The sequence below is a fragment of the Protopterus annectens genome, chromosome 3.part0, assembly GCF_019279795.1.
Source record: "Protopterus annectens isolate FY-2018-M chromosome 3.part0, PAN1.0, whole genome shotgun sequence".
Taxonomy (NCBI): Eukaryota; Metazoa; Chordata; order Ceratodontiformes; family Protopteridae; genus Protopterus; species Protopterus annectens.
In genome coordinates this window covers 1,167,721,694-1,167,789,193 of record NC_056731.1, presented here as the reverse complement: position 1 = coordinate 1,167,789,193, position 67,500 = coordinate 1,167,721,694, and the positions used below count along the sequence as shown (strand labels likewise).

Sequence of the window (67,500 nt, the reverse complement as noted above, 5' to 3'; positions counted from 1 at the left end):
AGACACACCTTAGTCACAGGTTTGACCACTACACCATCCGTGGTACATTCCGCATGGATGGTAGCTAGGATATATAACTTCACTACAGGTATTCAACAGTACTGGCAACAAATGTGATGGTTGGTGTACATATGTGTACGGACCTCTCAACCACTCAGGGACTAATTTTAACAGTAACAGGGACAAGGCAAGGACAAATCAGGGACAATCACGGACACTTTTACAATATTAGTACTATTAACTTGAAACGCGTTGACAGATTCAGAGCATATGTATTAATACTTATTTTCTGAAGTAAAAGACATCTATTACTCTTAATTATTGTCATTATTCATTCAGTGTAATTCAACACCTTTCCTCCAAAGGTCACTGGTTTTAGGGGGGATTAAGAGGCTGGCCAGTTATTGTGCAAATGCTCCGACCATTGGTAGGGTTGCCACATTTTCATATGGCCAGGATGGGATATATTCGGGACACACCAGATTTTTCAGGCCAACACATACCCACGGTCAGTACAGGGTTTAAAACTTTACTTATTTTCCTAGATGAGAGCTTATTCTTGTAGCAGTTTAGTTGCTTATTCTGTTTCTTGTAAGATTTACATATTCTACATACAGAAATAACTGTTTTAGGCAACTGTTACATGAAATATGGTACATAATTATTTCCTGCAATCATAGGACATTTGTCATTGTATTATTTTTGGTCAGGACACACCTACCCAAACAGGGACTGTCTCTCACAAAGTGGGACAGGTGGTACCCTGCTTACGTCAGTGCCTTAATCACCGTATATCCAACTGCCACTATGCGAATGTGTAAAGTATATATTCTTGATAATTCATGTGGAGAGCTGTGCATCATGGTCAGGTGTTTAATCCAGGGTAGTAGGTTCTGCATGACCGGCTGGAGGCTGAGCAGTCTCGTGAACCACTACTGCACATACAGCTTGTGTCCAGATGTCTACAGGACTGGACATCGTGTCGTGATACCAAGTCTGATGCTTACACAGGATACTTATCCCATGAGGGATATCCAAAAATTGAACAAGACAATAACCTTCGATCTTTTTGGATTTATGAAAACGTGATAGGGTTTTACATGCAAGGGATACATAGTTTGCAATCCTGACACTGCCTAGGGTGAGACTGCCTACTAGATATGAGTAGTGGTCACTATGTGCAGATATGGCTGCGCCAAGCTAGCAGCCCGTGTATGGCTGGATTTGGTGGACGTTCAGGAATGGGGGGGTTGTGTGCTGTAGAGGGGATAATGGGTATTCAATTATGCATCCAGGTGTGCTGTAGTTGGATGGCTCAGTTCAGTCCAGACCATTATATATGTATGTGCCAGTGACGTTTCTATACGTGTATCGAACATTTTAACCCCACCTAAGTACCATGTTCAATCATAGCCTCACCTCAGGCTATGTGCCCACTGAATGGCGCACAGCGACAGTTATCCCACTCCACAAAGGGGGAGCCACCACAGACCCTGGAAACTACCGCCGCATTAGCCTAATGAGCCTGGTCTGATAGGCTATGGAGCGTATCATCATGGAACTTATAAACAATGACATTGGTAATCTCCAAACTCAGGACCCCACCCAGTTCGGGTTTGTAAAAGGCAGATCATGTCTCCTAAACCTGATAGACTTCTTTGAAGCAGTCACCAAAGCCGTAGATGAGGGTAAGGTGGTTCACACAGCCTATCTAGATCTCGCCAAGGCTTTTGACACCATCCCCCACTCTGGAATTATAGATAAACTCACTAAACTAGGTATAAATCCCTATGTCACAAGATGGGTTGCCAACTGGCTCACTGACAGAACCCACACTGTGAAAGTAGCAGACTCCAAATCCAGCTTCAAACCAGTGACAAGTGGAGTACCACAGGGTTCAGTCCTGGGTCCTCTCCTGTTTGGTATCTACTTCTCTGAAGTACAGGCCAACACAGAAGGTCTTTGGCTAATGAAGTTCGCAGATGACTGCAAACTAGGAGCCATAATCCAAAACTCCAAAAGATGAGGACATCCTACAAAAGGGCCTTGCTGAGACAGATGCCTGGTGTCAAAGCCATGGCCTCAAGCTCAATGCCAAAATGTGCATTGTCATTCCTTTTGGTAAAAACTCAGTACCCAGTCAGTAGTCTACTTAACACTGAAAGTGTGATAAGAGACCTTGGGACACAGGTGGACAGTAGTCTCTCCTTTGATAATCACATCACCACAGTAGTCAGGAAATCCTTCTATGTGGCACACCTCATCACAAAAGGTTTCTCATCCAGGAAAAAAGAGGTCATTGTTCCCCTTTACTCATCACTCATTAGACCCATTATAGAGTACAATGCCCCTTTTGGTATGTACCTCACAAGACATCTACAACAACTGGAAAGGCCACAGAAATACCTCACAAAGAGGATTACCAGCCTCAAAGGGATGCCCTATGCAGACCGTCTCAAAAAACTGCAGCTTTACTCCATTGCATATCGCCTACTCAGAGGCAATCTCTGCCTAACACACAAAGCTATGTCAAACCCAGAGATTTTAGACATGCTCCATTTAAAGAAATCCCAATCCCTATGAGTTACACGCTCTAGGGACCTAAACCTCATCACCACAATAAGCAGAACATGCTGAAGGGATAGATTCCTGTCCCAGAGACTTCGCATACTCTGGAACAAACTACCTATCAATATCAAACAAAGCTCTTCATTAGCACTCTTCAAGAAAAAGCTTGATGATTGGATGGGAGATAGGAAATTCACCCTGGGGATCACTTCTGTGGCTCTGCTCGACAGTGGCACAGGAAAATAATTTTCTTGGGTGGCGAAAGCCAGGGTACCTTTGGCTAGGCTTATATAGGCCCTAGGGCCAATAGCCTAGTACCTACCTATGAACCTATGAACCTATAATATTCATATGTTTGTGGGGTTGTGTTCTACAGTATGGCCTGTCAGGTTGTATTGCGGATGTGTTCTTTGTGTTTCTTTCTGATTCACCCACTGCTCCCTCATACACCTCCAGTTCACCTATTGTGCACCCAACACAGTCTCCCCTTTGTGAATTATTACATTACCCATCCTCCCCACACCCATATTCCACACACTCCATCCATCCCTTCTCTGGTTGATGGTCAAGGGAACACATTGTATACACTACATATCTCTAGTACCTGTATGGTTGTGAGGACTACCCTAGCATTTTTCACTTTCCACATGCTGTACATCACACACATAGGTACACGCAAATACTTATCTTTCATGACATGGTAGGTAGACCTAGGTAATACCCGTTCATCTTTGGCCCATCCTGACAAGGACGCCTTGGACCTCAAATGGGCAGATTTTGGGTGAATGCTCTGACCATTGGTAGGATTGTTACCTTTTCATATGGCCAGGATGGGATATATTCGGAACACACATCAGATTTTACAGGCCAACACATACCCACTGTCAGTACAACAGATAGTACTTTTGTTTTATGCCTAAATGCAAGCTTATTGTTGTAGCTGTTTAGCTACTTCTTCTGTTTTGTTTACTTGCTTATTCTATTTCTTGTAACATGTAGGTATGTTACATACGGAAATAACTACTGTATGTGACTATTACATAAGATGTGGGACATAATTATGTCCTATGATCGCAGGATATTTTGCATTTATAATGGTTTTGGTATGGACATAACTGCCCAGAGGGGGAATGTCCCTCACGTTGTGGGACAGGTGGTAACCCTGACCATTGGGCTAGACTTAGCTATTGACGGTGCACTAACACGATCGTTTCACTTCCACTTGGTATAACTATCAACACTACAATAGAATACGGGTACGGGGTTTTAAATGTCATTTGTTCAAGGATGGGGGCAATATTCAGCTACATACATTTGTGTTTTCTTCTTATTTTTGTGTTCGCAAAACTGTCTTGCATGCTTTGCATATGTTTCAGTATCCACGGACACTGACAGGTGTGATTACTATTGGAGGCAGGCTGTAATATTCAGCATTTTAGGTTGCACGTAAACAGCCGACATGTCCATGCCTCCGTGCGGCACTTCAACATGCCCCATGCACTCATGCACGTTTCCTATGCACGTGGATGTGATGGCAGCACACCTTCATTAATATGCATATGACACTACTGAGCCATCTCTACGCCGCACGGTCGGTGCAAGCCTAATGCCATACTTGCGCCGAGCTTCATGAATCCCAGGGAGTATTTCTTCAAAAAGTGTGTTGCTAGGGGGACAGCTGCTGCTCCCAGTTATTCCAACATCATAATGAATGAGTGGAAAACAATTACATATTCAGTTCAGAGCATAGTTATAATTTGTTGTCAGTATACTGACTTTTTGTTTGTTTTGTTTTTTTGTAGTTACAGTGTTGAAAAACTATGAAAATATTTGAGTTTTTAAGATTTACTGCAAAGTGGAATTTTGAGCAAATGTCATGATGCTTAAAGAGTTTAAGATAATATGCTTAAACAGTTTCTATCTACTCTGCACAGAAAAAAGCCTGTCTAACACCTATTTGCATTATGCTAACAACCGCTCAAGCTTTGTTAAAAGGAATGTTGTGAAACAGCAGTTAGAGTTTCTATACTGACCACCCTGGACAGACATTTTTTACAACATGAATTTGGAGTTATAGTGAAAATGTGGTGAAAAAAATGAGTGAAGAACTGATTTTGCACAGGAACACCAGGTTTACACCTATTTTAATTTCAGTAGTACAAACTCTGAGGTATAATTTTGAGAGGACTATGGATCCCAATAGAAAAATATGTTAGCAGGACTATTTCTTTTGCACAGTATTATATTTTTGATGTCCCTCTGCCATTATGAATGTTATTATTAGTAACCTGAGAATTCTAAAAGTTTGTCACCAAATTTTGCACCCAAAAAAGTAATAATTGTCAGAACATTTTAAAAATTTAAGATTTCCATCTCTTTTACTTTGCTTTCACAGAAACATTCAGCCAACTACACCTGTGGTTTCTGTAAATAATGTAGATATATTGAATGGGATATATTTGTCTATGCAGGGTTATGACAAATTAATTGCGCATAAAAGTAAATATACTTTTTCTTCCCCAATTGTTGTGGAGTTGTTTATTTATCAGCATGCCAGACTAGCAGTCTGTTTTATGTAAGAAATATAATTTGATATGTAAATGAAATAATTACTGAGCAAATTAATATTATTTTGAAGCGAAAGCATGAAAATTCATGGTTTATGCATTTTCTGAAAAGCTGATTAAAATATCTTATTCTGCTACTTTTGACATTATTTCTTTTAATGTTTATTAACTAGAGTAGAGCACAGATGCACATAGACCCTTTTCAGATCCAGCCCAGCAGAACTGTCTGGTTAAGTGACTTGATCAGAGTCACACAATAGGCAAATAGAGGCTGAGGGAATTGAACTCTGGCCGATGAGAGACAGCTCATTTTTAAAGACGAGGTAACTAGGAAACACTTTTAGAAATGAAAGATTCTGAGTAGCAGTAAAGACTAAATGTTACAGTGTTTCCTGGCATTAATTGCAGCATTTCTATTAAAAGTTTTCTCAAGTTAAAGTCTGATTAGATAAATTAAAGAGGTCTATATTATATGAACGAAAGTTTGTATAATCGAAAGCTCTAATGAGCGAAAATCCCGGAAATCGAAAATGATATTGTTGGGGGTTGTGTCCCCACACACCCCCCACTAAATATATATTCCAACTCCAAGATTGCACTACAGTAAGGAAAGGGCAAATACTTCAATTTTCACTGTACTGGGATCCCATAGCATGCATCTCAATTTCAGGGATTTTCGCTCATTAGAGCGATCAATTATATGAACTTTCGTTCATATAATATAGACCCAAGTAAAGCATACATATGTTAATGTTTCCTTAATTACTTCATTGTACTTCTGTATTGAAGGATTAATTAACTTGGTGGTGCTATTGATTTGCTGTATGTCATGTACTTTTACTTTTTTATACCTGTATGAATGTTCCATTATAAACGTGTTCTGATAAGGTTGTTAATTTGTCATGACAAAATCACAAAACCATATTAAAAGTTTTTAAGGCTGCAGTTCTGTCAATAGTTGGTTTGCTTCTGACATATTTCCACTTCCAGCTATTGTAGGGGATGGCTTCCAGACCATGCAGCATGCTCCATTTTGTTTCAGCCTTAATTTGATATTTGATATTTGCAAAGCTATTCTCCCCAAGGCAGTGTTACTATTGATGGATAACTGATTATGGACTTAGCATTTTTCTGTCCTGCTGGCTGGTTGGCTGTTAGTCATATAGTATTTTTATCATTTCTGAGTATTACAACAGCTGGAATGATGTGGCTACTTGAGATCAGTGTGAAAGGAGAGTTTGGCCATGTTTTGAGATTGTCGGACCACTGACTGTGTTGTATTTAGCATAGTGTGGTTCATGAGACTGGGGAAGGAGTGTTGCAGCACCCTGAGACTTGTTATTGCTGTACCATTAGGGTTGGTGTTCCGTAATGATATGGCCTACAGGAAAAGAGAATGCTAATGTATCCAGAACTTTTACATTGCTGCCATTTGTTGGACAATTTTTGCCAAGGACATTATGGACGAGATTGTAAGGCAAAATGTTATCATTAAACTACTATGTCGCTATGCTGTGTAGTGAATTCAAACTCTGTAATAAAGAGGAAGAGCAAAAGACTATCTAATAATTGATTCGCAGTTTTTAATACTGAAAACACTTTGTTTAATCTTTTTTAAACTGCAAGCTCTTCAGATGTAGCTGTATTAATTTCTAACTACCTTAATAATATTGATTTTATTTGTGTTTTTTTTCAGGTAACATTTGTGTATTGTTTTAACTGATGGGTGTGTATTATCTCTGGAAAATGCACTGCATGCATTACAGCTGTATATTGTACTTATATTTATCATTTTATATTTTTTAAGTGCTTAGCTAAAACTCATGAGCTTGAACTAGCAGTGACTTTTTCTTAGGGTAGAAATATACTCTACAAGATACTGGATGAGTCCAAGGAACTGCACCGGAAATTATTTGTTCCTGTAGCTTCTGCATGTCTACAATGGTGATATCTTTTTCACTGTCAAGTTTGAGATTATCAGAAGTCAGGATGTGGCCCATATATTTAAGATGATATACACAGATGTGATTTTTAGCATTGCTTAGCTTCAGACCTTTGTATTTTAACAGTTTAGCCAATCAAGAACCACAATCCTACTTGATGGAACCCCTAACAAATCCTCAATAATATTTACCATACTTGATAAACTTTATATAAATTCAGCAACTGTCCTTCAAAAAAGTTGAGGTGCACACAATACGTAAAATTGTTATCCTCAAAAATCTGAATTTGTCCAAAGGAGTATTACAAATACATTGCTTTAAGCTATTGTCTTCTGATTTTGATTGCCAAAAGCCTTGGTCTACAGCTAATATTTGTTAAACAGGTAAGTAGGCCAGTTCATGAACACTTTTCAGCTATGACATAAGGAAAATGCATTTTAATGTCTGATATCTCTGATATGTGTACTATAATTGGTTATGCTTGATCAGGACAAAAAATGCAAGTCTGGAGGTGAATAAATGGCTATATATCAGATGACAGAGTACAGTAAATCTAACAATGATATCTTAATTATACAGCGATAAAACAATTATACCATTATACCATTATACCTAAATGCCACAGAGATAAACTATAGTTATAAAATAACTATGTTGAAATTTGCAAACAAGTATAAAATCACTCATACTTGTCAGATAAAAAGATAGTACGAGTGGGAAAAGTTACAACTGTGGGTTACTATAATAGTCAAAAAGAGATGTTGTGGATCCATGTAAATCCTCATATCTTCTGCCTTTACCATAGTAATAATACTATGGACAAATTCTGCTGGTTCTCCTTGCTTGATAATAACATCTAAAGATTCAGTTCTCTTTAACTTCTGTACATTTTCTTGTCTCAAAAATAAAGGTGCTCTTCTCAGACCAAGTATCACAGCAACACCTTCAGACTAAATTTTAGTACAACTTTCTCCAAGAAGGTATCCTAAGCCAATTATTTCAGATTGCTTCCAATTCAAACTTCAATTAATCTCAGTGTAGCACTTTCTTTCATGCTATGAAACTGATTTTATGCCTTTCCTGACATGGTTTGAACTTCATGAGAGTAAGGATCTTTACTTTGACTGTATTTCATTGTTCATTAGAGAATAGGCAAACTGTACATCAGCACCCCGACTGAAGAATGAACATTCTCTGACAGGGTATTAATATACAAGTAATACCCACTAAAAATGAGTCCACCACTTCACAGCAGCATATCAAACTGCCATGGAGCTCACACAGAAAAAAAATAAAAGGCCGCCATTATTTTAGCTCGCTAAGCAGCGCTTTTCCTGTTTGCGAGTGTAAAATAATAAAGAAAAAAATGAAAATACTAAAATGTGTTTACATCTGTGTGTGAGTGTATATATGCATGAGAGTGAGAGATCGATTGAGCCATTATCTTACACTCGCTAAGCAGTGCTGCTGCTGTTTAGCGAATGTAAAATAAATGAAACCGAAAAAGTGTGTGTGTGTGTGTGTGTGTGTGTGTGTGTGTGTGTGTGTGTGTGTGTGTGTGCGTGTGTGTGTGTGCGTGTGTGTGTGTGCGTGTGTGTGTGTGTGTGTGTGTGTGTGTGTGTGTGTGTGTGTGTGTGTGTGTGTCTGTGTTTGTGTGTGTTTATATTTTGTCTGTGTGTGTGAGTGAATGAGTGCATGAAAGCAGAACAAACTGTGTGGGGAGGAGTGAAGAATGAGAGCAATCCCTGGTAGCAACAGCATCAGTTAAGGGGTTTGCATGCTTCTTGACCATTCCTCTCAACCTCTTGGCACAAGAAATGTGGAAAGAGGCACAAATAATGAGGGACAAATGACCAAAAATAAAGACAAATTTTAAAGATTGCGCTTATAAACTTAGAAAGTTGCTAGAACAGGATTTCCATTAGCATGTATTATCTAAAGGATATGAAGTCAGAAACTCAAACATCTGTCATTATTTAGTGACTTAAATCCACAGTGATTTGCCAGAAAGCTACACATTTTATTAGAATGGGACCAAACATACAAGTCAAAACTTTGAACATTCTGCAAAAATTATGACAGTTGAAAAGTATGCTATGTTGACTCTTAACTCAAACTATCTGGATAAACCTAAAATAAATGGGGACAAAGGCTCAAAATACAAACATATTCTGCTTTATTATTAGTATTTGTGTTAGCATACATTTTCTGAAACAGAGGTGTGTATGAGAGTCTGAGTGAGAGTGACATTAAAGACATTCGCATACCTCAGGACCTTTCAGCTGAAGAAATCTGGATAAAGCCTAAAACAAAGGTTCACAGGTTCATAGGTTCATAGGTGTGTACTAGGCTAATGGTCCTGGAGCCTTTACAACCCTAGCCCATAGAATTACCCTGGCATCCTGCCACCCAGCCTTAGTTCCTAGTGCCTCTGTCGAGTAGAGCCACTGGAGTGATCCCCGGGGGTGAATTTTCTATTTCCCATCCCCTCATCAAGATTTCTCTTGAAGAGGACCAGTGAGGTGCTCTGTTTGACATGTATGGTAAGTCTATTCCATACCATGGGCAATCTCGGGGTTATAAGCCTGTCTCTCCAGCTTGACTACTGTGTTGGTACTGTGTCGTTTTTGGAACATTTATAAAATATATTTTATCCATACAGCGGTGTCAAGCCAGTTTTTTCTGTTTCTTGTCTCTCCAGCTTATTCTGTTGATTGTGGTAAAGAGGTTGAGGTCTCTGGGATTGGGATTTCTTTAGATGTAGTATTTCTAACACAGCTGGGTCAGACATGGCTTTGTAAGTCAAGCAAAGATTGCCTCTAAGTAGGCGATATGAGATAGAGAATAGTTGGAGTTTTCTGAGTCTGTCCATATAGGACAAGTGTTTAAGACCTAGGATCCCCTTTGTGAGGTACTTTTGCGGCCTCTCCAGTTGTTGCAGGTGTCTAGTGAGGTACATGCCAAATGGGGCATTGTACTTGATGATTGGCCTAGTGAGGGAAGAGTAGAGGGAGACAATGACCTCTTTCTTCCTGGATGAAAAACCCTTAGTAGTGAGATGTGCCACATAGGAGGACATTCTGACCACACTGGCAATGTTGTGGTCAAAAGAGAGGTTGCTGTCAACCTGTGTTCCCAGATCTCTTATAATGCCTTCTATGTTCAGTGGACTTACCATCAATGTGGTAATTCATGGGAACTGGGTTTTTCCCAAAGGGGATGAAGACACATTTTTTGGCATTGAGCTTAAGGCCATGGTTCTGAAATCAGTTGTTGATCTCAATGAGGCCTTTCTGTAGGATGCCAACATCACTTGGGGAGTTAATAATAGCTCCCAACTTACAATCGTCTGTGAACCTTGTCAGCCAGAGTCCCTTCATGTTGGCTTGGACTTCAGAGAAGCAGATACCAAACAGGAGAGGACCCAGGACTGAACCCTGTGGGACTCCACTCGTGACTGGTCAACAGTCTGACTTGGAGTCAGCTACTTTCACACTGTCAGTTATATCTGAGCCAGTTTGCAACCCACCTAGTGATATAGGGGTTGATGCCAAGCTTAATGAGTTTTCTATGATTCCTGAGTGGGAAATGGTATCAAAGGCTTTGGGCAGATCAAGGTAGGCTGTATGAACCACCTTGCCAACATCCACAGCTCTGGTGACTGACTCAAGGAAGTCAACCAGGTTGAGCAGGCATGATCAACCCTTCACAAAACCAGACTGTGTGGGATCCAGAGTTTGAAGATTCCCTATATCCTTGTTTATTAGGTCCATGATGACGCGCTCCATAGCTTTGCATATCAGACTCATCAGGCTAATGGGGCAATAGTTCCCAGGGTCTTAAGTTGCTCCTCCTTTGTGGAGAGGGATGACTGTAGCAGTGCGCCATTCAGTAGAGACAAAGCCTGAGGTGAGATTGTGATTGAACAGGGCGCACAGGTGAGGTGCCAGTTCACTCTGTAGTTCATGTAGAACACAGCCAGGGATATTGTCAGGCCCCATAGAAGCTGTATTCTTGGCCTTGGACAGTGCTGTTTTGTACCTGTGCAGCAGTAATACTGGGTTCCTGGCAATCTACTGGCATTGTGATTGGTCCTTTGGTGGGGGAGAGAGGGGTAAAGTTGGCACTGAATCTGTCGGACAGTATATTAGCAATATCTGTTGGCTCGGTATAGGTGGTACCATTGTGCAGTAGCTTAGAGCAAATCTGGATATTGCCATGGAGATTCTTTACATAACTATAGAAGGCCTTGTGGTTGTCTTTGCTATCTGCTGCAATTCTGTTTTCATAGCTAGCTTTAGAGGATTTGATGAGGGATCTCAACTTTTTGTTGAGGCTGGTAAGGGAGGTTTTCCAGTCTTGGAACTTCACCTTATTCCTTATCAGTTTTCTCCTTCTGTTGTAGAGTTTGTTTACGGCAGGGGACCACCAGATTGGCTTCCTTTTCATACAGTGCATTGGTGTATGATTCAGTGGTCATGCAACTATTCTCCATTTGCATGGGTGCTGTGAAGTTAGCCACGTCTGTTTTTAAGAGCACAAAGTTAGCTTTGGAGAAGTTTTTCATGGTGGTTATTTTTGCGGGGTGGGTGGGAGGGGTGTGGATTTCCAAAGTGATTAGTTTGTGGTAGGATCTAACCAGGGAGGAGTTGACTAATGGTGTAAAGCAACTGTCACCCATATTAGTAATGACCAGGTCAAGGATGTTGCTACCTCTAGTGGGGGTAAGAACGAGCTGGTCCAGGGCATTAGAATTAATGAATTCCAGGAAATGTTGGGCAAGTGTATTGGTACATGAGTAGTTTTCCCAGTTAATGGAGGGGTAGTTGAATTTGCCCGGTATGACAGTGTTTGGTTGGACCCTAATATTCTCCAGGGTACTTAAGAATGTGGAGTGTGAGTCTTGGGATATGGTTGGGGACCTATAGTTGGCTATGACCTGAATCATTGTCTCACCCAATGTTAGTTGCAGCTGAAATATCTCTGATGCATTATGTTGGGCTACCAATCTGGAGGTGTGTGCATCCTTTATGAATATGAAAACACCACTGCCTTTGGAGCTTCAGTCCAAGTTATGGGGCCAAAAGGTGTGGAATGAGTTATAGCCTTGTAGTGCAGGGGTGCTTTCTGCTGCCTTGAACCAGATCTCTGTTACAGCACAAATGTCGATGTTCTCCATTTTAAGGAGTGCTTTGAGTGAGTGCATTCTGAGATTTAGACTTCTACATTGGAGCAGCATGACCCTCAGATTGCATTTGTTTGTAGCTGTTGCGGTGGTAATTTGGTCTTTGGAACACCGCCTAAAAAAGGCACTATAAGGATGGCAAGAGCCTTGGCCAGTATCTGGAAGCCCAGGGGTGACAGATGCAGGCCATCTCTGGCAAAGCATCAGGGTATGTCAGTCATATCATCCCAGGCATACAGATACTGGATCCCCTTACAATGACACCAGAAATGTGGCCACTTGTTGAAATCAATCATTTTCTGCTTGTACTGTGGTATCATTCTAGGTGATGTTAGGAGGCTGCTCAGAGCTAGGGTCTTACCTGCCTGGGCTACATAATCCAAGAGCTCCTCCATGTCTCTTTTCATGTAGTCCAGAGAGGTACATCTCAGGTCATTCACACCCACATGTACAATGATAGAGTCAAATTTGTACCTGTTGTTGAGGGACCTGAGTGTGTGTGTTATGTGGCTGATCCCTGCACCTGACAGGCAGATGACTGTTACTTTCTCCTTATTCAACCTAGTGAGTGGGACATCAATGTGCCTCACTATTGAGTCACCTATGACTAGTGTGTTAGGCATGCTGTTTTGCCTTAGCGGCTTTGGTTTAGTGGTACACTGTTTAGGAGAATTATGTGTCTCGTGATTAGTGATGTGTTTTGGTGGTCAAGTGCATTTCTGCCTTGGAGGTCTCTGCTGTTTGGGTAGATTTTTATTGAGAGCCTCCACAAAGGTGAGTGTGTGGTTTGTGTTTTTATGTGAAGGCAGTGCTGGTGTGTGTTCTGGAGGGCTATGTGTTCCATGTGGTGTGGTACTAGTGTTGACCTTCTCCTCTTGTCCAGCTATCCTGGTCTTAGCTGGAGAGTGCGTGGCTTCCAATTTGGATATATAAGTGGATCTCTCACAAGTCTGAGTGTTGGGAGGTAAGAGGAGAGGGTTGTCAGGTTAATAGGGAACTGACCTTTAGACACGCCTGGAGGGATAGGCATTAATAATAAATACTGCAGCTGTTTCCTTGTAGAACGTTTGTGTGCCACAATAATTGCTACAAGAAGTCTAGTAAAGTGCTAAACTAATAAGCTAGTAAAAGTGCAGAAGATATGAGAACTAGCAGATCAAAGGGTAAAATTGAAGAGCAGACTTTTTGGCATCCCTCAGAAGCTTACAAACAGTCTTGGATACAGCAAATCTGTATCTGGACTAGACTAGCTTCAGCAAAGGCAGGAAACAAGCGCAAACACGGGCTTTTAAACGAGAAAGTTTAAAGAGATGGAAACCTGCCCAAACAGCCAATAAACTACATTTTCCGGGCCCAAAACCACTCCTCTTGTGGTAGATAGGCTACCTAGTGCTTACCACTCCCACTGATAAGCTAAAAGGCTTCCCGCCAACACAGAAAGGCTTGGAGGTCTCAGAAGCTTATATACAGTCCTGGATACAGCAAATCTGTATCTGGACTAGACTAGTTACAGGAAAGACAGGAAACAAATGCAAATGCAGGCATTTAAACCAGAAAGTTGAAAGAGATGGAAAAAAACTGCCCAAACGGCCAATGAACTATAATTTCTGGGCCAGAAACCACTCCTCTTGTGGTAGATAGGCTACCTATTGCTTACCACTCCCACTGATAAGGAGGAACAAAGTCCAAAAATAGGAACAGATTTTAATTACTTCTCTTATAAAATTACAAACTTGCTTAAGTAAAGGATTTGTGTTAGTATGAATTTTTTGAAGAAAATAATAGTATGAAACTCAAATGTATACCATTATTTAGTAACTTCAAATTTCCAGTGACTGGCAAAAAAAAAACAAATGTTTTAGGAGTAAGGGACCAAAAAATAAAGGAAATGCCTGGATTTTTTAAGTGTCGTATTTTGGATGTAAAATGCTTCCTCCAACACCATTAACATACACTACAGCAAGTTTGAAATATTATGCAGAGGAATTTTATTTTACATCAAAAATATATATAACAAATAATATAATATTTAAAATAAGTAAGTGTGATGATGTAAGGGAGAAGTAGGGTAGTGGATGTGTAACATATATCAGCATAGCTAGTTGGAGTTTTGTAAAGAATTATATGTCATTTATATACACTCCTGGGATTCCACCTGTGTCCCTGCTGGACAGGGACATGAGGTGCTGACTTGTTGGAACATGAGGTCAATTCTTGGCTAGGCTTGTAAGGGCCTCAGGGCCAATAGCCTCGTAACTTCCTATGATCCTATTCATAAGCTTTACCAGCTAGAAATCTGTCTTTATTTTTTTACATTTCACATTCTTCAAGCAGCCCTTTTATTTCCAAATCTGTTAGTTCAGTTGCCCTGCATACATCTAATGCTTTTTGTTTTTAGTATTAAACCAGGCACATTCTGTAAGCTATCTCTGTCATGATCATTTAAAATGCCAGAGGCAATTCTGTCTGCTATCACTGAAACATGTATATAACCAAACTCAAAGTTTTTTTCTCTAGTCTTGTGCTAGGTTAACTAAAAATCAATATTTTATTGAACTCCCTGGTTTCTAATGAAAAACAAGTAGTATTTGATGTAAGTGAGATGTTTCTTTGGTTAACAATACACTTTTTAAATCACTTTGTATTACTGCTAGCTTGTCTTTTTCCCTCTCTTGGGCTAAAAAAAATTAAATACTTTTTATAGCTTCTTCACATGACATGTAGCAACATTGCATATTGAATTTTCTCCAGCTTAGCCTTAATTCTACTCTATGCAAGATGCCGTATAATCTTTTGAATCTACAATTTCCAGTTTTCAAGCAAGTCACCATGTAGTTATAAGGATATTTCCAGCGATTCATAAAGAACCCTGCCACTGGTAGCAAGAGCTGCACAAAAACATGTTTACATGATGCAGGAATTTGTGATTCAGAGACATGTTAGCCGCAATGAGGAAAGACCTCATTATCAGATGATTTGCGGGTTCCTATTAAATGATCAAAGATGCACTCTTTCGAATGCGTCTTGATTGAACTTGAAATCAGGAAAAGGCAAAATAGTGAAACGGCATATAAGCAATTTCTTTCCCTGGGAAAGAAATTGCTTGGCTGCTTCTGTTACTTTGTCGTTTTCGTGACAGTAGTGCGAACTCGGAGTTAGTATAGTTAAGTAGGGGGGGTGTGGGGGGGCAAAGACCCCCAATTTATGTAATGTTTTACATTTTTTGTTTTGTTTTGTGGAACAGCAATTTTTTTCCCTTGGAAAAAAAAATCACTGTTCTAAGCGTTCGAGTTTGTAAGCTTTCATTTACATGGATTCGATAAATCATTGTTCGCTTTTTTAAATGTTTGATGATTTAACATAGACCCATGATTCGCATGTCTCTGAATTACTTTTAGTTACCATGACTGCAAATTATGAAAATTAGTACTTTCCTGTGGTAGTTAACACTGACAGACCTTGTATTACATTGGCACAGGTACCCCCATTCACTGTCTCACACATGTACACACACACACACACACACACACACACACACACACACACACACACACACACACACACACACACACACACACACACACACACACACACACACACACGTACCACATACCACAAACCTCTTAGCTGTCTAGATTTGACAGAACATCTCCAATGGCTCTTATTGTTTTGTCTCTACACTCATCAATCACAAATCCTTACAATCAGTCAATAATGCCAGATATTAAAGTTTCATTCTTGTTAGTGTTTGTAAAGTGCATAGTGGCACTAGAGCTGTTGCTCTATTAACATTTTAGTGAGTTCCAACAATACTTTAAACATTCTCCCTGGTGTTGTCTAGTGCTCCTCCCAGCTCTGTACTAAAGCCTCACCTCACTGTCCCTTGTGACTAATGGACTATTGCAATCATTGAATCATGCTCAACATTAGAGTTTAATATGTATTATTATGTAAAAAACAACCCTACAACACTATCCAATCCTTTAGTATAGTGAGTTAAATTAGCCACTGTCTGTGGCAAGAGTACAAGGTTCAAAGTTTTTCTCCCTGTTTACTTTATTATTATTTTTATTTTATTTTATTTTTTGAAATACACATGTATTATTTGACTAACACTCCTGATGCTTAGTGGTGGTATACACTGCATGTCAGACATTACAGCCTCAGACCCACCTCCCCCTGCTTAGCTGTTGTGCTTAGCTAAGCACAAACCTGGACAATAGTGCTCCAATGTGCTTACAACAAGCATGACACACCCCCTTTTGATGACATTTACTTCTCATGCTTATACGACCATATTAGAGCACCTACACGGTTAGGTGCAGTCTGACACTTAGAAGAAATTTGTGATTCAGTAATATTCCCCTCATTTGCATACCCCACTGCCTTACTCCATAGTTACTGCACTCACACTGAGCCTTTCCCCTTAGCAACAACTGATCCCTGGTATTGTTTTCATTCTGCATGTCATTGCATATAATGACAAAATGCAGATTTCCCTGAAAATTGCTTTTTCACATTTTTTTTTTTTATTTTTAGCACAATCCCATTTGTGTGCTGCTCCCCTATGCTTAAACATCCAAGATTGGCCAAAAAAAAAAGTTTTATTTTATAAAAATTAAACTATTTTTCATGCCAATGGCTATATAGTTGGCCATTAGCATGTCTAATACATAGAATACATGCTTTATGTGAGGCTCTCATGCCTTCGTTTTCTTATTTGCAGAAATGTATTCAGCTAGTTACTTAATACATTTCTGCAGGTTACACTATTCCTTCACGAACACCTGCCTGCTTGCTGAATCGCTCATTCATCTCATTTGCATTGTTTTCACCGGCAAATGAGGTAATTAGCATAAGGCAGTGGTGTCTGTGCAGGAATAATGTAGGAGCACTCATGCATGTCCCGGAAGCCCTTTGCTGAATCGCTTGGCGGACATATTGCGTGCAGCAGCTCCTGCACTATTTCTGCACATTGTGCAGGGCTTCATGAATCCCAGGAATAGTAAATTAAGTTGATTAAATACAAAATCAGGGCTGAGTCACGTGTCAAATCGGTCCAGTCTCAATAAGGTTACCATAGAAACCATCTAAGCAGAGGCTGCAATAGTAGGCAACAATATAAAACACTGTGAAAGGAACTATTATATTGTATTAAAAGCCTCAATCGTAAGTTACTCATATATCAAATCTAACTGTTCTACTTTATAATAAAGAATGAAAATTAGAATTGGAACAATTAAATTATAAAAAATAAGGAAATAAAAATCTTGATCAATACTTTAAATATCAAACATTCCACAGAGAATCACAGAAAACGATGAAGTTTATATCACATGGGATTATGCATTACCAACAGTTCAAAACACAGATGCAAGAAAATCAGACATAGTAGCCCATGGAAAGAAGACAAGGGTAGCATTGATCACTGAAATTGCTACACCTAGTGACTACAGCGTCTTATATACAGAGAGACACAAATTCATAAAATACCAGGATTTTTGAGCAGAAATGAGAGCAATGTGAAAGAAGGATACCCAGATAGTTCCAATAGTAGTAGGAGCAACAGGTCTCATAAAAAAGAATAATACTAATACCTGCAGTGGTGGTGCTGCAGTAGTGTTGTCGCCTCACAGTAAGACACTGTCGGGTTCGATTCTCAGCTAGAGCGTCTTCTGCATGGAGACATGCGTGAATGGGCATACCTTCATTGAAGGTTGTGCGTCAGGGCTGGTATCTTGGCATGTAAAAATCAACTACCAATTATTAGCGGACCTTAGATCTGCTGTGGTGACCCCTAACCAGGAAAAGCCAAAAGACACAACTTAGATATGTTACTAATACATGTGACTCCATATGAATTGCAGGAGTCATTACTGGGCACATTGAGGATGCTGCAAAGAGCACTTTTTTTTTTTATTCCAAAAATCTTTATTAAATTTACACATATGACAAAGGCAATCTTACATTTATATAAATGAAAACATAGAAAATTATATCACTTTAGTTGCAAACCATTTACATCACAGACACCATTGAAACAACTGTAGTTGTAAACATTATACATCACTTATAAACCATCCAGACAGTCATTGTCAGTTAAGCATTATTTGGCTCATTCAAATCCTGCCTCTTAAACCTCGTTCCTGCTGTGCACTAAAACAATACTAATTTCATGAACTTTAATTATACTTTGACTTAGGAATGGGGTCCATTCCCATTATGGTATTAGTAACTTAAAAGACTTGCAGAAATTAAAAATAGTGAAGGGTACTAAGACAAGGATGAGGAAAATGCTTTGCTAGTCATAAGGCATATAGCTTTTTATGTATATTTAGGAAAATAAATGGTAGGTGATAGCTAGACATACACCATGAAAAGGGCAGGTATGCTGTCCACAAATATGAAGCTTCTGATGTGAGGTAGAAAGGGACTGCTCTTGGAGGGGGGAAGAGTCTAGATTTTGGTAGCTGGTGTATGTTTTTAAAAATTCTAGCTATGCCCATTCAGGTAAGATCTGGAATGAGGACAGCGACTGTGTAAGTCACCAGGAATAGCTGGCATTCATGAACACTTGTTTTCATTTCATGTGTTTTTAAAAATTATGGCTATGCCCATTCAGGTAAGATCTGGAATGAGGACAGCTAATGCGTAAGTAACTTGTTTTCATTCTTCACAATGAGGTGTGAGGAAGATATGGTAGCAGATTCAGAGGGACTAGAAGTTCATTGAAGAATGCTATGAAACCAGGAATAATTTACCCTTATAATAAGAAAAACTACTAATGTCATATTTGCCTGAATAACTTTTAAATTGAATATATCCATTATATGACAGTGAACTATAACAGCTCTTTCAATTAGTGTAATCAACCAGAAGCCATTTTCCCTTTTACCCCTTGAACATGCTTCCCTTTCTCTGTGCCCCAAAGCATACCCCTCTATGGCCTACAGTCAATATGACATATATATGGAGGACACTATTTAGTGTGTAGTACTGTTCCAAACATGTTTTATGAAGAGAATCATACTCATGACAATCTGCAACATTTTGGCAACTTGGGTAACTAAATGTATTGCATGTTAAGCATGATGCATACCCGCTACTCACTGATGGTTACTCTGATACATACATACATACATACATACAAATATTTCAAGCACTGGCATTAATGCCCTTCTAGCTTGCCAATATACCAAAACACGTGTTCCTATAATAAGTGTCCAGGCTGTTTTTAAAAATATCTAAACTAGTTCTTGCTTTAATGTAATTTAGTAGTCTGTTTCATGCATCAGCTACTCTGTCAGAGAACCAGTTAGTGCACTTCTCATTCCTATAGAATCTTCTACACAGGTTGTCTGATGACTCTCTAGCACTTTTTGATAACACCAAACATTGTTAGGGGTAGTTGTCTCTAAATGTCTTATACACCTGAATAAGATCTCCTCCTAAATATCTATAAGAGACACTGTACAAGTTCAGATAGTTTAATCTTTCATAATAACTTAAATTTTCACATCCATGGATGCCCTTGTTATACTTCTGCTGTACTCTTTCCAGTTTACTCATGCTTGATTTCTTATAGGGTTTCCATATTGTTATTCCATACCCAAGTTTGGGTCTAATATAACTAACAAACAATTACTTCATAATTTTAGATTTCCTAGACTTTATAAATATTTTTATACAAGCTATAGCGCTATAACTGTCATTAACCAATTGGTTGATATGATTAGAAAAACTCATAGCTGGATCTACCCATATACTCAGGTCCTTAAATGAGTCTACAGTTTCAATCACTGTGTGCTGTATTAAATATTCACCTTTCAGTTTATATCTCCTAAATCTCATCTCCTTAGTTTTTGATGTATTTTTCAGGATATTATTCTCCTGTACCCAAATGGTCAATTTAGTGAAGTTATTTTGCAGACATATCTTATCTGTAACACATGTAATCAGTTTACCCAATTTCAGGTCGTCTGCATATAGACTGTAGAATACCTCAGATGAAAAAGTTAGGTCAGAAATATACAATCTAAACAAGTAAGTGCCTAGGACAGAGCTGTGTGAGACACCCTGACTGTAACCAAGAATTTTACATGAATACCTAGTTGTTATAATTTATTGATCAGTGTTTTGTGTATGAACCTGTCAAATGCTGAAGTTAAATCAATATAAATTACATCAAAGTGCAATTTTTCATTCATAGCTGTTATTATATTGTTATAGAACATCATATTACAGCTGGTAATAGATCTAGTTTCAACATGTGCATGCTGATATATGGTTTCAAGTCCCAACCTATCCAGTTCTGACAATAACTTATCCAATATTACCTTCTGCATTATTTTTTCACAACATGAAAGTAGACTTAAGGGTCTATATGATTCTGGGTTTGTCCCACTCCCCTTTCCCTTAAAGACAGGTTTAATAAGCGCATGTGAGCAATCTTGAAGAATCTCCCCATATTTTTATGACCTAGTGAATACTAGATATAATTGTACCATAAATTCTTGCTGAAGTGTTCGCAGGTCATTGTTACTAATTTTGTCTTTTCCCTGTGCTTTGTTTGGATCCAGTTTGTGCAGTTCTTTTTCAATATAATCTAATTTCATTCCAGTATCTGAGGTTACCTGGATGCTACTAAAACAACTTATCACACCATTTGTGGAGCCAAACTGTTTTGCATGAGATTTTGTAAATATATCTATAATATGTTGTGCATGAGAATAAATTTTTGAATCTGCACACAGTTTATCAATGTATATGTCTTTACTCCTTCCACATCTTATGTATCTATAAAAAGGTTTCCTATTATGCTCAATATCTTTATATATCATTTTTTTCAAAATGTTCTTGATTTTGTCTCAAACAATGTTTAATCTGTTTGTCCAGCTTGTTTATTTCAGTTTTCAAAGTTGTAGTTCGACCTCTCTTCCATTTCTTATATTTTTTGTCTCTCACCTTAATCAGGTATCTTGGTCTTATGGAAATATATCCCCCTGATGTTATATGCCTAGATCCTGATGTTAAACATTTTTTTTTATTTTTTGCACTCAAACAATTTCTCTTTCAAATCTTTCCACATTCTATCTGCAGTTTTGCCACTGAATACCTCACTCCAGTTAGTTTTACATAGTGACTGTTTTGCTTTAATTTAATCTATAATTAACCTTCTGTGCACTGGTTTAGATTTCAGTTTAGCAGAATTACCTAGCAACAAATTAATCTTTATAACCCTATGATCACTGCACATCAATGGTGGTAAAATTTGACTTGAAGTAACAATAATTTATTTAGGAACACAAACAAAATGTCTAGTATGTTCCATCCCCTGGTAGTTTTTTTTTTACAATCTGAAGCAATTATTGTTCCTAAATATACGTTGTGAATAATTTCTTTACTAATGTTGTAGAATCAATATTTTTCCAGTCTGTTCTGGGTAAATTTAAGTCCACAGCTAATATTATTCTTCCCTCCAGTGTTTCATGCAAGAAATGTATGAATTCCTCTAGGTCATCTGCACTTGACTTTGGTGATCTATACACTATATATACACTACAATAATTGTTATATGTCCCAGGGTTGTCTTTATTGTCACAGTTTCACAGTCTATAGTATTGGTGTTATCACTGAACATGTAATAATCACAGGTCTCATAACTATCTTTAATCCATCTCATAACACCTCCACCTGATTTTTTGTTAGAATATCTGTTACAGTAAAAACACCATGTGCTCAGGTTCAGCTAGGTACAAAGCATGACAGTCTGTGGTTCTTGGATGAGATACACATTTTTTCATATATGCATCTGTGGGGGGTGGAGGATGCTATAGAAATCTGCAGAACAGGAGTGGAGTGTGTGTGTAATTGATGAGCAGCAAAAGGTCAGAGTATAGAGATATCAGAGATGATAAAAATGCAGTCATGGAATGCTGCACAAGACAAAATAGTCATGAACACATGCACGTGAACATGCGTGTGCACACACACACGTTTGCTTGTGTGTGTATGCATTTATCATTTATTCAGTTAAGAAACCAACTGCCGGATTCACGATGGCTTGCACGGAGTGTACAAGTAGAGTAAGACTCCATGCAGCCATCATGTCTGACGAGCGATCCAGGAACAGCTTGTAGGGGCATGTAAGAGAGCTCCTAAAACGTCTCCTACACGGACAGGGCTGGGATATGCAAATTACCACACTTGCAGCTGAAAGGCATGCAAACGAGGTAAACTTGCGATCCAGGAAGCACAAACCTGTCTGAGTAGGAGACATGTTAGCTGCAGAAATGTACTCAGTTGACAACTGAGTACCGTTCTGCAAATAGCACAATTGAGGCTTGTCAGCTCCAAATAAAGGTTGCATATGGATGAGGAAGCATGCCAATGGCCAAATATACAGCCATTGGAAATGTTCCCAGATGCAAAATTAAAATAAAAATACTTTTTTTTGGCGATTTTCGATGTTTAAGCTTAGCGCAGTGCCACGCAAATGGGGTGTGCTAAAAAAAATCATAAAATAAGAAAATAAAAGCCACAAACATGGAATCTATGAAAACTGTTAAATTACAATGTAAGAGAATAGCAGGCTGAAGACAACATGGCCACCGAGTAGGGGTTGCTAAGGGGAGAAGCCCAGTCTAAGACATGTAACCAAGCATTAGTAGGCAATTCTATGTAAATGACTGTTAGGATAGTGAATCGCACTTTTACATAGCAAATGAGCACAGTCAGTGGAGTGTAAAAGTAGGATATGGGGAGTAACAGAGTAGGAGATAGGTGACATCACAAGGGGGGTATGTATGAAAGTAGTGAAGCTCATAGGAGCAGAGTGGCATGTGTCAGCTGTCAGTTAGATATCATGGAAAGAGGTGTGTCAACAGGTAGGCCAGGGAAAGCCAAGAAATGGAAGGTGTATACTGTGGATAACACCAAAGTTTCTTGCTGAGTGGGTATGCATGCTTGTGCGTGCCTGTAAACCCGAGTAAGACAGAGTGCGCGCGTGAAAACGTGAGTACGCGCATTTAAGCCGGAGTAAGCATGTATAAGGCTGTTTAAAGACCTGTAAGCACGTTTGTGCTGGTGTGCACGCGTTTTAACCCGAATAAGCAAGTTTTAGTCCATGTAAGCATGTGTGCGCGCGTGTGAGCTGCTGTGAGTGTGTTTGTGCTTGTATCCGCGTCGCTCCCCCCTGAGGAAACAGAAAGGAAAAAGGAAGCACAACAGATAGTAGGAAGCTACCAGGGAATACTAGTAGAGCTAGCAGGTGAAAACAATCAGAATCAGGCAATTACACAGGCAGAACACTAGCCCAGCCCAGCACTTAAAACTCTGCAAACAGCAGTGCAGTTTGTTTCTCTCAAGAGACACTGCAACACTGGAATAAGCTACTAGAAGTGAAAACTGAAAAAGCTTCATTCAGACAAAAAATGCTAGGGGCTACCATTGCTGTTATAAGGTGACATATGCAACATGCTGAGGGTGGTGACAATGCAAATGCTGCCGGACAACCCACAGTGAGGAGACGGAGAAGAGTGTACAGGCCCAGGGTCACCTACCAGGGGTTACATGAGCTGGAGATAGTGGAGCTCTATAGAGTGGACAGAGACCTCCTGCAGCAAATTGTTGAGCTGTGCAGGCCACGCCTCACACACAGAACCAACAGAGGGGATCCTATCCCAGTGGAAACCAAGGTATGCGTTGGCCTAAGAATACTAGCAACAGGTACCTTCCAGAGACCAACTGGTGATATGATGGGGATATCACAGGCATCAGCATCCAAGGTACTGCACCAGTTCCTGGATGCCATGTCAGCACATGTCGGTGATCATGTATATTTCCCCAATTCCCGTGAGGTATTGGCCAGCAATATGCGTCTCTTCCAGCAAATAGCAAAATACCCTGAGGTAGTGGGTGCAATAGAGTGCATGCATATATGCATCAAAGCACCAGCCGGTGAGCAGGGTATGGCCTACATTAACTGCAAGGGCTTCCCCTCCATCAACTGCCAGGTCATGTGTGATGCCCAGGGCATAATAATGAATGTGTGTGCTGGCTGCCCTGGAAGATACCATGATTCCCATATCTGGCAAATGACACAGCTGTACCAGACATTTGCCAATGGGGTCATCCCACATGGTCACTTAGTGGGGGATGCTGGTTATGCACTGGAGCCGTGGCTGATAACACCCATCAGAAACGCACACACACCTGAACAGGAATGCCATAATGAGGCACATGCACAAACATGAAATGTAACTGAGCATGTGTTTGGGTTGCTCAAGTCACAGTTCCGGTGCCTGGACACATCTGGTGGAGCCTTGCAATACTCACCAACTACATGTACCCAAATTGTCATGGTATGTGCTATGCTACATAATATGATTCTGCATAAACAGCTGCAGCAGGACCAGCATAGGCCTGGGCCAAACAGCCCCCCACCATTGCTAAGGCCATCACAGGCAGAGCGTGACTCAGAGGAGGAACAACCTGAGCCTTCCCCAGTAGGCAGAAGGAGGCGTGCCCAGTATGCCTTGGCCTTGGCAAAGAGGCAATGCATAGCACATACACTGGCTCAGTAGCAACCCTGGAAATGATACCTCTCTCTGACTCCCACATATAGTGAAAGGGATGCCTAATTTGACACAACCTGCATCCAAACATGTGCAGGGAGTGCAGTATGTGCATCCGACATAGGCAGCCCTGCAGCACCACCTGAGGCATGATTGCCATGTGTTAAGCAATGTAAGGTAGTGCTAAACAGCATTTACCACCATGTAGTATATGCAAACTTGATGACCTTGAGTATCACCCTACCCTCACCAAACATGATGCCACAAGACGATCAATTACAACAATTGGCCTAAGTATTGATGTCAGTGAAAGGGGATCCAATGCCTGTCAGCCTGGGATGACATGCTCGACAAGACATGATGCTTCACTAGGGATGGCTTTCACCTGTCACCTGTGGCCTTTTGGATATTGCCAAAGGCTCTTGTCACCCCCATAGTGCCTTTTTTAAGTAAGGCTCAGAAGACAAACCCACCTCCATAGGTATCACAAGGGATAAAAAACTAGAAGTAATGCTACTCAATGCCAGAAGTCTAAACTGCAAGATGCATACACTCCAAACTCTCCTCAGCATGGAGAATGTTGATATCTGTGCAGTAACAGAAACCTGGTTCAAGGCTCCCAATTTCACCCAAGCACTAACAGGTTACACCTCATACCATGCTTTACAGCCGCAAAACATGGAACAAACTACAAAAGGAGGGTGAGTATCAATATTTGTTGAAGATACCCACATCCCTAGGTTGGTGGCAAAGCATGAAGCATCAGAGACTATCCATGTGCAACTAACAGTGGGTAAAACCACCTTCCAGTTCATTGCCTGCTACAGACCACCCTCCTAAACCCAGGAACCACACTTGGCTGACTGGAGAACACATGAAAATATGAAGGTCTCCCCAAACACCATTATATTGGGCAACTTCAACTACCCAAACATAGACTGGGAGCATTACCCTAGCTGCAACACTCTAGCCCAAAGGTTTCTAGAATTTATAAACTCAAATGCTATGGAACAATTTGCTACCACTCCCACAAGAGGGGAAAACATACTGGACCTGATCATCACCAATATGGGGACTCTATGCCCAAGACCAGAAGTGTATCCCTCACTGGTAAGATCCGACCATAGAGTAATCTCACTGGATATTCACATCCCGACCCCAGCCCATGGCCAGAAAACCACAGTGAAACATTTTCACTAAAGCAAATGGCACACTCCTCAAAACTGAGGTGGAATCCTTCACAGCCCCTGAGCCTGAGGAAAATACGGCCCAGACCTCAGAACCCTTTATAAACGCATTCTATGAACACCATCAGGAATGCATGGATCATGCAATCCCAAATAAAACCAAGATCCAATCCTCCAAAGGCAGGCATCCTGTCTGGTGGACCCCAGCCATAAAAAAACATACAATACAAGGAGGAAGCTTCTATATGATAGATCAAAATCCCAAAAAAGGGAAGGCATCTCTGATCAGTATTATTGAAAAACTACGGCCACACATAAAATCGTCTAAGGCCATCTTTGAGATAAAAATTGTACAGGACACTAAGGATAAACACAAGGCTTTCTTTAGTTATGGTTGGAACCTGGGTGGGAATCCCCAGAGATGCTCAGAATTAGTCCAAAATGACAAACAATACACCAAACCCACAGACATTGCCAACATCCAAGCTGACAGGTTCAGTGCAAACTCCCCTCCCTTCCCCACCAAAAGGGCAAATATCTATCCCAGCAGAGTGCTGGCCCCCTGACATCTCAGATGCTCAGGTAACAGCCAGCCTCTCCAAAGCAAAACACAAAGCAGCAATGGGACCAGACAGTGTCCTGGGCTATGTCCAACATGAACCCCAAGAAGAATTGAACAAAAACATAAAAACACTGTTCAATCTCAGCCTTACCACAGGATATGTACCCAAAGAGCAGTGTACAGCAACAGTGGTCCCTCTCCACAAAAGTGGTACCTCAATGGATACTGCAAACTAGCTTGGTCTGCAAAGCTATGGAAAGGATCATCATGGACCTCAGAAATAAAGATATTGCGGAACTACAGACACTGGATCCTACCCAGTTTGGCTTTGTTAAGGGCAGATCCCCCCTCTTAAACCTGGTGAGTCATTTGAAACAGTCACCAAGGCCATTGACGAGGGGAAGGTGGTCCACACAGCCTACCTGGACCTTGCAAAAGCCTTCCATACAATACCCCACTTGGTCATTATAGATAAGCTCACCAGCTTCAATATAAACCCCTATGTCACTAGATGGGTTGCAAACTGGCTCAAGGACAGAACCCACATGGTCAGAAATGCTGGAGCCATGTCAGACCCCAAACCAGCTACAAGTGGCATCCCACAAGGCTCAGTCCTGGGATCTCCCTTGTTTGGTATATATTTCTCGGAGGTACAGGCCAACACAGAAGGACTGTGGCTGAACAAGTTTGCAGATGACTGCAAACTGGGCACCATAATTGACCCTCCAGCTGACACAAGCATCCTACAAAAGGGCCTCATAGAAACAGACAACTGGTGCCAGAGCCATATCCTCAAGCTAAACGCAAACATGTGTATAGTCATCCCCTTTGGCAAAAACTAAGTGCCCACAAATTACCACATAAGTGGTAACCCATTAAGTATGGAAGAAGTGATAAGGGACCTGGAGACCCAAGTTGATAGCAATCTCTCATTTGACAACCACGTGGCCAAAGTGTTTAGAAAAACATTTCATATAGCCCACCTAATCATGAAGGTATTCACATGTAGATCAGGGGAGGTCATTGTGCCTCTTTACTCATCCCTCATCAGGCCCATAATTGAGTACAATGCCCCTTGTGGGATGTACCTTATCAGACACCTGCAGCAGCTGGAAAGACCACAAAAGTACCACACCAGGAGGATCAAAGGGCTCAAACACATGCCATTTGCTGCCCGGTTAAAGAAACTGCAGCTCCACTCAGTGGCATACCGCCTGCCCAGAGGCGACCTGTGCCTGATGTATAAAGCCATGTCCAACCTGGAATCAATGGACATGCTGCACCTTGGAAAATCAGAATCCCATCAAGCTATGCGCCCAAGAGACCTGAACCTCAGGACTGAAATAAATAGGACAGGCTGGAGTGACAGATTCATAACCCAGAGGCTCCCTCCACTCTTGAGTAAACTCCCACTCCAGGTTAGCCAGAGTCCCTCATTGACTCTCTTCAAGAGGAATCTTGATGAGCGGATGGGAGATAGTAAGTTTACCCTGGGTACCACTTCTATGTCACTGTTAGACAGAGGCACAGTATACTAACCTTGAAAAATGTCATGGCAAACTCCACTTAAAATGTGTGTTGAAAGCCAAACACACTCTGGCTAGGATTATAAATGTCCTAGGGCAGATAGCCTAGTATGAACCTATGAACAGAATCACACACACCAACTAGTACAACTGTGGTCAATGTGGAGTAATGTTTGGCAATGTCCACCCAAGTTGGTGATTACACAGCAATGTTGGACAAGCCTGGTTTAAGTAGGCCATAGCTGAACAAAATGCAACATGCTCATAGTTGCCCAACTGGCCCTTAACCAGTCTGGTCTGCTCAGTATGAACATTTAAAGCAGAGATGGGACTCAAACCCATGATACTGTGCACCATAGTGAAAGTACTGAACCAGTACACCATGACAGTATTGCAGTGTTCAGCCAGTATGAAAGAATGTTGACATGTCTTTGCAAACTATCCCATGGAAACCCTGCAGGCACAGAACAATCCCTGTTGAGTTATGACACAAAGGAGTCTGGCAGTAAGAACACAACATGACTTCCAACACACACACAGTATAAAAGTCAATATTGGTCATGTTCACACACAGCCACAAATGTAGTGGATGTCAGATCACAACATATGAAAAGGTCACACTGGGCATGCTCACACACTTGGATAAATGAGACATATGTCAGACAACAAACCATGGAAAGCCTGAACTGGGCATGCTCACACACTTGTCTGAGTATAGCAGTCAGCCATGTCTGAGTATAGCAGTCGGCCACACATATCTGGCAGTTGTATGTGTTAAGCCAGGAACCTCCCACGATACAGCAATCTGCCCTGTGCACACAGTTAAATGACAACAGACACATATATTAATATACTGGAACCCTGTCATGATCAAACATGTTACGCAGATACACAAGTTGTTCATAGAAACTGGGAAAGCTACGGAAATAAAGACCTGCAAACAGTATCAGCAACAACTATTGTGCATCCCCAACATAAACATAAGTGCAGAGGTCGATACTAGGCTGCCTGCCCTAGGGAATTCATAAGCCTAGGCAGAGTGTATTTGGCGTCCGCCTCCCCAGTAAAGTAGCCTACTGTGCCTCTGTAAAGTAGGTCACAGAAGGCACCCTTTAAGGCTAGTTTGCTGTGCCTCTGTCAAGCAGGGACATAGTGGAGATCCCAGGGGTGAATTCGCAATTTCCCATCCATGCAGCTGGATTTTGCTGGAAGAGGGTTGGCGAGGGGCTATGTCTAACTTTAATTGGGATTCAATTCCAGAGTGAGGGGAGCTTCTGGGTAATGAATCTGTCCCTGCAGCATGTCCTATTTAGTTTCGTGCTGAGGTTTAAGTCCCTGGAGTGTGTAGCTCTAAGGGTCTTGTATGTTATGAGGTGGAGCATGTCCATTACTTCTGGGTTTGACATGGCTGTGTACGTCAGGCATACATTACCTCTGAGTAGGCATTAAGCAATTGAGTAGAGCTGAAGATCCTTTAGTTGAGCTGCATAGGACATCTGTGTGTAGCCCATGATCCTCTTGCAGAGGTACTATTGTGGACACTGTAGTTGCTGCAGGTGTTGGGTAAGGTAAACCCCAAAAGGGCCATTGTAGTCAAACATGGGCCTGATGAGTGACTAGTAGAGGGCTGCAATGACCTCCCATGATCTACATGCAACCCCCCATGTGATAAGGAGGGCTATATAAAGGTCTTTGCAATGACTCTGTCAATGTGATTAGCAAAGGAGAGGTTACGATCTATGTTGGTCCCCAAATCTGTAAATACATCTTCTGTACTTAATGGATTACCACTTATGTGGTGATTCGTGTGCACCTTGTTTTCTCCAAAGGGGATGACTATGCACGTCTTAGCATTTAGCATGAGGCCATGGCTCTGGCAACAAGCATCCATCTCTGTGAGACCCTTATGGAGGAAGCATGTGTCAGCTGCAGTGTTGCTTATGGCCCCCAGTTAGCAGTCATCTGTGACATTTGTTAGACATAATACCCCCGTGTTAGTCTGAACCTCAGAGAAGTATATACTGAACAGGACAGGTCCCACAACTGAGCCCAGTGATACACTAGTTGTAACTGGTCTGGAACTGGACATGGCACCTGCAATTCTGATCATGAGGGTTCCATCCCTGAGGCAGATAGCAACACATCTAGTGATATAGGGGTTGATATTTAAGCTGGTAAGCATGTGTATGATGCCTGAGTGGGGTATTGTGTTGCAGGCTTCTGCAAGGTACAGGTAGACTGTGTGAACTACCTTGCCCTCATCCATGGCTTCAGTAACCATTTCAAAGATATGAACTATGTGTAAGAGGCAAGATCTGCCCTTAACAAAGCCGAATTGTGTATGATCCATTGTCTGGAGGCTCACAATGTTTTTGATTATGACTTCCATGATAATACGCTCCATAGCTTTTTCTACCACATTAGTCTGGTAGACTAGATTAGATAATTCCTGTGGTCCATTGTGGCACCACCTTTGTGGAGTGGGAGCACTGTATCTGTATGCCATTCTCAGGGTACATATCCTGTAGTAAGGCTAAGTTGGAACAGTGACTTAATGTGAGTGTTTAGTTCTACTCAGAGCTCGTGTAGGACGCAGCCTGGGACACCGTCCGGTCCCATACATATGCTGTGTTATTTGCTGTGGAGAGGGCACCTTTCACCTGTGCATCTGTGATGTTAGGGAGGTTACATTAATTTGGGATGGGCATCTGTACCCTTGGGGGGTAAGGGGGGGGGCGTTTGTGCAGACTCTGTCTGCCAGGGTGTAGGCTATGTCCGTAGGTTTGGCATATGTTGTGCTGTTATGCAACAATTCAGAGCATATCTGGGTTGTTTCCACACATATTCCTGACATAACTAAAGAAGGCCTTGTGATTATCTGTAGTGTCTGGTCAATTTCACTGTCAAAACGTGCAAGTGATGATTATATGAGGGATTGAAGTGTCTTGCCAATACTGTTCAGAGATGTCCTCCCTCTGTGGGATATTGCTCTGTTATGTAGTAGCTTCCTCCTTCTGTTGTACAGCTTATATATGGCCGGGGACAACCAGACAGGTCTCCTGTTTTGGAGGAGTCATGGTTTTATTTGGGATAGCATGATCAATGCATACCTGCAGGTGCTCATACAATGCGTTTGTAAAAGATTCTGCAGATTGGGCTGTATTATCCTCCAGCATGGGGCCATTGAAGTATTCCACCCCAGTCTTCACAAGTGCAAAGTCTGCTTTTGAGAAATTCTTTACAGTGATTTCCTTGGCTGGAGGTGGGGACGGGATATGGCTGTCCATGGAAAGTTGTTTATGGTCTGATCTTAACAATGAGGGTTCTACCTCTGATGTGGAACATAGAGACCCCATGTTGGTGATGATCAGGTCCAATATGTATTCCCCCTTGTGGGTGTGGTGACTGGTTGTGCCATAGCACATGGATCCACAAATTGTAGTGGCTGTAGGATGATGTTGTTGAGGGCCTGAGTAGTATCCCCAGTCAATATTTGTGTACCTGAAGTCAACCACTATAATGGTGTGTGTGAAGACCTTCATATCCTACACTGTTCCAAGGAAAGCCGAGAGCGGTTCCTGGGTATGGGGGGGGGGGGGGTGGTGGTCTGAACTACACACGAAACCAAAAGGCAGTTTTGCACAATGGTAGTTGTATATGTATGGCCTGTCATGCTTAGTGCAGTGGTACCAACCCAGAGGTGTGTGTATCTATGATGTATATGGATACACCCCCGACTTGTGTTGTGTATTACAAGTCCTGTGTTCATGAAGCATAGTATAGAACATAACCTGGCAGTGCCAGTGTGCATATGTGACCCTGAACTAGGCGTCTGTTAATGTACAGATATTGTTATCCCCCATACTGAGGGATAGTAAAAGATGTACATTCCTCATTGGAAAGACTGATGATGTCAGCACCCTATAAATACAGCAGGAGAAGGGAAATTATGCAGTAATGCAAATGGTGCGTTGCGCTAATGCGTCTCTCTCAAGTATCGTGCTGCTATCTGGTTGATCCTGCCAGTAGCATATGCTTGTCTCAAAGATTAAGCCATGCAAGTCTCAGTGCACACGGACACTACAGTGAAACTGCGAATGGCTCATTAAATCAGTTATGGTTCCTTTGATCGCTCCACCGTTACTTGGATAACTGTGGTAATTCTAGAGCTAATACATGCTGACGAGCGCTGACCTTCCGGGGATGCGTGCATTTATCAGACCAAAACCAATCCGGGTCTCGGCCCGGCAGCTTTGGTGACTCTAGATAAACTCGGGCCGATCGCGTGCCCTCGTGGCGACGACGCGACATTCGAATGTCTGCCCTATCAACTTTTGATGGTACTATCTGTGCCTACCATGGTGACCACGGGTAACGGGGAATCAGGGTTCGATTCTGGAGAGGGAGCCTGAGAAACGGTGTGTGTGGGGGGTGGCAGGGGGTGTGTATGTACGCCATTCTCTGTGAAAGGAATGACCTTTTTGAAGACTGGGATAACACACTAAAAAATGTACATTCCTCTTCGGAAAGACTGATGATGTCAGCACCCTATAAATACAGCAGGAGAAGAGAAACCATCCAGTAATGCAAATAGCCCGTTGCGCTAATGTGTCTCTCTCAAGTATCATAACATAGTTAGGTAGGGGTTTGAATCCTGCAAACGCTGAGTGTGTGGGGTGGCAGGGGGGTGTGTATGTATGCAATTCTCTGTGAAAGGAATGCCCTTTTTGAAGACTGGGATAACACATTAAAAGATGTACATTCCTCTTTGGAAAGACTGATGATGTCAGCACCCTATAAATACAGCAGGAGAAAAGAAACCATCCAGTAATGCGAATAGTGCGCTGCGCTAATGCGTCTCTCTCAAGTATCATAATATAGTTAGGTAGGGGTTTGAATCCTGCAAACGCTGTGTGTGTGGGGTGGCAGGAGGGTGTATATGTATGCAATTCTCTGTGAAAGAAGTGGCTTTTTTAAAGACTGGGATAACACACTAAAAGATGTACATTCCTCTTTGGAGGGGTGTGTATGTATGCAATTCTCTGTGAAAGGAATGGCCTTTTTGAAGACTGGAATAACACACAAAAAGATGTACATTCCTCTTTGGAAAGACTGATGATGTCAGCACCCTATAAATACAGCAGGAGAAGGGGAACCTCTAGTAATGCGAATAGCGCACTGTGCTAATACAGCTCTCTCATGTATCATAACATAGTTAGGTAGGGGTTTGAATCCTGTAAATGCTGTGTGTGTGTGTGTGTGTGTGGTGGCAGGGTGGTGTGTATGTATGCAATTCTCTGTGAAAGGAATGGTCTTTATGAAGACTGGGATAACACACTAAAAGATGTACATTCCTCTTTGGAAAGACTGATGATGTCAACACTCTATAAATACAGCAGGAGAAGGGAAATCATCCAGTAACGTGAATAGTGCGCTGTGCTAATGTGTCTCTCTCATAACATAGTTAGGTAGGGATCTGAATCCTATAGATGACATGTGTGTGTTTGTCAATGTGTTGTGTGTTTTGCTTTTATTATTGTATGACATATTATTATAACAGTAATTTCAATGCACACATCAGGTATGTGTGTGCCACATACAGAAATGTACCTGTGACCTTTAATAGTTCCTATGTGTGAAGCCTGCCTCATATGATTACAGTTGTTACCTTTGCCAGCATGTGCCGCAGCTTACCAGACCTTAGGCCATACATGTATGTTGGTGACAATGCAGGCTACTGCAGTGATCTGTGTCCTAGGCCAACTATGTGACACACACCCATGAAAGCTTTGATAGATTAATGTGGGTGAGGGTTCATGTCTGGAGTATATGTCAGACATGTTAAAACACAGCAAAGAATGTGAGTGATGGACATCCAGTGTAGGTGTATGGCAACTGTTGCCGATATGCATACAGACACTTTCTTGCTTAGGTGATACACCGAGGGACTGCAGAATACCTCTGGAAATGTGAATATCACAGGATAGACAAGATAACACTTGTCCACATGTACACACCATTACCCATTCTACATGATGGGTGCTACCACCTACATGGCACTGTTGGAATACTATGTTAACTACATGCCGATGACAATGCTACAGTTGCATTACAGCAATACAGCATGGCTTGGACAACAGGTATCTGTCTGTATGATACCCTTGTGGTGGTTAGGTGTGTCATGTGTAGAATGCACTGTAGGCCACTGTATGCATTTGCAGTCGTGGATGGACATATCCGTAGTGTCTTGACATGTACGTGAGATTGCTATATGCCAAAGAGTATTGTTCCCAGGGATATGTGGGGCTCAGTAAGAATGGCTACTGGTATAGTGTAGTACTGCAGGGATATCACTGATACCTGGTTCCTACATCTGTGTATCAGTTGAGGAGACACCATGTAATGACCACGGAATGTCAGACTATGTAGGCTGTGTATAGTACCAGAATGCAGACCATTGACATTTGGAAACCGTATCACCCACAGCATACTGTCAACCCATGTCATGTTCCATGCTAACCATGTTCACAAATGTACACCTGCAACTCTGCGTTGCAAACATCACACATGTACTGTCCACACCCCAACACATGCAGGCACAGGTACACACAACAGCCATGTGGCACATGTGCAGACAGTACACTTTGGGAATTAACACTGGTGTATACAAAACTACTATGACAATCATAGTTAATGCATCATGCATGCTCGAATATATGCACAACGATATCATTACACTGTACTGTTAACAACATGATATTGTTACTACAGTGCTATGTAGTCACCCTGTGCATCAGCACCATGCTATCCTGTTCCTGCATCAGTGTTACAGATGGCAGGAGGTGGCACAGTTTAATCATATGCACAGGGTGTGTACTTGGTTTGCCAGAATCTGCCATTGACACATCCAATTGACATGTATGTGTGTGTGTGTTGGTGAGGGACAACAGCACAACATGGGGCAATGTTGATGCGATGTGTGTGTGTATGTGTTAGCCCAAGGTGTTAGCATTATGTGTGTGTGTATGCTTGCACACAGTTCCACCACGTGGCTGCCATATACGGGTGTTTGTAGACAGACACAGACTGTACCTGCCAGGTCATACAGATCACTGTCTCTGGCCACAGACACAGTACCTGTGCCTGGCAGGGGTGCTACGGACAGTATCAGGTACTAAGCCAGAATGGGTACTGTCATCAGAAGCAGTGGGTTGTTGACTAGACACATGTCCCTGCTGGGACTGTCCAGAGCCACGTGCACGTGGTCTTCTAGGACGGTGTAATGACAGCACAGACCTAGCATTGCTGGGGCTGGTACTGGCACTATGTGAGCGGCTGCAGGTTTGTTGTCATCCGCGACGAGTGCCAGCTGATGATGTTGTTGGCATACATCCACATCGACGCCTCAACCATCCTGCACTGTCCTGGCTCCTGGACATGTAGTTGTGGAAGAGATCTAATGTGTCCCCCCAATGTCTATCAATGACCTCGCTGATATTACGGATGGCAGCCACAACAACACGCATAGTGTCATTCATAGCGGTGCGATGTGCTTTAAGCTCCATCAGACCCTGTCTGGTGTACCGTTCCATACGTGCCTGTGCCTGCATTACAGCCCGGAACATAGCTGAGGTTGAAAGACCTCTGTGGGCACGTCTGACAGGGGCAGTACGACCATGGATACTCCCACGAGAACCCCTGGACATCTGCCTGTGTGGTACCATGTCAGGAATCTGGCCATGGCTGCTGTGAGGGGATGCATGTGCCAATGATACCACACTACCCTGGTCAATGCCCACTGTATGCTGTCCCTCAGCTAAGGACATTGGTGACAATGGGTGTATTGGCAGGATGACTGTGCGCATTAATGGGGTTGACTGCTGTGTAGTGTCGATTGGCTGACCAATGACAGACACTGTCACATCTCCCTGTGCCATTACACATGTATCATCATTATCACTATCCCCAGCAGTGGCTTCAGGTTCCCTGCTGCACTCCACCAGAGCAACATCAGAACCTGTGAGAGGAAGATAGGAAACACAGTTTACAAATGTGTACACAATGTTAGCATACATGCACACATGCATACAGGTGCACATGCACACAGGCGCACATGCACACATGCACACATGCACACAGGCACACATGCACACAGGTGCACATGCACACATGCACACAGGTGCACATGCACACAGGCGCACATGCACACATGCACACAGGCGCACATGCACACAGGTGTACATGTACACAGGCGCACATGCACACAGGTGCACATGCACACATGCACACAGGTGCACATGCACACAGGCACACCGGCACACTCCTCAGTACAGCAGTTACAAACACAGACACACCTGCAATCCAACACATACACAATACTGTTTGAGGGTGGGTGACTGTATCACAAGGAAAATCATCACTGCACACGTGTCAGCATGCAGATTATGTGTTGCACAGGACATACAGTGCAAGTATAAGCCCTTGTTAATAACAGTATACGTGTACTTGATGGTTGTGTGTAGTTGTGCAGTGATTGTCTCCACCCTGGGACACAATGTGTACAAGGACATAACAATGTTGTGCAAGTGTTACAAGCTGTGGGTACATATATTTGCACACACACACACACACACACACACACACACACACACACACACACACACAAAACACATGACGGTGCTATGCAATAACTGCTATGTGTACTTTTGTGGTCAGTGGAGCTGGATGTGGTGTAGTAACGTGAGCTATGATCAACATGCTTCTTGTGGTCAGTCAGCAATAATAATGTGTGGCAGACAGGCAGCTAGCATGCTGTACCTGAAGTGCAGTAACATGACTGCATCCACAATTACACAGCCATTTGTTACATGGGTGTGTAAGGTTGCCAATAGTGAGCATTGCCTAACATGTATGTATTATTTGTTCAAGACTGTTGCACAAAGACATGGTAGGCCTCTAACCCTCAGGTATATTATGTGTGCTGCATAGAGGATAAGTGGGATACTGAAGGGTGGCCATACATCAGGTGCCATAATTGGACATGTGTAGCAGGCTAAGGTGTAGTGTCTATGCCAAATATGTGTGTGTTGTGTACATGTGCATCAGGTATGCCTATACAACGTCTAGTACTGTGTTGCCACACGTGTGTCATGCTCTGTGTATTGCATGTGAGTGAGGCAGCTACTGAGAATAATGGGATATGCATAGTCTCACAGCAAACATGCACAGCATGCATTATGCGTAGGTGTTACATGTGCACACACTACACCTCCATATGACATGTACATGTCATTAGCAATAGTATTGTTATTACACACTCACCAGCATGGATTGGCTGCCTTGCTGTCACTCCAGAGGGACCTGCAAAGATATGACAGTGATTGCTAGTGGCCACAACTGTGCCATTGATACTGTAAGTATGATAAAGTACAGTAGTACAACAGGTGGCTTTCACAGGTGTACAGATTATGCTCAGAATATCAATCTTGCAGAAGAATAGGCAGGTTAACAGCTACACACACAGTACATATCTCACACATGCATAAACTACCAGTACAGAGAACAGTCAACTACAGATATGGCATGTTACCTGCACACTCCATTTCAACATGCTGGGTGGCTCCGGCCTCCATGATGACACATGTTTGTGGATGTTGTTGTTGTTGGCCTGGAGCCACAACACGTAGGAGGTGCTCCTCCACACTGGTGAGGGGGGTGGATAGGTACCCCACCACCTGTGGCAAGCTGTTGTCTGTGGATATCAGACGCATGCTGCCGGACATGTCTAATTAAATCACTGCAATAATGGTGTACCTGCTCATATGTCCAATTATGCATGCCTATGTCATTTACCCAATGGACAAGATCTTGCCACAGTGCAGCCCTCCCATGCTGGTTCTGGCTGGTCCTGGAAAACAGCACAGAGAAATTCTGCACCAGGCTCTGGTGGATCTCCTGATCCTCTGCTGCTGTATAAGGTGGGTTACGCTGATGCACCATTACCCTGGAAGGAAAAGAAAAATATGTGAGCAAGTCATGTGGCACACTTAATATTCTAATGTACTGATATCACTTAACTGCCATATATAGCATCTGTCTGTCTATCAGGGGATACACATGTTCAATACCACATATCAGTGCTCAGCCCACAACTGTCTGACAGTGCCTGCCACACTCCATACAACAAACTGGTATACACCAGCACTCGGCACACTGTTTGGGATACAATGCACAACCTCACACTGGGGGTATGTATCAAGCTAAAGGATGAAGAATATTGTCATCCCATGCAATGAATGCAATGCACATTTACAGTTTAAATGGTAATCCACCCTAGTCTTTGATGCCATACCCCTACCTGACATATATGCACAGTTGTTAATATAGCCAGCATACTGCTGTCACAGAGTATATATGCTGCCAGGTCCACACACACATACCCTGTAACACACATGTGATTGCGGCCATGGTACAGGTATCATTACACACACATTACACATACATACAACACACAAATGTATGACGACACAGATGAGCATTAACTGTGTACCTTATAATACTGTGTGCCCCTACTTACAGATACATATGTATGAGGTATGTAATCTGTGCAGACTACAGGAAACACATCAGACAGTGTTACCAGGGAATGTGAACATACACCATACTGTAGTGTTTAGGCCTACAACTTCAGGTAGTACAACAGTTCATATGTGAGCTGGATTCAACAGCAGTACCACTTACTGAGCATACAAGTATTGCTTCTGCCTACGATGGGACACCGCAGTCGTACACAGAGAACTACAGCACAACATATGCCAATCTACTATGTTTGCATCCTGATAACTGACACATCTTTCTCTGGCCTCACACCTATGACACAAACTACCATGACAGACACAAACTCACGCTAAGCTATCACACCTTTACAGACCTTGCACACAGTCAGTGTCACACTCATTCAACCTCACATAGCTGGTATTGCACTGAATACATGTGTGTGTGCATTGTGTCATAGGTAGGTACTATGCTATTGGCCCTGGCCCTAGGGCAGCCTAGCCATATGCTACTCTGCCCTTTGGGACACATGTAATGTGATTTTACTTGCTCCTGTGAAACAGTTACACAGAGGTGACTCACAGGGCATATTACCTATCACCATAACATTCATCAGGGGTATGTATGACATCTACTAATAAGGAGCCTTGTTTGTTAATGCTGGGTGGATTAGTCCAGGGTATGGCATATTTGTGTATAGAAAACTGTACCTCCAGCATATGCTGTTTAGTGCGGTGACAAGGATTAGGGCCCTAGGTCATGTAGGCTGGACGGATTGTGAGGTGTTGCCATGGTGGTTGACTGACTGGTATGGGTGTGACATAACTCTGTATGTCCAGCAGTGGAAACCTCTGTGTAGGAAGTATGCAAGGCACTCTTACTGTGGTTTTGTGAGTCAGTCTGCATAGGGAATGTGTTTGAGGGTATTATCAGTCTTTGTTAGGTATGTCTGTGGCCTTTCCACTTGCTGTAGTTCTCATGGGAGGTACATACTGCATAGGACATTGTGAGGTGTAGAGGGGCACACTGACTTACATTTCCCTAGCTGACACACCTTTTGTGATGACACGTACCATGTACAGGGATTACAAGACTAGTGTGCCACTGTGGATATCAAACGGGAGGCTATTTTACACCTGTGTCCCATGTTCCCTTCTGACACCTCCAGTGGTAGGCAGGCAACCACCTATGTGGTAGTTAGTGGGTAACATGTTTTGGAATGGGGTATGGTACAGCAGTATCAATACTGGTGTTCAGTCCATGACCTTGGTCACCTGGCACCTCTTGCAGTATATCTACCCCCATGTCCCCCTCTCTCACTCTCTTTATATATATATATATATATATATATATATATATATATATATATATATATATATATATATATATAGGTGGGCAGTCTATGTGCCTACATGTGCATATATATGTACAGCAATGGATGTTTAGAAGTGTGTGTATCTCAATATATACATATCCATATGTATATATATATATATATATATATATATATATATATATATATATATGTAAATATATATACATATCTACATATATGTATATATATATATATATATATATATATATATATATATATATATACACCGCTCTATATAACCATATATATATATATATATATATATATATATATATATATATATATATATATATATACATATCTATAGACATTCATATCTATCTGTATATATGTATGTATCTACATATATATCTATATATGTATGTATCTATTATATCTATATGTATATACATATTCTATCTATTGATCTATCATTATCTCTATCTATACATACCTCTCTATCTATGTACATATGTATATATATATAATATATATACATATATATATATATAGATATATGTATATATATATATATATATATATATATATATATATATATATATATATATATATATATATATATATATATATATATATATATATATATATATATATACACACACACACACACACACACACACACACACACACACACACACACACTTCTAAACATCCATTGCTGTACATATACATGCACATGTAGGCACATAGACTGCCCACCTTTCATGGTGGGAATATCACTTCTGAAACAGTTGTGAGACATACCATTCTGTAATGATATTGCACAGTGTTGTGCAGAATGCATTATGCTGTCCTCAGGCCGTATAGCTGTAGCAGGCCTCACTGGCTCAGTCCCACAGAAGTTCAACAACACATGACATATACATGCACTTCATGCTGTTTTCAATGCCACACACTACAACCTACATCGATATGTGCACATAGCAATCTTCAACTACATATGTATGTCCAGCCTTCACTAACAGTTGCAGTATGTCCCTTGCCCTATGCACATCTGCATATACATATAGATACAGACTGCTAACACATATGGAAGGTTCACAGTATGTAGATTATTAGATTATGTAGTTTACATTACCTTTGTCTCTGACAGCTTTTTTCTTTTGGCTTGCTGGCTGGCTTGCTTGCTGGCCTGCTTGCTGGCCTGCTTGCTGGCTTGCTTGCTGGCTTTTTTGTCTCTATCTATCTATCTATCTATCTATCTATCTATCTATCTATCTATCTATCTATCTATCTGTCTCTCTCTCTCTCTCCCTCCAGTTGCTGCAATGATATTATTGCATGTGTGGACTGGCAGTACAGGCTGCTTTTGTATGTATCTGCACATGTGCATGTGATGGCCTCTGCACCAATTGGTGGCCAGCATTTAGTAATTGCATGCAGCCTGCTGTGTGGTAATTGCAGTTCTCACTGTGATTTCAGGACACTGCTATAAAATGATAGGTTAGGTAGGCATAGGCCTTTCAGTTTTGCAAGGTGGGGACCATGCTGGTTTGCTGTGGACACTGTTGTGTCAGTCAGAAGGTTGATAAATCTCTCATATCTGAGGCTATGTTGTAGCCACTGAAATGCATGTTGTACTGAAACCTGACTGTTGCTTCTTCCAGTGCACTCTTCTCAGTGTGTATGGTAACTCACACCTGCTAATGCTAACACTGTTTACATGGATGTATGTACTTTCCTGTGGGATTTGTGGATTAACTGGCATACAACAGTAGTTCTTGCAATGTGTTGCTATGGCTTTTCTATTTTCCCTTTACATTCACTCCTTGAATGCCTGATATTTGTCTTTACTGGAATGTGTTGCTATGGCTTTCCTATTTTCCATTTACATTCACTCCTTGTAATGCATGATATATTTCTTTCAGCACTAAGTTCTTATATGTTTGCTGTGGCTTGGTGGTACTTCATGCAGTCTGGTGAGCCTAAAGTCTGGGGTTAGACACTTACAAAGGTATTTTATTTTGCTGCTGAGCAGTACTGGGGCCTTGTCATACAGAGTAAATAAGGCACTTTTAAACAGTTGTAAGCGGGACGCAGGTAGTCAGTGGGGACACCAGCTAGGGATGTGCAGGCTGGGTGTAGGGAAGGTCCATAGCTGCACATTTCTCTAACTGCAATAGCTGTACATATGTTTGACATTTGCTGTGACAGTTGAAACCTTCCATCCCTGAGAGAGGGGTGAGGACAACTAAGTATACTGTACTAACAATTATGAATATCAGGCACATGCAGTGCTTATGAACTGCTATACTGTCATTAGTATGTTAGATGGCTACATCCTTTGATATTTCTGTGTTGTACTCCTACATAAGGGCATGCTTGTGGAAGTAATTCTACAGCTATTCACAGAGTGTTTAACAGCAGACAGGCTGATATGCCTGTGTGTTTCTGACACTTCCAGGCCTCAGATACTCTCAGGTATATATTTGACCAGCCTCAGGGAAAGGTACATATCAGTGGGATACACCCGTGATATATTTCAGATATTCTGCAGTTGTGACTGTGGGGTATTTTGAGAATATGTATTACTACACCATTTCTGACATGCAAGTAGTGTCTACTGTAACTTATTGACAGTTACCATTACGTGGGATTCCCCACCTTTCTGCCTACTGTGAGTACATTTCACAGGGAGTCAGTGGGGCACAGGTAACATTTGTTTGCAAATCAGGGACATCCCTGTAAATCAGTCACAGTTGGGAGGTCTGGCCTCTTACCTATTCAAACATGGTGGTGTTTATCCTGCTCTGATACTGTGTGGGGTTTGTAAGGTGCTACTGTAACATTATTACCTACTAGCATGGCTGTTTCTCTTATCACACTAATGTAATGCAATTCCACAAGAATTGCCAGTAAAGATACACAGAACAAGCTTTGTGTAATGGCCTTCCTATTTTCCCTTTACATTCACTCATTGTATTTCATGATATATTTGTTTCAGCACCAAGTTCTGGTATATCTGCTGTGGCTCAGTGGTAATTCATGCAGTCTAGTGCTTCCAAGGTCTGGGGTTCTAGACTGACAGGGGTATTTTATTTTGCTGATGAGCAGACTACAGGCCTTGTCATACAGAGTGACTAAAGCACTTTTAAGCAGTTGTAAGCGGGTTTGCATGAGTTTGCACGACGCTTACCTATGCTTATCTACGCTTAGCTAAGCGCACACAAGCGCACACCCGCTGACTACTGCTTAAAATAAAAGTGCTTACTCCCGCTAACACCCGCGCTAATTTCTTTTAAAGAAAATAAAATGGGGAAATATGAAAGTGGTAAAAAAGGGGGCACAAAGAGGGTAGAACAGTAGGAAAACAAGCTCGGGATGTGCAGGAAGGCTGTAGGGATGGCCCATAGCTGCGCAATTCTTTACCAGCAACAGCTGTGCATATGTTAGAAATTTAGAGTGAGATTTGACACCTTCCACCCCTGGGAGAGGGGTGAGGACAACAACATATGTTGTACAGCCAATTGTAATTATCAGTTTACATGTCCAGCAGACATGTATGCGAAATGGGCAGCTATGTATGGGGCGTAATTTTTTTGTGGGAACAGAGTGCCCTTTTTTATTTTTTTTTTCAGGTGAGAGTAGAATGTGAGGTACAGGAAGTAGGTATATTTGGGGAGGTAGGTTGGGGAGGTTAACAGACAAGACAAACAAGATGCATACAGGGGTGGAGTATGACACATGTGGGGGGTAAACACAATTGATGGGGATGGATGTTTGGATATCGCAAGCCCATGAGCCCACAGATGGCAACAGTGGAACTGAGATCCTCACCCATGGGCAGTTACCACTGCGCCTTCACAGCCCAGGCCGGGGCTGTGCTGGGGGCTGGATAGGACGGGCAGGCACACCCGTGAGTTGCACCACCCTCACCTCAAGCTGGCATAGGGGATCAGTCACAGAATGCCTGATCTCACTACGCACCACAGACCGGACACTATGGAGGATGAGTGGAGGCTCTCCTCCGGCCACGCTTGCAGAGGGGGGGTGAACCCCATCCCCTGCAGCGCTTCCACCCAAAGGTGGCACAGGACCACCGGAGGAGGTCCCGGCCTGGGCACTGGTGCCAGTTGCACTCGCCAGCTGAGGTGGAAGAGGTGGGTCCGCTGGAACCCGCCTTCCCTGTTGTCCTATGTTTAGCAGTATTTTATGGTATTTTGGGTTAGTAACAAACAACACCATTCAAAATTAGTTGTAACAGCATGCATCAGTATTCCCATTAACCAAACACACATGAATTCCGAACATTGAGCAGCAAGCATAACACATGCATATTTAGAACAACAGTGGACATTCCAACAGCATGCAGGGTTGATTGGTGGCAACAGGCCATCAGGTTTGGATATGTGAACAGGGCACATGCATCAACATACATGCAGATATGTATAAACCAGCAGGACAAATGTCCATGGGAATTAATTGTGAATACACATACCCAGTTAGATGTGGAATGGCATAATTTGTGAAAATAGGGTAGGGTGGAGAAATATTACATTAACAACTTAAACTACCTATACATATACTGTACATTCCTAGTAGATGCAGATATATATTCCCTACATGTATTAGTACAGTTTCCTGTATGTAACCTTAGGAATGTTGGTGATGGGGATGTTACTGCTACATTAATATACATTCCATTTTTATTCATATATGTTCATATCTGACTGTGTTCAGGTAAAGCATCCTGCTACATTTGATTTATATGGGTCTAGACAACTGTGGATGTTCAGCATTTCATACAACCATACTATCTCCATAATGCAAGGGTACAGCAACATATCCAAATTGTGGAACATACACAGTCCAGGTTCTGTACTTTATTAAAGACATTTCACTCTTTGGTTGTGGCTGTTTCATTCATTTCATTATGTAGTGAATGCAGTATACCTTTATTCCAGACTTATTACAGCTTTCTTGGTAGCTTCAAACTCTCTTTCTCACACTCTCTCACTTATTTTATATTTACATTTCATGATGGTACTTAATTTTAGGCTTTATTAACATTTATTACTGGGTTACAACAATCCTTTCCAGTTGACTCACTTATTTCATATGGCAGAATTTACAAGGATGTATTCGACACTTGTCTATCCTTTGTTGATTGATTACAACACTCATTTTCAAGCTGACACAGTTATCTGATATTACAATACAGGTGGAAACTCTATTTGAGACATGTTTAATCTTTATTACTGGATTGCAATACTCTTTTCCAGGCTGCATCACTTATCTAATCTTACAATACTATCAGAATCTTTCTTCTAGGCTTATTTGACTTTTATTACTGGGTTACAACACTGAACTCTTTTACAAGCTGTCCCACTTATATTCTATAACAATACCAGCAGAATAATTACTAACCTGCCTGGTAGCGCAACCTCGCCAGCCTATCAGCATAGGCTTGCCGATTCGTGGAACGAACACCTGCAGCTGTAATATAAATGAAGGAATATTGTAACATACCTATCCATACTATAGGCTAGGATAGCATTTCTTACATACTTAATTACATGGATACTTACTCAGTAGTGGGGCATTGGGCATTTGGCGGGCCTCCTGGATCCATCAGTTCAGTTGGTCCTCCTTTCATCGCTTCAGGTCCGCATGGTGGTGACGGACCTGTTCACCAGTCCTCGGAATGCCTGTGGCACTAGTGAGATCATGTGCCAACCGGTTCCACGCCTCTGCCTTATACACTCCTCATTGAACCTGGCCCTGCATGAGTTGCACTTCATGATTATGGACTAGGAGCCAAACCATATATTTTGACTCCTCAACACCCCACCTTTGTGCTCTAAAGCAATTTCCCTCTCCTGCACCTGCCATGCTGACTGCAAATGGGTACCACAATCAGTTATGGTGTGTATTCCTGCCTACGGGGCTTATATATGCCGGTTTCCCGCACTTATCTGTGATTGGCCATTTTGGATATTTATTAGCTTACAGCAAACCTGCTTTGTCATGGTTCTATTTTCATTCATTCCTATATGTATGCTAATACTGTATTTCTAAGTACAACTGTCATGGCTTAGTTGTTCAGTACTTTGACTATGGTGCACAGTATCCCGGGTTCGACCCTTGTCATTGCTTTTTTATTTTGCTACTGTCTAGTCAGGCTAGGAGGTGTGTCTGTGTAAAGGCGACTTTACCACAGCTTGCCCAACGTTGCCCGACGGTAAGCTGGTTGGTATGCTGCGCAGCTCCGTGCAAATGGCTTACACTGGGTAATGCGTTATTTCCCTATAAGCACTCATATTGACCTGGGTGAAGCACTGCTGAACTACGGGCACTCATATTTTGCTTGTTAAAGTGCTGCTCACCTACGGGCACTGATATTAAGCTTGTTAAAGTGCTGCTCACCTATGGGCACTGATATTAAGCTTGTTAAAGTGCTGCTCACCTATGGGCACTCATATTGAGCTTGTTAAAGTGCTGCTAAGCTATGGGCAATTATGATCCTTTTTTTTATATATTACGTCGGTTTTGTTCACAAATACATGGGCCATTTCATTACATTTTGTTTAAATTATAGTTTTATATATATATATATATATATATATATATATATATATATATGTCAGGGGATTGTTTCATACTTATTTTAATAAAAATGGAGAATGATGTTGTGGGGGCTCGAACCGTGACTACCTCCTCTTTGGCCGACGTCTCTACCGCTATGCTATTGCTACTTAGCGAAGGGCATAACCGGTCAAATGAGCGCAAATGCGGGCAAACATTTTGGAAATTATAAAAGGAAACTGCTATTTTTACATTTTACACATTTTCAGTAGAGTCTAGTCTGTAGGGATGTGTGGTGTTGTGTTCCTTGACATTTCAGCAGACTCGCTCGTGGGTGTTTACTTTCAGGACTCTGACTCTTCTGGGGGGGTGTCCCTTTGCTGTACTCGGCATTCAGACACGCCCCCTACTTTCCTACATGGACCGTGTTAGACTAGGGTATGACTCAGCATGCCCTCATGAATATGCATGGCATGCTGACGTCATACCGTTCAACTGCAGCCTCCGAGTAAGACATATTAAGTCTTACACGGAGGTTTTGTGAATCTGGCCCCAAGACTTTCATATATGTATAGATGTGCACAGAAATTCTGACATTAAATGAAAACTTTCTGATGAATGTAATCTCTGTTTCAAATCCTTGAATAGAATGGTATGAAATAATTTTACATTTTCTTATTGTACTGCAAGTCTGTAGTGCATGCAAGCATTTGAACCCTTGCAATGTGTTTTTTCTTTTTCCCAGTGTTAACTATAGTTAACATACTTATATAAGGATAGTGCTGGAGAAGCAAAACCCTCAGCCCCGTGCAAAAATGCATGTCTGTTGTTCCCACCCTCATGTTTAATGAGTATGTTTTTCAATGAGTTTAATCCACCAAGTTTTCTGTCAGCAGATTGTGATTCCACATTTCATATAAGATTCAACATGCTCCTTTTTATAACATGCTGTGTGCCAAATATTTTATTTGTGCTATGAACACAGTTTATTGTTTCTGAGATTTATTACTGGTGCACACTGCCCTGCTGTAGTGATCATACTTACATACTTATACTGTATATTATTAGTGCTGTGGCTACGACTGCAGGTTTTAGACACATGACCACATAGTGGCAAAGCAGTACTGCAGTTACTATTATGCTGTTATGCATGCATATGGTAAGCAATTCATTAAGGTTTCTTTTTCACCACATATGCATGCATGCTAGTATTCACTTACATCTCATTTAGAATAAGGATCTGTGATTGGACTATGATCCTTACTCACCATTAGAGGGACCAGTGTGTGTGAATAGTACACTGACTGACACACTAGTGCATGTTTCTGTGCTTTGTGCACTGTGTACTCAGACACAGTGCTTGCACCACCATGTCCTGCTGTGCAATACATCACTTCAGCACCTTGTTCATGTGCATTTTGAATGCTCTATAATTGTGTGTGTTGGCATATACCTAAAAGTATGCCAATACATAAGTCAGAGTTTATACCTTAGTGTGTGCAACTGATCAAAGTGTAAATCACCCCCAGTACATTATTTAAATAGCTTCTTACTTTTGCATAGCTGCACCATGCATCAGCTAGGAGTAGTACAGAGCTGTGCTGTTCTATATATTTTATATTAATAATGTAGATGTGTATTATGTATGATTGTAGCATAGGAATCCTTCTGTGCTCTATCTCTATTCTTTCCAGACTAGGTTTATGAATCTTCCACTTAGCACTTTACTGAAACCATGTCAGTGGTGCAACAGGTGGTGCAGAAGGCTGAATGTTCTGTTCCCACACCAGGTAGATGGATTGCTGATACTGCAGCACAGCATAAGGAAGGGGCTGCACTTCTGTGTGTGCTGTCCTTTGGATGAGATGCTAAACTCTGGAACTGGAAAAACTCACTCAGTCTCGGCCACAGATTACTGTGAGGGGAATTTCTATTGCTGCATTGTCTTTTTCTGTTTTGTATATTGTGGTGCATCTTCTTTACACTGGGATTAATTGTATTTTGCTTTTAATTGCATATTTAAACTAAGAAAGAAACCACAGCTGTGTCTCTTGTGAGCCACACAGAAATTAGAACAGGTCATTTAAGGTTAATTACCTGTGAACTGAGGGTGGAGCTAGGAACTAAATGATCTATTTAAAGGATAAACTAAAACATTCCAAGACTTTACAGGAAAAGCTCACTCAGACTCTGCCATAGATTACTGTGAGAGAAAGGTTAGTTTGTTTCTGCTTTCTTGTGTTTTGTATTGCTTCATTGTCTTATTTTATTTTGTATATTGTTTATTTTCTTTTCACTGTATTTTACTTTTATTCTGCTTTTAACTGCATATTTAAACTAGGAAAGAAACCTCAGCTTTGTCTCTTGCGAGTCACACAGAAATAAAATTTTCTCCCACCATGGCACTGTTGTGTTTTTAAACTCAACTGTCATTCTTGTTGCCTGACCCTTAAGTTAATTTGACCACACATTTTCTTTCTTCTCCTCTTTCATTGGCTAATTTGAGTAAGCACAAAATTATCATTTTGTAAAATCACTCCTCTTCAATTATTTAATTTTATTGGCCATCCCACTGTATTCCAAGGAGGGTCTATATTATATGTTTGAAGTTTGAAAACTTTGAAGTTAAATAATCAAATTTAAATGTTCAAAGTTTCAAACATTGAACATATAATAAAAAACAAACAAACGGAACTTACCTGACTAATGTAGGCAGGTGGGCAAGCCCCCCTACACCCCCCCCCACATGGGGGGCTGCATCCCAATACCCCCTGCTCTTTAAATATACCAACTCTGAGACTGCACTATAGTGCAGTAAAGGGAAGATTTCCTTACTGCACTGTAGTGTAGTCTCGGAGTTGGTATATTTAAAGAGTAGGGGATGTTGGGGGGTGCAGGGGGGCTTGCCCCCCTGCCTACAGCCATTAGTTTTGAGATTTTTTTTGTTTTTAAATATGTTTGAAGCTTTATAACTTTGAACATTTAAATTCAATGTTTTAATGTTCGAAGTTATAAAACCTCAAACATATGATATAGACCTGTTCCACGGAGCCAGAATACAAAGTGCCCAACCCTTTTCAATCTACCTTGCTCTTTTAAAATCAGCTGCTCTCCACTTGGATTACTAAAGATTAAGTTTCCCCATTCTGCATATACAACTGCTTAGTGCACACTGCAGCTCTTATTAACCCATTTTTTCCCATCTTGTCTTTAAACGCTGCAACATCTAGTCCAAGACCAGCAATTATTGGAGAGCCCACATTCTGCCTCTTGGTAGTTATCTTGGGATTAATATTTCTGTTTTGCTCTAGGTAAGATAAGGAACATAGGAACATTATTTCTTGAAGACTGATAACTGCTTCACAGGTGCCAGCTTGGATGTGCGCTTACATTTTGCTCCTGGTGAGAGAATAAGCAGACAGTATTGATTCCTGACTGCTTCTATTGAGCCATTTAGTGTGTGTGTGTTAGATGTTTCTGATTAGTCAAGTTGCTATTCAAGGCATGTACTAGGAAAAAAGCTAGAGCAAGCCTACAGAGCTCTGCATCATCTGGGACATGACTGTTGATCACCAAAGAGCATGTGGCCTTCTTCTCATCTTGGAATTGGTGCTATTGTTTTGCTTCTATCTGAGAAGCAAAGGATATTATATCCCAACAGTGTGAAGATGTAGTCAGGTCAGCACTTGTAGTAGCCAGGCAGTAGCCAATCAGGTAAATCCCATTTTCATAATTCTTGACAAAAGTAATTCTTTCTTTTCAGTAAGTACTGTTTGATCAGCTATCTAACCCAACTTCAGAATATCTCCCTAAATACTTCATCCATAAATCATCAGGGTATACTTATTAGTTTCCCCTCAAGTGTTTGGCAGTGCCCTGTATAGACATAGATACCTTGAGTTGACATTTTTTTATAAAAGCATCCTTGAAATGTCATCAATTCCTAGTTGCACACAGGGCAACCAGTTTGCAGTGACAAGCACTGCCCCAGAGTTTCAAACCAGATACTCCTGACATTACTTTGTATACTCACTGCAGCCAGCTAATTAGTAAAAAAGGGCTTGTTTCCATAGATATGAACTTTTTCACTATCTCTGTTACCAGCTTGTTGGAGATGGGCATCCTGAGGCAATGTATAAATTGCCTCATGTTTATTGACAACCAGCTAATTCTTAAATAAATGGTATGATATGTGAAAGATGTATTCGCACAATGTCACTGGAGGCAAACCTCTCAAATAAAAGCACTCCTAATGTCAGTCAGGTTGTTAGTAATACTAATGCATACACTGCACCCATCACACTCAGTTCAAAGCAGACACATAGACCCACATATGCTGAGGCACTTAAATGCAACCTACCTAAACCCCAAAGACCTCCTAGACAAAGTACCCATAACAAATACCATCAGCTGCCCTACATGCACTCTTTCAAAGCAACATCCACATCAGCACATACAGCCACATCTCATGGAGCCTCTACATCTAAGCCCATAAGGCAAGCCACCATAAAATGCAACATTTTGGTCATTGGAGACTCCATTGTGAGACACACTGATGTCCCTCTCACCAGCCTGAGCAAGGAAAATGTCACAGTCAGTTGCTTATCAGTAGCCAAGATCTGTCACATTATACATGCAGTCAGGTCATTGGACCACAAGCAGCAGTATGACTCTGTCATAGTCCATGTCGGTGGAAATGACCTGAGACATGCCTCCCTAGACTATATGAAGACAGGCCTCATGGAGCTCTTGGAATATGTATCCCAGGTTGTTATAAGTATAGCAATGAGCAGCATTTTACATTTTCTGAGGATGATGCTACAATATAAACAGAAGATGACTGACTTTAATAATTGGTTTAATTTTTTGTGTCAATCTAAGGGGGTGCGATATTTGTCACCATGGAAGGAAATGGCCAACATTTCACATTGCATTGCCAGGGATGGTCTCCACCTCTCCCCTCTGGGCTTCTGAATATTAGATAAAACATTGTCCTCCCCCATAGTGCCTTAATTAGGCAATGCCAAACTGAAAGTACTTCCAACATAGTAAATCAAAAGCATGAAAATCTAAAGGTGTTACTACTCAGTGCTAGAAGTCTAAACAAGAAACTCCACTCTCTATCAGCTCTCCTCACCATAGAGAATGCTTGTATCTGTACAGTCACTGAGACATGGTTTAAAGCAGTGAAGAGCATACTGGCAGTGCAAGGCTATAATGCTTTCCATATATTCAGAGCAGCTACTACACAGACAGGGACTAAAGGAGGAGGTGTCCCAATGTACATCAAAAATAAATATACCTTAAGGCTGGTCAAATAGGACAATGCACTTGAGCTTCTCCATGTTCAACTCACTATAGGCAAAAAACCTGTATGACTTCCATGCAATATATAGGTCCTCCTCTATGACCAAGGAAACCCATAACATGTATTTAAACTTATTGGAAACACCATCCAAATCAATACCATATTCATGGGCAACTTTAATTACCCCACTATTAAATGGACATCATAACAACACCAAACATGCAGGCACAGAAACTCCTGGATTTTGCAAATGCAAACTCCCTGGACCAGACTGTCAGTACACCAACCAGGGGGTTCAAACATACTGGATCTGGTCCTCATTAATGTGGGAGAGTGTTGCACACCTCCTAGTGCAATGTTTTCTGTAATAATATCAGACCATAAAATGGACTCCTCTGACGTAAAAATAAAACCTGGAACCCCAGCTAGCCCTGGAATGTTCAGGAACTACTCTAAGGTTAACTTCCTACTATTAAGTGATAACCTGGCAAAATTTCAAGCCCCCATAAGCCCTGAGAACACTGCGGCATACATTTAACTGTTCACAGAAGCCCTATACAATCATGTTAGGAGCTGCATAGACACAACTGTACCCATCAGGAAGAAATACAGAACTAATTCAAAAAACAACCCTCCCTGATAGAATCACAACATCAGTAGGCTATATAGTAAAAGGAAGAAAATCATTGCAAAAATTAGAAGGTATAACACTCAGCAGGATAAACGCACTCTCATCAAACTAAATAAAAAACTCAGAGGACAAATAAAGTCTACCAAAGCCATATTTGAGGTAGATTTGGCCTCCCAGGCAAGGACAACTACAAGGCATTCTTTAGCTATGCCCTCAACTTCAAACGCAAGACTCAACTATGTGCTGAACCCATTGTTATTGGAGCTACTGATACTGAGCCAGAAGATATAGCAAACCTACTGGATGAAAATTCAGCTCTAACTTTACCCCTCTCTCTCCCTGAACCTCCCTCTGGTAATACCATCAAGTATAACTCCCCCTACTATCATCAGGGAACAGGTTCTCAGAGCTCCCTCTAAGGCCAAGAACAATACTTCAATAGCCTAAGACTATATCCCAGGATGTCTTCTAAAAAGAATGAAACATCACCTATCAGGCCTTCTGGAACTGCTATTTAACATTAGCCTCGAGACAGGCCTCACGAGTGGAGAACAGCAGTAGTCATCCCTCTGCACAAAGTTATGCCATCTACAGACTCTGGCAACTACTGCTCCATAAGTGTCACTAGTCTCATATGCAAAGCTATGGAAAGAATTATCATGTAAATCATCAATAATGACATAGGAAACCTCCAGGCACTGGACCCAACTCAATTTGGTTTTGTCAAAGCCAGGTCATGACTACTTAAAATGGTAGAACTCTTTGAGAAGGTCACAAAAGCAATGGATGAGGGCAGAATGGTTCATACTGCCTGTCTTGACCTGGCCAAGGGATGTGACACACTACCCCAGTCAAGCATTGTTGACAAACTAATGATGCTGGGTATAAACCCTTATGTCACCCAGTGGATAGACAGCTACCTCACAGACAGGACTCAGGAAGTTACAATTGGGAATCTATCTCTACAAAAAGGCCAGTCACAAGCGGAGTCCCTCAGAGATTGTTCCTGGTACTGCTAGCTTTTGGCATTTACTTCTCTGAAGTCAAGACCAGTGTCAAGGGTCTCTGGCTGGCTAATTTTGCAGATGTTTTCAAATTAGGAGCAGTCATAGAATCCCCCACCGACACAAATGTTCTTCAAGAAAGGCTCACACTGACAAATAACTGGTGTTAGCACCATGCCATGGACTAAAATTAAATACCAAGAAATACATGATTACAGCTAAATGCCAAGCAATGCATAAGAGTATCTTTTGTGATATCATCCACCCCTGGTAGCTATCTTATTGAAAACATACCCCTAACTGGTGCCAGAGCCATGGCCTCAAGCTAAACGCCAAAAAATGTATAGTCATCCCCTTTGGCAAAAACAAAGTGCCCACAAATTACCACATAGGTGGTAATCCATTAAGTACAGAGGAAGTAATTAGGGACCTGGGGACCCAAGTTGATAGCAATCTCTCATTTGACAACCACGTGGCCAAAGTGGTTAGAAAAACATTTTATATAGCCCACCTAATCATGAAGGGATTCACATCTAGATCAGGGGAGGTCATCGTGCCTCTTTACTCATCACTCATCAGGCCCATAATTGAGTACAATGCCCCTTTTGGGTTGTACCTTACCAGACACCTGCAGCAACTGGAAAGACCCCAAAAGTACCTCACCAAGAGGATCAAGGGGCTCAAACAGATGCCGTATGCTGCCCGGTTAAAGAAACTCCAGCTCTACTCAGTGGCATACCGCCTGCTCAGTGGTGATCTGTGCCTGACGTATAAAGCCATGTCCAACCCGGAATTAATGGACATGCTGCACCTCAGAAAATCCAAATCCCATCGAGCTACGGGCTCAAGGGACTTGAACCTCAGCACTAAAATAAATAGGACATGCTGGAGGGACAGATTCATAACCCAGAGGCTCCCTTCACTCTGGAATAAAATCCAAGTCCAGGTTAGGCAGAGTCCCTCATTGACTCTTCAAGAGGAATCTTGATGAGTGGATGGGAGATCGTAGGTTTACTCCAGGTATCACTTCTGTGTCACTGTTAGACAGAGGCACAGTATACTAACCTCGAAAAAGGGCATAGCAAAATTAATTTAAAATGGGTGGCGAAAGCCATACACACTCTGGCTAGGCTTATAAATGCCCTAGGGCAGATAACCTAGTATGAACATATGAACCTAAGAGTTGACCCAGTAGTTAAAGACTTGGGGACACACATAATCAGTAATCTAGCTTTTGACTATTACATGTTTATAGTAGTGAGGAAATCATTCTATGTTGTGCAACTTATAAAAAAGGTATAATGACATCCAGGTACAAGGAAGTTATTGTTCTACTGTATGTCATTCTTTAGACCCATCATTGAATACAATGCCCCTTTTGATATGTACCTAACCAGGCACATCCAACAATTGGAGCATTCATAGAGGTTCCTCACTAAAAGAATACAGGGCAGAAGTCACATGTCCTATGCAGAATGCCTTTAGGCCCTATCCCTGTATTCTGTTTCCTTCAGGCTCTCCCCTCAACAGCCTGAAATCTACACGCTGTTGAGGGGAAATCTATAACTGGCATACAAGACATTGTCAAACTCTACCCTGATGGAACTCCTGCATATCTACAAAACAAACAGTACCAGATTTAACCATTCTAAAGTCTTAAACCTTGCCTATGATATAAATTGAACCTGCTGTAGAAACAGGTATGTATCCCAGAGACTATCCTGTCTCTGGAATAGGCTCCCAATTTGTGTGAAGCAGAGTTCCTCCCTAACCCAATTCAAGTGTAGCTTGGACAATTGGATGGAAAACAGAAAATTCAGCCCTGATTTTCCACCTATGCCTCTAATGGAGACAAGCAGTCTGTAAATGGTTCATCTTCCATACCCCTGCTTGTAAATGTTTCATCTTCCAAGTCCCTGCTTACAGTTATCAAGGGTACCAGAACTTGTCAGAGATTTGGGATGCATGGCTAGGCTTAAAAACACCCTTGTGATCATTAGCCTAGTACACGCCTATGAACCTATGAACCAAGGTCCTATCTGCATGAGCTGGTGGTAATTCAAGTGAATGTAAAAGATCCCACAACACTTATTGGAAGGGGAAAGTTCCCCTGGCTAAATTTCCCATAGTAGTATGAATAACACCTCGGGTATCCCTTGAAGAAAGGCCACTTGCCTAGAGGGACTAAAGTGGTTAACAAAGGATGAATAAGTAAATATCTTGAAAACAGAAATGCTACATATAAGACCCATCTGGTATAAATCCTGTATGCTTCACCTGTGACTCCCAGATCATATTGACTTTTATTGTAAAGCATGTAAATATGACAGTTAATGCACAGTTTAAAGCATTACTGTTGACTTTCATGAAAAGATGCAAATAACATCTTACCTTTAATGTCCCTTAGTAACTGCTGTCTCCGTTGTATCACCTACACTTCGAACATTAAAGCAAGTGCACAAACAGGCAGCATGAAAATAATCATTACGTTATTTACCAACAAGCGTGTTTGAATGCAGAAAGACCATTTTAGCTCCAGTGAATGATCACTCCTCCTTTCTTCATTTTGTTCTCGGGCAGCATGTATTTTGGAAAATATTCAATCTTCATAGAGAAAACTTCTGTCTGTGATGCAGAAAGGACATTCCATCTGAAATGTAGTTTAAATACTGTTGGATCCAAATCTACACTGTGATGCACAATTAAAATAACTTGCCCAATACTTCTGTCTTGTGTGATGGAACATACTCTGAAGCTTTTTGTCAGTACTCAACTGGATAATATTGTGCAGGCAAAATAATATTTAAAAAGGTATCATAAGATGTAGATTTGTTATTTCCAGCCTTGAAGGTCACAAAAATACTTCCTATAGTCAGAAACTGAAGCATGTGCCAACAACAGTGATCTATGTTATGTATGCCTGCTTAGATCTTCTGGAAAGATGTGAAACCCTTTGAAATACTTAGTCAACACTAGATGACCTCCACTGTCATAGATTTTCACTTTTCACAAGATACATTGCTCTTAGCTTTTTATTTCAGTGTTTAAAGTCATGCTGATGCAAACCAGTGAGACTAAAAAGGTAGTAATGTTATGCATCCACCAAATGTTATGTTAGATAAGATAGCACCACATAAAACAACCTAAACAGAGCTTTGTAAAATCTTCCCAATACAACAGCACTGTGTGAGGAATGAAACAATACAGCTTCATGCAAATGGTTGTTACATTACATGCATATCACAATGCTAGACCAGTGACACTAACAAGAAAAATGTCAAGTACACCCATCTACAGTGCAATAACACTTTGCACACCATTTGTAAATAGCACTGCAGTAAACAAATTAATAAGTAAACAGATGTTTGCAAAGCATGCCAGATCTACCATAACAATTATGGACAAAGAAATAAGAACAGGCATACCATAACAATCATGGACAAAGGAGTAAGGACAGCAAAAAAAAAAAAGACAGTGCTGTAACAACATTATCATTTTAATTATTCATAGCACATTGCATGAAGTGCAAGTACCATTCTGAGTGAAATTTAGGATTGCTCTTTCTTTGTCATGTATGAAACTTGTGGCAAAATTCCAAAAGAAATTGCACTCAGCATAGTACACTAAAGTAGTACTTCAGAGAGCTAAGGATGGCCATGATTTCAACAATAACCCAATGTCAGACACATATGCTAATAAGAATGACATTGACTAACTGCAGATTCTGGACAACTGAATCTAATTCCAAAACAAAGTCCCCAGGATTCAGCAATCTCTGCACGGTGTGCAGGAATAGTGCAAGAGCTGCTGCAGACAATAAGGCCGATGTGCGATCCAGGAATGAACTCCCAGGATGTGCACAAGCGTTCCTGCACCATTCCTGCATGGACACAGCCCCTATATGCTAATTACCTAATTTGCTGGTGAAAACCATGTAAATGAGGTGAATTAGTGATCCAGGAAGCAGGCAGGCATCCGTGCAAGAATAGTGTAGACTGAAGAAATGTATTCAGCCAGTAGCTGAATACATTTATGCAAACTATAAAACGGAGGCATGACAGCTCATAAAAAAGCATGTATTATAAGGGTTAGGCATGACAATGGCCAAATATATGGCCATAGGCATGAAAACTAGTTTCACAATTATAAAAAATAACTTTATTTTTGGCCAATTTCGGCCGTTTAAGCATAGGGCAGCGGTGCGCAAACAGGATCAGTCCGAAAATAAGAAAAAAAGCTGGAAGTAAGCTTTTAAACCAAAATCATCATTTTGCCATAATAGTCAATGGCATGCATAACACAACAAGACCATGGAATAGTGGTTGCTAAGGGGGAAGGCTGACTGTCAGTTTTGTAACCATGCATTAGCAGTCAGTTCTATGCAAATGAGGGGAATGATACTGAATCACAGATTTCCCCTCAGTGCTAGCTTGCACTCAACCGTATAGGTGCAATAACACCATGGTCTAAGCCTAAGAGCTAGATGACTTCATGAGAGGGAGTGTCATGACTGCTGTAAGCTTACTGGAGCACAGTGGCCTATATTTGCCCTTAGCTAAGCACAGCTAAGGAAGGGCTGCCTAGCAGTATTTACATTGCCTAAATGGGGTGTGTGCGCCGTGCACCGGGTTTTAAACAAAAATAAATAAATAAATAAAACCAGGAAATAGCAGCTCTGTTCACATCTGAGCACTGGGTATCTGCGGTGTGCCTCAGGGCTTAAACGGGAAGGCAATGGGAAGGGAAAACAGCAGTAGGAAGGTAATCAAGGAGAACTAGCATAGCTGGCAGGTGAAATGTATCAGAATCAGCCAATTACACATGCAGCAGCCCAACCCAGCACAGCACACTACTATAAACTATGCAAACACCTTTCGCTCTGGTTTTTCCCACAAGCTCTATACCACCGGTGTACACAAATGGGGAAATTTTACCTACCAAAACTAACAAAATGATAGGGGCTCCTGTCACTCTCATAAATCAATATGTGGAAGAGGCTGAGGGTGGTGAGGATGAGAATGCTGATGACCAACCCACAGTGAGGTGAAGGAGAAGAGTGTACAGACCCAGGGTAACCTACCAGGGGCCACATAAGCTGCAGATAGTGAAGCACTATAGGGTGGACAGGAACCTCCTACAGCAAATTGTTGAGCTGCGCAGGCCACAACTCACACACAGAACCAATAGAGGGGAACCCATCCCAGTGGATACCAAGTTATGTGTAGGCTTAAGAATACTAGCCACAGGTACCTTCCAAAGGCCAACTGGGGATATCATGGGGATCTAACAGGCATCAGTATCCAGGGTATTCCACCAGTTCCTGGATGCCATGTCAGCACATGCTAGTGAGCACATATATTTCCACAACATCCGTGAGGCATTGACCAGCAGTATGCATCTCTTCCACCAAATAGCAGAATGAGGTAGTGGGTGCTATAGACTGCACACACATACACATCAAAGCACCACCCAGTGAGTGGGGTAGGGTCTACATAAACCGCAAGGACTTCCCCTCCATCAACTGCCAGGTCATGTGTGATGCCCAGGGAATTATAATGAATGTGTGTGCTGGCATCCCTGGAAGCTATCATGACTCCCACATCTGGCATATGATGCAGCTGTACCAGAGATTTGCCAGTGGGGACATCCCATATGGCCACCTAGTGGGGGATGCTGGTTACGAACTGGAGCCATAGCTGATGACACCCATCAGAAATGCACACAAACCTGAACAAGAAGTCAATAATGAGGCACACGCACAAACCAGAATCATAATAGAGTGTGTGTTTGGGATGCTCAAGTCATGGTTCTGGTGCCTGGACATATCCAGTAGAGCCTTGTAGTACTCTCCAGCTACATGCACCCAAATTTTCATTGTATGTGCCATACTACACAATATGATCCTGCGGAAACAGCTGCAGCAGGAACAGCACGAGGCAGGGCCACACAGCCCCCCCACCATTACCAAGGCCAGCACAGGCACAGACTGACTCAGAGGAGGAACGACGTGAGCCTGCCCCTGTAGGCAGAAGGAGGAGTTTCCAGTATGCCCAGGCTTTGGCAAAGAGACAATGCATAGCACATACACTGACATGGTAGGAGCTCAGGGAATGACACCTCTCTCTGACTCATGCATACAGTAAAAAGGATGCCAAACATGACACTATCTGTGCTTGACCATGTATAGGGAGTGTACTATGTGCATTTGACATAGTCAGTCCTCCAGCACCATCCTCAATACTGGCACAGCCACAAGGTAAGTCACTCTCCCTATCAATTGCTGAATGGAGTAGTATGTTCTGCTACTTGCATCTATGGTATGGATGTGAGCATGCAAGGGAATCGGGCGGCTGAATGGGATGGCAGCAGATAGTAGATACCTGTATGGGCAACATGAAATCCATAACAAATATTGGTGTCAACATAGTAGGCAGTACTAGACAAGAGAACAAATCCCACTGCAGGACATGTGGTGTGTCAAATATGTATTCATAGAACACATACATGCATGTCAGTGAGGCTCACATACCCAACAACAGTCTCAGCCAGAAGGACAGGTGTAGATGACCACAAAGAAAGGCTGTGCTAAGGCCTCCGATTGATGGCAACGAAGAACAGCCCCCTCCAGACCTACACAGACAGACTACAACAGGTCAGGAGGTTGGATGTTAGTTCTGAAGGGTAAGAAGTCTGAAACTGAAATGTAGGTCAGTAAAACCTAAGATATGTACTCCACTGATATGATTCTAGTCTGCATGATAGGTCTGAATGCAGAATGAAATGGAAGCCAACAGAGTACCTGAAATACCAGTACAGTCATAGCAAATGTTTACAGTTGTCGGGTGTGCCCCCCCCCCCCCACAATCCTGCATAGAAATGTAGTAACATGTACATGTGGGTATAATAACAGTGGAGGACAGATTACCTGAGCTGGCCAAATTAGCAGGATAGATTGTTGCACATGTACAATATGCAGGGATCTGTGTGTTAGGTTGTTGTGTGTTGTATATTGTGTGGAAGTGGTCAGCATGTAGGCATGGAGGGTTTTGTCCCAGTGGCCTATGGCCAGTACTGTTGATGACAGGGCCAAGTTCTGACATCTGCAGTGCCAAACACAATGCATCCCAGCAAGACTCAATCCAGCAGGATTCCATACTAATTGTTTGGCTGTAATATCTGTCACCATCTGAAAGATGGACATGGCATGAATGTGGGCCCAGACATACACACAGTATGCAGGTGGAAGTGCCCTAGACAGAGTATATAAAATGTAACTGTTAAATGGACACACCTTTGGAATTGTACATACAGGGTAGCAGCACATTAGTTGTCTGGGTAGTATGGAATACTGATGTAGTGTGGCCAAACACTGGCAGACCACAAAAGGCACAGTTATGAAGAAGTGAGAAACTGCTGATGTCCCTGCACAATCCAGCATAAGGGGAATGCCTCATGTATATCTGTGAGTCAGCTGCAAGAAACTTCCATGGCACACATGCACTCAGCTCACCCCACTATCAGCCACAGGTTCATCACAGGTCATATCCCTGCTGTTGGGAATGAGTACAGTATGACGCCCACATCTGGTATTGGAATACCCACAGAATGCAGCATGCTGAAGAGGTGTCCCATGCAGGTGTGTCCCTAGCCATAAGCAGAACCCTGCCAGCATCCACACCAATGGATTAATAAGGACAGAAACTATTGCCATTGACACTTTGCACACCTACCCTGTCACTCTGGGGGAATCCAGTGGCTTGCAGCCTGGGACTGTAGGAGTGACAGAATGCACTGGCCTGCTACAGATTGTCTGCATCACAACCAAATGCCCTACAGTCCTTTGTCAAAGGCCTGTGCCTCACTCGTACTGCCAATTTATGTTATCTCATGGAGTCCCAAATAATGACGTAACACAGTCCACAGAACCCAAATGCAAGGCCATGTTGACAAATCCCAGTAGCATGCCCACCATGTCCTACTGCATGAACTGTGGGCTAACCCCTAAATACCACTGGGATGAAGGGATAACTATAAAGATCATCATCTTCTTTCGGCTGTTCCCATTAGGGGTCACCACAGTGGATCATCTGTTTCCATTTCTTCCTGTCCTCTGCATCTTGCTCTGTCACACCAACCACCTGCATGTCCTCTCTCACCACATCCATAAACCTTATCTTAGGCCTTCCTCTTTTCCTGTTACCTGGTAGCTTCATCCTTAGCATCTTATTCCCAATATACTCAGCATCCCTCCTCAGCACATGTCCAAACCAATGTAATCTTGCCTCTCTAGCTTTGTCTCCAAGCCTTCCAACCTGGGCTGACCCTCTAATATACTTATTCCTGATCCTGTCCACCCTTGTTACACCCAGTGCAAATCTTAACATCTTTAACTCTGCCACACCCAGCTCTAACTCCTGCCTTTTTGTCAAAGCCACTGTCTCCAACCTATATAACATAGCTGGTCTCACTGCCCTCTTGTAGACCTTCCCTTTCTCTCTTACTGGTACTCGTCTGTCAAAAATCACTCCTGACACTCTTCTCCACCCACTCCATCCTGCCTGTACTCTCTTCTTCACCTCTCTTTCACACTCACCATTACTCTGAACTATTGATCCCAAGTATTTAAACTCATCCACCTTCGCCACCTCTACTCCTTGCATCCTCACCATTCCTCTATCCTCCCTCTCATTCACACATATATATTCTGTCTTAGTCCTGCTGACCTTCATTCCTCTTCTCTCTAGAGGATATCTCAATCTCTTCAGCATCTCCTCCACCTGTTCCCTACTCTCACTACAGATCACAATGTCATCTGCAAACATCATAGTCCACGGGGACTCCTATCTGATCTCGTCTGTCAACTTGTCCATCACCATTGCAAATAAGAAAGAGCTCAGAGCTGATCCTTGTTGTAATCCCACCTCCACCTTAAATGCATCCATTACTCCCACTGCAGACTTCACCGCTGTCACACTACCCTCGTACATATCCTGTACCACTCTTACATACTTCTCTGACACTCCTGACTTCCTCATACAATACCACAACTCCTCTCTAGGCACCCTGCCATATGCTTTCTCTAAGTCTACAAAAACACAATGCAACTCCTTCTGACCTTCTCTGTACTTCTCCATCAACACTCTCAGAGCAAACATTGCATCTGTAGTGCTCTTTCCTAGCATGAAACCATACTGCTGATAACTAATCATCACGTCCCTTCTTAACCTAGCTTCCAATACTCTTTCCCATAACTTCATGCTATGACTGATTAATTTAATCCCTCTGTAGTTACTACAGCTCTGCACATCACCCTTATTCTTAAAAATTGGTACAAAAACACTTTTTCTCCATTCCTCAGGCACCCTCTCACTTTCCAAGATTTCATTAAACAATCTGGTTAAAGACTCCACTGCCATTTCACCTAAACACCTCCATGCTTCCACAGGTATGTCATCTGGACCAACAGCCTTTCCATTCTTCATCCTCTTCATAGCTATCCTTACTTCCTCCTTGCTAATCCATTGCACTTCATGATTCACTATCCCCACATCATTCAACCTTCTCTCCCTCTCATTCTCTTCATTCATCAACCCCTCAAAGTACTCGTTCCATCTGCTCAACACACTCTCTTCACTTGTGAGTATTTTTCCCTCATTATCCTTTATCACCTTTACCTGCTGCACATCTTTCCTAGCTCGGTCCCTCTGTCTAGCCAATCGGTACAGGCCCTTTTCTCCCTCGTTAGTGCCCGACCTTTCATGCAACTCTTCATATGCCTTATCCTTAGCCTTCGCCACCTCTCTGTCTGCCATGCACCTCATCTCCTTATACTCCTGTCTACTTTTGTCATCTCTCTGACAATCCCACTTCTTCTTTGCCAACCTCTTTCTCTGTATACTCTCCTTTACTTCCTCATTCCACCACAATGTCTCCTTGTCCTCCTTCCTCTTTCCAGATGTCACACCAAGCACCTTTCTAGCCGTCTCCCTTACTAGCTCTGCTGTAGTTAGCCAGCTATTTGGTAACTCTTCACTGCCACTCAGTGCCTGTCTTAACTCATCCCTGAACTCCACCTCACAATTACCCCTTTTCAATTTCCACCATTTGATCCTTGGTGCTGCCATCACACTCCTCCTCCACTTCTTGATCACCAATGTCATCCTACAAACTGCCATCTTATACTGCCTAACTACACTTTTCCCCAGTCACCACTTTATAGTCTCCAATCTCCTTCAAACCGGCCCTCCTACATAAGATATAATCCACCTGTGTGCATCTTCCTTCACTCTTGTATGTCACCCTATGCTCATCCCTCTTGTTAAAATATGTACTCATCACAGCCATGTCCATCCTTTTCACAAAATCCACTACCATCTGACCTTCTGCATTCCTTTGTTTAACACCATACCTACCCATCACTTCCTCATCCCCCTCTGTTCCCTTTACCAACATGCCCATTGCAATCTGCTCCAATCACCACTCTCTCACCCTTGGGTACAGTCATCACCACTTCATCCAATTCACTCCAAAAACTTTCTTTCTCATCAATTGCACACCCAACTTGTGGAGCATATGCACTAACAACATTCATCATTACACCATCAATTTCCAGCTTCTTAAACATCACTCTATCTGACACTCTTTTCACCTCCAAAACACTCTTAGCATACTGTACCTTCAGGATAACTCCTACTCCATTTATCCTTCCATCCACACCATGATAAAACAATTTGAACCCACCTCCGATACACCTAGCTTTACTGCCCTTCCATCTGGTCTCTTGCACACACAATATACCAACCTTCCTTCTGTCCATCATATCGGCTAGCTCTCTCCCTATACCAGTCATCTTGCCAACATTCAAAGTTCCGACCCTCACTACCACAATCCTAGCCTTTCCCCTCTCTTCCTGCTTTCGGCCACGCCTTCCACCTCTTCTCCTCCTTCGGCCAATAGTAGCCCACTTTCCATCAGCACCCTATTGGCTAACAGTACTGGTGGCAGTCATTGTTAACCTGAGCCTTGACCGATCTGGTATGTAAATATTTACTGCTGTTCGCATGAATAATTTGGTGACGTTTTACGCCAGATGCTCTTCCTGATGCAACTCTCCCCATTTATCCGGGCTAAGGACTGGCACGAAGAAATGCACTGGCTTGTGCATCCCCAGTGGCTTACCTATCAGATATTGCTTGCATAATGTTAGGAAGAGGATAGAATAACAGGGGGGGGGAGTAGAAGCATGGATGCCATGGAGTGTGTGAAGTCTGAAACTCTGATGTGTGCCCATACTATCCTTGCCTGCAAACCCAGGAATGGGTGGCTACAAATCTGCTTGTAAACCACAATGTGAAGGGGAACTGACCAGATATGTGAGCCCTGCCCGAGGGTATGGCCACAGCAGGATATGGCCATTCTGTCACATCGATAGATGTACAAGCATGGGACCTTCAGCCACCACAGTACCAATGTGCTGGACCATTTACACAGACCTATCAGCAAGTGTCTGCAGCTCTCTTTCCAGAATGACATGAGTGTGCAAGAATATGTAGGCTGCAGACCACAATACTGGACACAGCTTCATTCATCTTGTATTCCCCAGGAAATGACTGTGAGCAAATAAGTATATCTGTCAGTAGTTGATGACAAAATGCATCACAGTGTAAAACAGTACATATGTCTGAATATGTCTGCTAACATCAAAACCATGTAGCACAAGCAGCACAGACATGATTTGTTACAGTACCCCAATATCCTTTGCCATTGTGACTCCATATTGTCAACCTATCTACAAATATCCTGCAGAAACAGGCTGCTAGCTGTAGGTGTAGAACACAAAGGCCTGCACTGGAGTACAACCTACCTGGAATATATTCACATATTCAGTACAGAAGGTCACACTGGGCATGCTCCTACACTTAGAGAAATTAAGCCCATGTCTGACAACAACAGTGGGCTATACATATCTGTCAGTCGCAGATTTATGTGCGCACACACCACATTGCACACCAGTCATGTTTGCACACACATCAGATAGGAATACACACATATATCCAAAGACAACACACTATAATAGGTCAAATATACACAAACAGAGATGTGGGGAAGAGAGAAGGACAGACCGTGACAAAGAGCATCCCATCATGAGGCCTGTCCCACCCACCACACATCCAATTGGCCAATATCACATGATTTGCTGATGTCTATCACTGTAGACATTTGCTTCTGGTAGCCCTCAGCACTATAGTGTCTATGGTGCTTGTAATAACTGTGTAACATGACAGTACAAGTTATTATTCATCTAGCAGTAGTATACACAGTCCTGTCAAATGTAAAGTTGTGTATGACTGAGTGTTGTGTGTTTCCAGAGGAATGGTTTATGGCCAATTTGCACACACTGCACTCCCCATTGCCCTAGTTTAGCTAGCCTGATGATGCCTGTCACCTTGAAATACCCCTTTGGAGGAAGATCATCCCTATAAGCTCTGTGGCATGTGCAATAACCACATAATGCTATAGCGTGACATATTAGTTAGGTAGGAGTTCTAATCCCAGACATGGCAACTGTGAAACTGTGTGTGTAGGGCACAATGGTTTTGAAGCCATTCACACTCACTGGACCTCCCATTGCCCTACTGTAGCATGCCTGCTGATGTCAGTCACCTTGAAATAACCCTTTGGCCATATACCAGCTTGATAAGCCCTGTGGCATGTGTGATAAATGTGTTATACTGTAGTATAACAAACTAGTTAGGTAGGAGTTCTAATCCTGACCCTGCCAGCTGTGATAATGTGTATGATTCCCTGAGAGAGTGTGGTTGTGTCTTCCTTGACACCTGTTTTTGTGGACAGTCACATGCACTACACTTCCCTTATCCTTCCTTTATCACTGTTGCTGATGTCACTCATCTTCAAAGATACGTTTGGACAGCTCTGCAACACGTAAGATCCATGGCATGTGCAATAACTGCATAACAATGAAATAGCAATACATAGTCAGGTAGGGGTTTGAAACTCAGTACTCATAATTGTGAGTTATCATTGTCCTGTGTGGGGGTTGGGGTGATTGTATAATAACAGGGTCTATTGCAGTGTGGGTTTTGCCACATCATTATATTGAGGAGCTACATGTCCCATTGTTAACATTACAAGGCCAACATTTTCCAAACATTGTATAGATTGTTGTCAACAATCCTCAGCCATAAATGTATACAGCCATGTGCAGTTACCATGTGACAGTATGGATTAGTACACAATATAGGCAACTGTCATAATGCCCAGATACCACTCTCCACCCTGGATCATACACAAACATGCTTGGCTCTTACTCTCCTACTCCCTTCATTTCTTATTTTGTCTCTGTCTCTCTCACTCTCTCTCTCTGGTGGGTGTGGAGAAGTACACCTGGTTTGCTTAGGCAGTAGCTTGTGTTTTGTAAGTGATGCTCATGATCAGCTGATGGCCTGGGCACAAACTGCAGTCCTCCACTAGCTAATTGCATGTGGAACAGCTGTGGTATCATTCCTATAGCCCGTTGCATAGAAACACATTCCTATAACTAAGCACTTCATGTGGGTGTTGGCGCTTTTCCTTCCCTGTGAGATGACTTCATGTAGGTGTTTGACAAACAGCTTCACAGAGGGTAGTTGGATATACCTCTTACAACATACACTGTGGAGGCAGGCCAACAAACAGGAGGGGGGGTATTCCAGATATGGGCACAGAATGTAAGCATTGCTCTTCTACATTTGAAGTAATGTTGGTTTAACATGATTTGTGTGAATATGGTTGTTCTACGTGATTTAATATCCTGTCATGACAGTATTATGTGGTTGAGGAAACTCTCACCTGTAGGGCTAGCTGCAGATTGCCCAGTGTTTGGAGTCTTACATGCGTTGTGTTACTCACAGATTTCCTATGTTTAGAAATGCAGTAGCATACTCTGAGGATTGCAGTCAGTACATGGTGACATCCATGTGAGTTACTAACT

At 41.9% G+C, this 67,500-nt stretch overlaps 1 long non-coding RNA gene across 2 annotated transcripts; it reads left to right on the top strand.

The window, feature by feature from the left end:
- Nucleotides 1–13,230: 13,230 nt before the first annotated feature.
- Nucleotides 13,231–32,335, top strand: LOC122797300. 2 transcript variants are annotated; one of them, XR_006364057.1, is made up of 4 exons: nucleotides 13,231–13,240; nucleotides 30,312–30,315; nucleotides 31,686–31,687; nucleotides 32,140–32,335. It is a non-coding gene; the product is annotated as an uncharacterized LOC122797300 (long non-coding RNA). The 2 variants fall into 2 exon arrangements; XR_006364058.1 differs by lacking the exons at nucleotides 13,231–13,240; nucleotides 30,312–30,315; nucleotides 31,686–31,687 and adding an exon at nucleotides 27,596–27,606.
- The last annotated feature ends 35,165 nt before the right edge of the window (nucleotides 32,336–67,500 follow it).